General features: G+C 39.4%; 1 non-coding gene and 1 pseudogene across 1 annotated transcript; one reads left to right on the top strand and one right to left on the bottom strand.

The window, feature by feature from the left end:
- Nucleotides 1-34,194: 34,194 nt before the first annotated feature.
- On the top strand, nucleotides 34,195-34,301 carry LOC124972813 (U6 spliceosomal RNA). Its single transcript, XR_007106585.1, has one exon. It is a non-coding gene; the product is annotated as a U6 spliceosomal RNA (small nuclear RNA).
- A 661-nt stretch (nucleotides 34,302-34,962) lies between these two features.
- LOC124972250 (RNA 3'-terminal phosphate cyclase-like protein) lies at nucleotides 34,963-68,996 on the bottom strand (annotated as a pseudogene).
- Between the last annotated feature and the right edge of the window lie 3,093 nt (nucleotides 68,997-72,089).

The raw sequence follows: 72,089 nt of genomic DNA, 5'->3' as shown, positions 1-72,089 counted from the left end.
TGAGAAAATTGTATTTATTTGGGTTTGTGTCCATGTCCTCTATTCTGTACCATTGATCTACCTGTCTATTTTGGTACCAATACCATGCCGTTTTTGTTACTATTGCTTTGTAGTAGAGTTGAAGATCTGGTATTGCAATACCCCCTGCTTCGCTCTTGCTACTGAGGATTGCTTTAGCTATTCTAGGTTTTTTATTCTTCCAGATGAATTTCATAATTGCTTGCTCTATTTCTGCGAGGTACATCATTGGGATTTTAATTGGAATTGCATTGAATCTGTATAGAACTTTAGGTAGTATAGCCATTTTGACGATATTAATTCTGCCTATCCAGGAACATGGGAGATCTTTCCATCTTCTAAGGTTTTCTTGAATTTCTTTCTTTAGTGTTCTGTAGTTCTCATTGTAGAGGTCTTTCACCTCTTTTGTGAGATTGATTCCCAAGTATTTTATTTTTTTCGATGCTATTGTGAATGGAGTAGTTTTCCTAATTTCTCTTTCTGAAGGTTCATCACTTATGTATAAAAATGCATTCCAGTTTTTAAGGTGATAGGGCAAGTCAATACTAGTGTAAAGTGAAAATCTATGGTGTTTTTTGATAAATGAAAGTTCTTAATTTAAATGGACCCATGTTTATTAATCTTCTTGATAATTTGAACTTTTATTTAAGAAATCCTTCTCTAGGACTTCTACAATGAAAACTATGGAACACTGAAGAAAGAAATTGAGGAAGACATGAGAAGATGGAAAGACCTCCCATGTTCTTGGATATGCAAAATTAAAAATGTTAAAATCGCCATACTACCAAAAGCATTATACAAATTCAATGCAATCCCCATCAAAATACCAATGACATTCTTAACAGAACTAGAAAAAGCAGATCTAAAATTCACTGGGAAAAATAAGAGACCTAGAATAACCAAAGCAATCCTGAGCAAAAAGAGCAATGTTGGACCTCAAATTATACTACAGAGGTATAGTAACAAAAACAGCATGGTATTGGCACCAAAACAGACATCAATACAAATGGAATAGAAGACAGAGACAAATTCACATAGATGTAGTTATCTGATACTTGACAAATGTACCAAAAACATACATTGGAGAAAAGTTAGTCTTTTTTAACAAATGGTACTGGGAAAATTGGATATCCATATGTAGAATAAAATTTAATCCCTATCTGTCACCCTGCACAAAAGTCAACTCTAAATGGATCAAAGACCTAGGAATTAAACCAGAAACTCTGCAACTGCTAGAAGAAAATGTAGGCCCAACACTCTAACATGTTGGCACAGGAATCAACTTCCTTAACAAGACCCACTGAAGTGCAAGAAATAAAAACCAAGAATCAATAAGTGAGATGGCATCAAATTAAAAAGTCTCTGCACAGCAACAAAAATAATTAAAACCATGAAGAGAGAGTCTACAGAATGGGAGACTATCTTTGCTACCTGCTCCTCAGGGCATTAATACCCAGAACTCAGAAAACCTAATACCAAAAAAATTAATAATTGGGCAAAAGAATGAAATAGACACTTATCAAACGAAGAAATACAAATGGTCAATAAATATAAGAAAATGTTCAAAATTTCTAGCAATTAGGGAAATGAAAATCAAAACTACACTGATATTTCATTCCACTCCAGTCAGAATAGCAATTATCAAAAATACAAATAATAATAAGTATTGGCGAGCATGTGGGGAAAAAGGTACATTTATACATTGTTGGTGCAACTGCTAGTTAGTCAAACCACTGGAAAGCAGTATGGAGATACTTGAAAAAACAAGGGATGGAACCACCATATGACCCAGCTATCCCACTCTTCAGTATATATCCAAAAGTTCTAAAATCCACATACTATAGGGATGTAGTCACATCAGTGTTTTTAATAGCACAATTCACAATAGCCAACCTATGGATCCAACCTAGATGCCCCCAACAGATGAATGAGTAGAAAAAATATGGTATACATACACAATGGAGTATTACTCAGCCATAAAGAAGAATGAAATTATGGCATTTGGCTGTAATCAGATAGAACTGGAGACAATTAGTCTGAGTGAAATAAGCCAGACCCCAAAAGTAAAAGGTCAATGTTTTCTCTGATATGTAGAAACTAGTCCATAATAAGTCAGGGGGGAGGGAAATTTCATCAAAATAGAAGAAAGAGCAGTGGAGTAGATGAAGGGGGTTGACAGGGAGGGAGGAGGGATGGGATAAGCAAAGAACAGTGAGAGCAATCTGATTTAACTTTCCTATGTACATATATGGGTACACCACAGTGACTCTCACCATCGTGTATATCCACAAGACACAAATTTTTAAAAAATCCTTCTATATTATATTCTAAAAGTTTTATTATTTTCATCTGTAATCCATTTCAAGCAACTTGTATGCTCTTTTTTTTAATATGGATTACAAATTATCACCAAATCATTTATTGAAAAGTGCATCCTTTCCCTACTGGTTTGCAATACCACCTCTTCAATAAATCAGATTTTCTTATCTGTAGCTCTGTTTCTGGGACTTTTCTCATGTTAATTGTTCAACTCCTTTATCTCTAAGTAATATTTCACAATCTTATTTATTAGAGCTTTATAATATACTAAAAATCTAGGAGAACTAGTAACCAGATTAACGTACAGGAGTTGGGATTTCATATGTATTCATAAAAGAGTTGTATTTAATATCTATTGTCTGAGCTACTTTATAAAGGTGAATTTGCTCAACTACATGACATTTTAGAAAAGGCAAAACTATGGAGATAGCAAAAAGTACAGTGGTTGCCAGGGACCAGGATGTGGGAGGACAAGTAGGTGGAGTACAAAAGATTTTTTAGGGCAGTCAAACTACTCCGTGTGATACCATCATGGTGGATACACATCATTATACATTTGTCCAAAATCATAGAATATACAACACCAAGATGAATCCTAATGTAAACTACAGACTTTGGTGATAATGAAGTGTGAGTATAGGTTCATCCATTACAATACACATCCCACTCTGGTAGGTGATATTGATAATGGGGGAGTCTCTGGTGCGAGGGGAAGTAGATATATGCTAAATCTTTGCACTTTCCATTCAACTTCCACTATAAACCTAAAACTAATCTATAAAATGAACTAGGTGGCCTGCTCCAAGAAGCTGGCTGTGGAAGGAGCAGAAAGAGCGAAGCAGGGGGTATCGCAATACCAGATCTTCAACTCTACTACAAAGCAGTAGTAACAAAAATGGCATGGTATTGGTACCAAAATTGACAGGTAAATCAATGGTACAGAATAGAGGACATGAACACAAACCCAAATAAATACAATTTTCTCATACTAGACAAGGTGCCAAAAATATGCAATGGAGAAAAGATAGCCTCTTCAACAAATGGTGCTGGGAAAACTGGAAAACCATATGCAACAGAATGAAACTAAACCCATATCTCTCACCCTGCACAAAACTCAACTCAAAATGGATCAAGGACCTCGGAATCAGACCAGAGACCCTGCATCTTATAGAAGAAAAAGTAGGTCCAAATCTTCAACATGTCGGCTTAGGATCAGACTTCCTTAACAGGACTCCCATAGCACAAGAAATAAAAGCAAGAATAAACAACTGGGATAGATTCAAACTAAAAAGCTTTCTCTCAGCAAAGGAAACTATCAGCAATGCAAAGAAAGAGCCTACAGAGTGGGAGAAAATCTTTGCCAATCATACTTCAGATAGAGCACTAATCTCCAGAATCTATAAAGAACTCAAAAAACTCTACACCAAGAATGCGAATAACCCAATCGACAAATGGCTAAGGAAATGAATAGACACTTCACAGAAGATCTACAAGCAATCAACAAACATATGGAAAAATGTTCAACATCTCTAGTAATAAGAGAAATGCAAATCAAAACCACCCTAAGATTCCATCTCACCCCAATTAGAATGGCGATTATCAAGAATACAAGCAACAATAGGTGTTGGCGAGGATGTGGGGAGAAAGGTACGCTCATACATTGCTGGTGGGGCTGCAAATTAGTGCAGCCACTCTGGAAAGCAGTGTGGAGATTCCTTAGAAAAGTTGGAATGGAACCACCATTTGACCCAGTTATCCCACTCCTTGGCCTATACCCAAAGGACTTAAAATCAGCATATTACAGAGATACAGCTACATCAATGTTCATTGCTGCTCAACTCACCACAGCCAGATTGTGGAACCAACCTAGATGTCCTTCAATTGATGAATGGATAAAGAAACTGTGGTATATATATACAATGGAATATTACTTGGTCATAAAGAATGATAAAATTATGGCATTTACAGGCAAATGGATGAAATTGGAGAATATCATGCTAAGTGAGATAAGCCAATCTCAAAAAACCAAAGGACAAATGATATCACTAATAAGTGGATGAAGACACATAATGGGGGGTGGGAGGGGTTAGTGTTAGGGTTAGAGTTAGGGTTAGGGAGGGGGGCAAGAATGGAGGAAGGAAGGACTGTATAGAGGGAAAAGAGGGGTGGGAGGGGTGGGGGGAAGGGAAAAAATAACAGAATGAATCAAACAACATTACCCTATGTGAATTTATGATTACACAAATGGTACGCCTTTACTCCATGTACAAACAGAGAAACAACATGTATCCCATTTGTTTACAAAAAAAAAAATCAGCATACTACAGAGATACAGTCACATCAATGTTCATTGCTGCTCAATTCACCATAGCCAGCGTGTGGAACCAACCTAGATGTCCTTCAATTGATGAATGGATAAAGAAACTGTGGCATATATATACAATGGAATATTACTTGGTCATAAAGAATGATACAATTATGGCATTTGCAGGCAAATGGATGAAATTGGAGAATATCATGCTAAGTGAGATAAGCCAATCTCAAAAAACCAAAGAACAAATGATCTCGCTGATAAGCAGATAATGACATATAATGGGTGGTGGGAGGGGTTAGCGTTAGGGTTAGGGTTAGGTATAGGGTTAGGGTTAGGGAGGGGGGCAAGAATGGAGGAAGGAAGGACTGTATAGAGGGAAAGAGGGGTGGATGTGGTGGGGGGGAAGGGGGAAAATGGCAGAATGAATCAAACAACATGGCCTGTGTAAATTTATGATTACACGAATGGTATGCCTTTACTCCATGTACAGAGAATCAAAATGTATCCCATTTGTTTACAATAAAAAATAAATAAATAAAAGGAACTAAGTCTTTGTGGAAAAAAAGGAGAAGGAGATTTGGTTCTTGTCATGTTGGAACTGCACATTGGAGTGATTGATAGGCCCTAGGTTTGTCTCTAGATTTGACACATACTACAACATGCTTAAAACATGATTTTATACTTTTTTATTTTTGTAAAGGATGGACTTGTGTAGAGTGGAAGGGGAGGAAGAGAGATGTAAACCATTTTGAATAATACATTTCCATGATTTAAAGCTTTAACACTACATCACTATTGGAAAATATTTATGTTTGCAAGTCTGCTATGGTTGAGGATTGTTTTGATTTTTATTGCTTTGTTTTTCAAGAAAGGAGAAACAATTGTAAATAGCAACTCATTCAATGACATGATTTATGATTACCAGATTTTATGATACTGTGTTCTTGAAATTGTATTGTAAGATTAAAATTGTAATGTAAGTCTATCTCATTTTTTCTCTATCCTTCCCTTAGTAAAAGTGAAATATTCAAACCCACAATTGGTTAGATTCTATTTATTCACTTATTGAGCACATAATATATGTAAGGCCCTGCACTAAATGCTGTGTTCAGTCCTTTTAGAATGAACTGAGACCTCCTCGAGGCTTAACAAGCTATATACCTCCATCTAAACTGTGTTTCACTCACAATTCCAAATTAAACAAACCCTCTGGAAAGGCTAATAACAATGCTAGAGTGTACTTTTTGCATAGTAATTATGCGATTATAATTTGGGCTCAATTATAAAAGGCAGAGTAGTGCTTTCTTATAAGATAAAGAATATGAATCTGCAGTTTTATCCTCCAGAAAAAAAATAAGAAAGAAGTATTTTTAAAGCTATATTGGTTTAAAGAAGACTTCAATACTCATATTTCTAAAATTCAAATAGATTAAAAGTAAATAATTTTATTCTGGTTTGAGTGGAAAAATTATTTTGGTATCCAGTTGTGAAACTCATTGTGCCTTTACGATTTAGGGGCTTCACAATGGTTTTTATCTCCTCTCCAGATGAGTCAAAACCTTTTTAGTTAAAGAAAATTCTCACAGAACAAAAATCTTGCTTATCCACTTCAAAAGTTAGTTAAAAATGTTTTCATAAAATGTCTGTGTAATGTCTCCCTGTGCTGTGCAAATAGCTACATTTTGGTCTGCTTCCATGTCAATGCAATCAAGCAGTAATATCCTAGTGGCATCATAGAGCTTTCCATGTAGAGGTTAATGTCTTGGTTCATCAAGGCTGTCCTTCATGTTGAGGTATACATTTCATTCTACTTAAAGGAAAGATGGAATCTAAGTATGAGAAATTTAAGGTTGTTTTATTCTTTTCTGCACATTTGCTTGAGTTTGAAGAAACTAACAAAGAAACAATGTAAGATGGTTACAATTATAAATTTTTACCACAATTTTTAAAAAAAGAAAAAAACTTAAAGAATTCCTTGTCAAAGAATACTTAGAGATGTGGAGGGATGAATGTAGAATTTGAAGATAGTTCAAATTTCATTAAAACACATTGGCCCTCAGTGCCTTAACTGTATATTAGGTATAATAAAACTTTTTTTGAGTGGCAGAATTAAATAAAATAGCTTACATAAAACCATCTAGCACAGTATCTGTCTTCCAATAGATGTTTCCAAAATGTTAATCTTTGAATAGAATAAAATATTCATAAGTACCAACTGTTAGTTCCATTGCCATTGGGAGGAAAACCTGAGGAAACTCTGCACATTCTTGGACTTCTATCTGTAATACCATTTTACACAACTAATTCATATCTGTTTTCCTAAGAATGATAAAAACTTGTATTTATTGGAACTTTTTCTATGACAAGTGAGAGAAACCCAACAGTATTTAGATTAAATCAAAAGGAGATAACTAACTTACATAACTATAAAGTCCATGGATGCATCTGACTTCAGGCAGACTCTCATGTGTGATCAGTTCTTTGCTTCCCCATCTCTCCAACTTCTGAGTTGTTAGCCTCTGTTAATTAAAAAAAAATTTTCCCAATGTTTGTTAAAAGGGTAAGGAAGATTTCATTCGAGATTTGTATAATAGGAGTTGATTCTATTGTGATAATAAAGAGAGTTTGGACTCAATTCTGAATATGATAGGGACAAGTGGAGATTTATAGTCACAGAGCAGTATGAAGGAGTCAGTGGATATAAAGCTACTCAAAAGAGACGTGAAGGCTAAGGAGTTTCTTACTAAATCATCCTAACACAATTGTTGCTAAAGTCAGGTCAAGAACTTAACATGGTAGAGGGGATGAGGAATTTGATCAAATATCAAGAGTGATTGATATCACTCTTGCTAAACTGACTTAGCAACATTCCTGCTAAGACAGAGCTATGCAGGTGCAGCCAGGACAGGATAGATGCAAAAGATCAAGGTCAAGGCTTAGTAGAGAAGAGGGCTCAGAGGAGCCTAATTGAAATTTTGTCAAGAAGAGCATCTTTGTGACTTCTCACGTGCCAGCCAAGATTTACATTCCCCTTTTCTGGCAAACTTCAGAGCAAACATTGATCATTCATAAAACTTTTGGTCAAAAATGCCTCTTGACTGGTCTAGAGTGGTCCTCTGTTCATTTTCAAACAAATCACCACGTCTAGTATAGTGTACCATGATTGGTCCTGCTTAGTGTATGTTTCCTCCTCTTTAAGTGACAAAGGGCTCCATTAGGACCATGTAAAGGAGAGAAGATTCATAAAGGAACCATAAAAAAGATAGACAAATATGCCAGACATTCAAATCCTATGGCTGTCACTGTCCATTATATTTACAGTACACATTTTCTAAAGGACTTTGAATTCATAATAACAAATATGAACAGTGACAATAGAAATTAGTTTAGATGTGGGTCACACATCAAGAACACTTCAGTAACATACTTTGATTTATTGTATTTATTTCTTTATCTTCCAGAATGCCCCAATAAAAGCCCAGTGATCTAGCCCAGCTGCTCTAATTACTCACCAGGCAACTCTTCTGTTTGCACGAGGCAGACCACTCACAGTTCTCAACTTCAATCATAAAAACCCTGCCCATCTTTCAAGACCTCATTAAATGCTACCCCCGCCATGTTGCCTTTCCTGTGATTCCTCAACAAAGCATACTTTCCTTATACAATTTACACAGAGCCAAGCTTCAGAATTTTGTGTATTTGATAAGGTATATGTCTCATTCATCCTTAATACTCACAAACTCAAAATCCTGTATGATTTGGATCTTTAATGTCCCCCAAAGGTCATGTGTTATTTGTGCCACCAGCCTGTGGTACTATTGGGAGGTAGTGGAAACCTTTAGGAGATGGAGCCATGTGGGAGGAAGTTAGGTCATTGCTGGTGATCCTTTAAGGGGACATTGGGAACCCAGATTCTTCCCCTCTCTCTTTGCTTCCTGGTCACAAGATGAGAAGCTTTCCTCCCTGCCATGATGTTTTGCTTCACCACAGGCCCAAAGCCATAGTGCTAAGACATCAAGGTCTGAAATCTCTGAAACTATGAATCAAAATAAACATCCTCCTTTTAAGTTATTTATCTCAGTTATTTTGTCACAGTAACAGAAGACTGACTAGCATGACTCCCTTAGACTGGGAGTCCTTTGGGAACTATGTCTGTTGTAACATGGCATATATGCAGATTCAACATAGTTCCACAATTAAAGCTGTAGTCCAAATAAAATTTGTTTCATGAACTAATCTATTGATTTTCATTTTTTAGGAATGCACTCTGAATATATAAAACTTTAGCTCTTTTATTCTTATGAAGCTTTGCTTTAAACTGAACAGTTGTTTATTTAGGGGCTTGCTTATATGGTCATCTGTAGGCATATTGAAGAGGATGGACTGAGGAGGAGCTCTTAGCTACTAGATCATTGATCAAGAAATTAGGAAAATATGGTAATACCTCTGTTTTCTAGACTACATATTCCATGCCTTTCAGCTGAAGAATTATGAACCAAATGACATTAAACAGCTATAGTAAGCTATAAAGAATATCTGGAATATTAATATATAAGGCTTAAATTGCTAAATATGTTCAAATACCTAACATTTTAATATGTTGCCCTTAAAGACTGCATATGGTAGGCTGAATAAAGACCCCAATGATGTTCACATCCTGATTCTTTTGATCTATCTTACATGGTAAAAGAGACTTTACAAAAGTGATTGAATTAAGGATCTTGAAATGGAGAGATTATCCTGGATTATTAAAGTGAGCTCAATATAATGGCAAGTTTTCAAGATAAGGGCGGGGCTACCCTGATGACTTTCCAGATGAAAGAAGGGGCCAAAAGTCCAGTAATGTGAGCAGCCTCTAGAAGTTGGAAAAGACAAAGAAATAAATTTTCCCCTAGGATCTCTAGAAGATGCAGCCCTGTGGACCTACTTTAGACCTTTGGCCTCCAGAACTGTTATATAGCAAATTTGTGCTAAGTTTGTGGTAGTTTGTTACAGCTTCCCTCGAAAACTTTTACACTGCAGAAATCTGATGTGACTCAGCATCTTTCAGTGAAAGCCCTAGAAACATAAATTGCCATGCCTCATGCTTTTCCTTTTAGATAAAGATGGGAAGTTTGTTACCCACCTGTACCTTGACAGCTTGGAAACTATGATGATTTATTGGGGAATTGCCTAGCAAACACCAATAAAGTATTACTCTGTCATAACACTTGCAAATAAAGATATCTTGAAACAAGAATTGAATGTAATCACAACCTGGAGTTTTAGATGTCTATTTGCAAAGTCTCATTTGCTATTTGGATGAACTATTTAACAGGGTTGATTTCCTAATAACTTATAAGAAAGAGAAAGATAATTAGGGTCACCAATTACCTACTGTTCCTGTCCTCCAACACAGTGCAAAAACGCAAAACAAACAAACACCAACAAATGCAGCACTTTATTTCCCATTTGTTGTGGTTTAGATAAGTGTCCTCTGAAGGCACACATGTTAAAGGCATGGTGCACAATTGGCCCTCCACCTGTAATGCATTTAGGAAGTTGCGGAAACTTTAAGAGGCAGGGCTTAGTGAGTAGGCTTCCAGTCATTGGGAGTGTATGCTTGAAGGTGATATTAGAACTCTACCCCCTTTCTTTTCCTCTCTATTGATTCCTGGCCATAAGGTAAGTGGGCCTCCTCTATCCCCAAAGAAAACCTAGGGCAGAGGCACTTCAGAGGAGGAAATAGAGTTCTAGGTCACGTGGATTAGAGGGCAAGTAAAGGTAAGCTGCAACATGGACTCCAAGTTCTCAAATTTGAAGGATGCTGGACTTTCAGCAACTCCTACACACTTAAGAGCAATGACTTTCAACTAGAGTGAGTGTGTTTGCAGGGGACACAGGGTCACCATGTCAGATCTACCTAGACGGGAGATCAAACTACGTCTCTTCTGAGAGAGTTTCACCTTAAGTGAAAACCACACTGATGTTGGGATCTTTATTAGAGAAAGGGTAGCTCTGGGGGATGTTTAGAGAAAAATCCTTGAGAATTAGTCCAATTTTATAGTTAATTATCAGATTTTCAAGTAGTTAATACAGACAAATTTATATAGTTAATAGAGATATTATTGTAACATTAATATGGAATTTTAACACATTCTATTGTAGAACCAACTCAGTGGGTTATACGGTGTGCACACAAACACTCATATTAATGTCTTCATATAAATATTTTTTTTGGTTTCCTTTCATTTTCTTTTGCTTTAGTTCTTTTTGTTTATTAAAATATTTTTTTATTTTTACAGACTGCATTTTGATTCATTGTACACAAATGGGGTACAACTTTTCATTTCTATGGTTGTACACAATGTAGATTCACACCATTCATGTAATCGTAAATATACATGGGGTAATACTGTCTGTTTTATTCTACTAGCTTTCCGTCCCCCACCCCCTTCCACCCCATTTTACTCTGCACCATCCAAAGTTCCTTCATTCTTCTCTTTCCCCCACCATCCCCCTTCTTATATATCATCATCCACTTATCAGAGAAAATATTCAGTCTTTGGTATTTTGGGCTTGGCCTATTTCACTTAGCATGATATTTTCCAACTTCATTCATTTACCAGCAAATGCCATAATTTTATTCTTCTTTATGGCCGAGTAATATATACCACAGTTTCTTTATCCATTCATCAACTGAAGGGCATCTCAGTTGGTTCCATAATCTACGTATTGTGAATTGAGCTGCTATGAACATTGATGTGGTTACATCAGAACCTAGTCAATAAATGGGCTAAGGAACTGGGCAGATAATTCACAGAAGAAGTTATACAGGTGAACAACAAATATATGAAAAAGTGCTCATCATCCCTAGTAATTAGAGAAAATGCAAATTAAAACCACCCTAAGATTTCATCTAACTCCAATTAGAATGGTGATTATCAAGAACACAGGCAATAATAAGTGTTGGTGAGGATGTGGGGAAAAAAGCACACTCATACATTGCTGGTGGGGTTTCAAATTGGTGCAGCCACTCTGGAAAGCAGTATGGAGATTTCTCAGAAAGCTTGGAATGGACCCACCATTTGACCCAGCTATCCCACTCCTCAGTTTATACCCAAAGGACTTAAAATCAGCATACTACAGTGATGCAGCCACATCAACATTCACAGCAGCTCAATTCACAATAGCTAGGTTGTGGTTTCCTTTCATTTAATCAGACATATAAGAGTTTCACTTTTGTCTGTTTTACAATGGTGCCTAAAGGTTACATCCTAGAATGTAGAAGTCTGACTTAAGAATGGGACTTAAATTCTAATAATAATGAAAAACAATTAATCAGGGAGAACCCTTTTGGAAAAGATCACTCAAGAAGGAAATTGTTTTTGACAGTATTAAGAGCATGACTCCACTCTACCAAGGTCATCATAAAACACAGGGGAAGAACCATCATCAACATCAGGTAACATTCTTCAGATGCCATCAAATTCTCTCATCTTCCATGAGTACAACGGTCTGTTCCTCACCATTTGAAATAACTACCAGAGAGAGGAGAAAAATGGCATCCATTTGCTGCTCTTCAATTTCCCAGAAGTCAGAACTTATAATGCAAAATATTTGTGTATTTCTTAAGTGGGGAATTAAACAATAAACCTAGGTTTTATTGTCCTCCTGCCTAATTTTCAATGTAGGAAGTTTTCCTTTGCACAGTAGTCCAGGTCTATAAAAATAACTTTGCAAGCTAAAACTGGACAAAGTAATAATAATAATCAATGGGGAAATTATAAGTGAGTTGCAAATTATAGAATTTTTGACAAAATATTAACACTTCTTTTAACTGTCAATCATAACCATTTAGGGAAATTAAAACAGTAAAGCTAATATTTATGTAGTATACTGTAATTTAAAATGTTAGAAATTTTGATCAAAGTGTTTTGTTTATAAAACACCATCATGTAGTTTTCAACATGGAGTATGTTGCCTTGGAAATTTTGCATAGTCTTCTAAATGTAGATCAGCTTCCAATGTTTTTTCCTTGGCACCTTCAACATCATTACCTATCTCCATGAGATCCTTTAGTGTGAGGTGCTGTAGGTATCACTTCTTCTGAGACATCTTCATCTTTCTCCTACCAGCCACATCTTCTCATTTATTGTGGAGAAGTTCCCCTTCACTAGGTTCCTCTGACTACAGATCTAGAGTCTCTCAACTGGTAGCAGCATTGATATTCCCACAGTTCACTCTTTCTATTATAATCCCATTTATGTTTGATTCCAATTTCACTTCCAATGTTATCATTTTTCATTTTGTGAAAGTTCTCAATAGCAAGATAGAGTCACATGTCAAATCCAAACAAAAAAGTCAAGAAGCTAAGAAGGGGAACTTTCATGCACCCATATCTACAATAAGAACTATTACAAAGACTCTCCAAAGAATTTTTGTGCATATATGCCTATAATGAGAACTTTCATCAAGAACTTTCAAACTGCAGCTTGCTATATAAGTCACAAGGATAGCTAGCCAGATGTGTAAGAACACTTGCCTAATACAGTCTCCAATAAAAAGCTGATGTCAACTCCTGCAATAGGCCCCTTTGTGGTTTAGATACAGTTTGAGTGTGTCTCTCAAGGGTATATATGTTGAATGTTTGGTCCCAATGTGGCAGTGTTGAGAGGAAGTATGAAATCTTCATCAAGAAGTGAGGCCCAATGGAAAGTGTTTAGATCATTACAGTGCTGTCTTTGAAAGGGCTTAATATATTTGGGAGTCTGGTTAGTTCTCATGAAAGGGTTGTTTTAAAAACATCAAGTCTGACCCATCCTTGCTTTCTGACTTCCTGTCTCACCACGTGATCTCTCACTCTCACAGGTGCTGCCACCATGGTGCTACCTGCTATGATGTGACACAGTCAAGGGATTCCTTGCAAGTGCTGGTGCCATGTTGTTTGGACTATCAGTTTGCAAAACTATGAGCTCAAAAAAACCTCCTTTCTTTACCTATTACCCAGTCTTGGGTATTTTGTCATAACAGAAAACTGCCCAATACAGTCCTATAGCCAATGTTGTCTTTGTCTCTAAACAACTTACATGAACTCCTTATTTTATCCTTTAAAACCCTTGTCTCTCTTCACTTCCCTGAAGGAGTACAAGGTTTCAATGGGATGTAAATTTTGAATTATAAAGCGTTTCTGTTCCCAACTAAACTCATTTTTTGGAGGACCACTCTCTTTGTTATTTAGGTTGATGTACTTTTTTCCCTTTTAAAGATTTAATTATTTTTAATTATTATTTAATTATTTTTTTAAAGCTAATTCCCTTTGTCAGTTACCAATTTTGTACCAATTGGTTTCTCATTGGGAGACAAGGAGGGAACACAATCACATGCTTTGCTGTCTGTGTATGAACTGATTAACAGATGCAGAGTGCCCAGTCATCAATAGATTTTGAAAGACATGATGGCCAATCAGTCAAATGCCCAACTCAGCAAATGACTGATTTGTTTACAGTCAATTAACTGAAAGCTCAATTTGCAAGCTGATTAATTTGCCAAATGACCAACTGATTGACTTGGACAAAATTATTCATTGGCCCAAACCTTTCTTTAAGAAATAATCTTCCTAATAGAATAGAGGAAAAGGACCAGGGGAAGGGAGGAAGGGAAGAAAAGGGGAAGTACTGGAGAATGATATTGTCAAATTATATTGTTTTATCATGTGCTTCTATAAACATGTAGCAACAAATCCCACCATCATGTACAACTCTAATGCACCAATAAAAAATGTGGAAGAAAGAAATAGTCTTCCCAAATATATTCAATGAAAATAAAGATTTTGTTCTTAGAATCATATTCTTCTTAATTATAGTAAGTAAAACAATTGAATTAATTAAGCATTTACTAATGTTCTTTCATACAGAAACTGCTTGAGAAACTATTGTGTGCTATAAATTTCTGTCTATACGGTGTCCACAGAGCTTAAGGAAGTTCTTTGCACTACAAAGGCATGCTCCATCTGGGCCTCCAGGAGTTATCTGTGGAATTCACTGCAGAGCTGGATCAGCATGAGCACAACCACTTTTTGTCAGAAAGGCGGACATTAGAAAGTCACTTCTGATATGTTGGCTCCAAGAGCTGCTCCATACATGGTAATTCTTCACCAAAAACAAATCAAAGCAAAACCAAAAGAACATCCCATGCCCTGCTGCCAACCTGCACACTGGGATATATGCAATGCAAAAACAAACACTAACATGTCCACAACTGACTTTGCCAGGTCAGCACCACCGCACTCACGCCATCTAAATTTCTCATGAATGCATCTGATTAGTGCATCCCAAGACACACCTAGATCCTAGACACAGGAGAGATTAGAAATTGTAGTTCTTAGCAAGATGAGACAGCTAGGACATGCCAATTTACCACTTAACCATCCACACTGAACTAATTCTGTATCATCACAATGCCATATCCTTTGCACAGAACACGGTGTTGACATGTCTGATTTCTCTGTGCAGGTGATGGGAAGAATTGTCCCTGATTCATCTACACTCTCCCTTGACCTTACCATTAGTTAAAAATATATCATGGACATTGGAAGTCTGACATTTGGAAAAGAGGAAGTGGAATAAAGCAGAGCAATCTGACTGATATGGCCTCTAAACCTCCAGTCTAACTGTTATAAGCACATTGTCCCAATGTGTCAGGCTTCCAAGTTAGACAGCTATAATTATACAGATACTTTTCCAGTCAACCTCAGCCCCCTGCCATCACATATGTTCATTCCAACAGAACCCTCAGAGAGACCTTCAAAATATGACATATGAGGGAAAGGGCAATTGTGGCAGAGATAGAGGAGCCTATTTCTACTGAGACTATGAACAGATGCCCAGGAGTCACAAACACATAAATATTTCCAACAAAAGGGGCTAAAAGTAATTCAAGATGGATTTGTTCAATGGGTAGGGAAAAGAGTCATGGAAAGCAGTATTTCTTAGCAGATTATTCAGGAACTCATGGGGGAAGGCAAAAAGTGCTCCTTGGATTTGCAAAAATGAGGCACAGGGAGAGGACCTAGTCTACCTGGCACCATGATATCTCCTGCCACATCTGCCAGAACTAGTCCAACCCAGACTTATCCTCTTGAGACAAGAAGACAAACCAGACCTTCTAGCAGTGAAATGGATTATACGATATAGCACCAAAACTTCCCCCTCATTTGGCCCATCCTGTGAACTTTAAATTTAGCTATTTTTCAGGTCTAAAATTTTTGTTGCACATCATGTCTACATTGATATTATACCTTGAATTTTCACTCCCTTGGGAACAAGTAAAGACATTTTTAATGTATCTTACACAGGGATCTGTTTCTTTAATACTTTTATTATAAAGGTCAAATTAAATGTACCTAATACTCTTCCTTCCAGCACTTTCATAAAATTTAAAAGGAGGGGAAATGTGACACTGAAAGGTTACTCTCTAACATAACTACTAAAAAGTGAATGTTTCTTACCTACCACCTCCTTGGCAGGCATTGAGCTATGTTTTCCACAAATTTACTCATTTAATATTCACATCAACACTATAAAGAAGCTCTACTTTACTACAACCCCCAATTTTAGAGTTATGAAAGCCAAGACATGAACAATTAACGTAACACAGCCAAGACCAGGAAGACAGGGACGCTGGAACCAGACAAGTGCCCTTTGAGTCTGATATCCAACTTCATCATTATCCTTTATTTCATCCCTTAGTGTGTTGTCAACAAACATCTATGAAATACCTTCTCAGGTGAAACCCTATGCTAGAAGCTGAGGGGGCAAACAGAAAACCCAGATGCTGGTTTTATAATACATGCCCTCCAGTTGGGGGATTGTGGCATATGAACATGCCATCTGGTCCCAAGTCCCCACTCTTGACTATAATATATCCTGCCAATAAAGATAATTTGCTTGTTTTCTTTTCTTTTGTTATTTCAAAGCTGTGCTTTTCCATAGCAATAAATAATATTTTCAGTTTACTTCTGAAACTTGTTAGTTTTTCTTCCCCTGCTGAGAAATGGTTTCCCAGGAAGATTCCAAGTGTTTCAAAGGCATAATTTATACACAGAGCTTAAGAGTGCACATCAGCTTGTGGCTCATGATTCCTTTTGCTTTGCTTTGCTTTTCAAACAATGGAAGGGGGCCAAGTCAGCATTTCAAAATAGCTGAAACCCAAGGAAATAGGAATCAATTCAAATTAACACAAATATTTACTGGAGTGATTTTTAAATTTCATGAATGTTGGAATATCTCAGGAAAAAAGAGTTACGGTGACAGCATATTGATTAATAGTGCTTGGTTGCATGTGGCAAAAGTCAAATGAGTTGGTTTAGGTAGAAGGTGTATTTACAGGGTGTTTCATAGAACCAAGGGGAAGAATGAAGTTGGGCCTTAGGAAGTGTGTGGGAACAAGAAGAAAGGAGACAAAAAAGGGTTTGTGTGTATGTGTGTGTGTGTTCATATGTGTGTGCCTATATATATATGTATTTAAATTTGAGGATCTTTAAGGTTATATATGACTTTTTAAAAATATTTTTCCATTGTTGATGGACCTTTATTTTTATTTGTTTATATGTAGTGCTAAGACTCAAACCCAGTGCCTTACACATGCTAGGCGAGTGCTCTACCACTGAGTCACAACCCCAGCCCTATATATGACTTTAAGATTAGTCTTATATAGCCATAAAGATCCTCAATTTAAATATTGCCATCCAAGAACACTCAGAATCCAATTGTCTTTCAATACCAACTAAAAAGTCAAGTCTCTTATGGGGGCATTAATATTTATGAATGAAACTCAGCAAGACATTAAGATGCAAGGACAAACACATATGTGGGACAAACTGGAACCAAGGGACAAGGAGGTCCATTCAACCCAGGGCCAAGAAGGACTGGAAACATGATTTTGTGTTGCTCTGACTTTCTAGAAAAGGTACTATACAGAATAAAATGAAAGTCTAAGTACATGGTACACATTAGCAGTGTTGGAAACTCTGGGGTCTTGAGTTTCATTTTAATGATGTGCCATCGGAAATGCCCTTTAACCTCTATCATCCTTCTAGGGGGATCCAGGAGAAGAGTATAGTCAGTGCTCCTTAATCCTTCATAATTATAATAAAGACCTCAATCATTCAGTCTTTGATTTGGGATTGAGTCCTACCCAAAGAGCTAAACTATTTTGAACTCTCCTTCAGAAGGGTGGTATGCATCACATTTGTACCCAAGCAATATTCCCTAAAAACTACTTCTCAAAACTGTCTTGGAAGGCTCTAAAATTTATTTTTTAAATTAACCGATAATAACATGTAATTGTTCCTAAACTTAAATACCACTTTTTTCTTCACTTGCATTTTAGTCTAGATCTTTTTCACATTCTCAATTATATTTTCTTCTGACTCACACTAGGATAAGAATTGAAAGGTTGCTCCTACAAGGTGATATCATTTATCATGTCCAATTCCATTGCATCATTTCAAGGATTGGTGGTGGTTTCTTAGTTATTTTGAGTGTTTTCTCTGTGACAGCTCAGTGGTAGAGCACTTGCCTCGCACATGCAAGCTCTCATTCTACAAGCTTGGTACAGATGTCCTTTTAATCTCACCATAAAGCACCATAAAAAAAAAAAAAACTTTCGATTGCTATGTTTCGTATTCTTTGCTTAGATAACTGGTTCTCAAACTTAAGTATGCATCAGAAATATTTGGAAGATTTGTTAAATCACAGATACCTAGACTCCATCCCCAGAGTTTCTGAATCAGAAGATCTAGAATGGACCATAGAATTTGTATTTCCAAAAAGTTCCCAGGTGATGCAGATGCTCTGGTTCAGGGTTATGCTTTTGAAAATCACTTACCTTAGATCTCCTCTAAAGTGCCTGTTGAAATGTGTAGGGCTTAAAGGTGACTAGCTGTGCCATCAGCAATAACACTATGTCATAGCACATTCTGCTGAACTTATTTTCAGTTGGTCAGATGAATTAATCACCCATGGAACCCATACAAATATATGGCTAGTTACATCAAATACAGATCTCTTGAATGAATATTCAAGAAAAATTTTACCACTCTTGAATTAGTGCAAAAATCTTACATTCACTTTTCAAGCAAGTATAATTATATCTTTGGGAAAAAACTATAGAATTCTTATGTAACTTGTGTTTTAAAATGATACAAGGTAGCAGCAATGGTAATAAACAGTATCAAACTGACACACTTCCTGGGCTGGGGTTGTGGCTTAGTGGCAGAGTGCTTGCCTAACACATGCAAGGCACTGGGTTCAATTCTCAGCAGCACATATAAATAAATAAATAAAATAAAGGTCAATTGTGCATGTGTGTGCATATATATATATATATATTAGATATATATATATAGATATATAGATAGATAGATAGATAGATAGATAGATAAATAGATAGATAGATAGATAGATATAGAGAGAGACACTTCCTTTCCAAACTGGTGTTTCTGAACTTAATTTCCTAAAACCACTTTAGGATTGGCAGCATAATTTAAAAATTACCTTTAATTGTGGTAAAATCCACATAGTCAAGAATTTACCATCTTAACCATCTTAAAACATACAATTTGGAAACAGTAGGTACAGTCACATTGTTGTGCAACCATTATTATCCATCTCCAAAAATCTTTTCATCTTGCAAAACTGGAACTCTGTCCCCATTAACAGTAAGTTCCCTTTCCCCCCTGCCCCAGTGCCAGGAAACTACCATCCTACTTTCTGTCTCTATGAATTTGCTAAAATTTCTTGGAGTGCCTAAGTGAATAAATGCAAAACCAACTGAGACTTTAAACTAGCATAAAGATATACCTATAAACCACTTGCAGGAGAATAGATGAAGGCTGATGAAAATATCCTACTAAGTGATATTGTTGCTAAGTAATCTGCCCTAAAACCCTCTTCCTTCTTCTCCCTTTTCCCACTTAGCACATCTCATTTCTCACCAGGTGGTAAGTGGTCTTTGTATCATTTGTCTCCTTCAATTTAAGAGCTCTAATGATCTGGAAGAGCAGCAGAATACCAAAAAACTACAAGTCCATCATCTTTTCCCTTTTCTTCTTTCTTTTCTCCTCATCTTTGAAACTTGACATTACTGAAGAGTCTGAGCAGAATCATGTCATCAGCATCAGGTGCAGAAAAAAATACCTGCAACAGGCCCAAGCCGGCAGATACCATAGGCCAGGCTCTGAGGTCGCAGCTAGGAGCAAGCCAGCATTCCTCTGGATGCCTGGATGCAGAGTTCAAAGGAAATGTCTAGCACATTCTAACTTTAGTAAATCTCCAGACCAAAGGCAAAGGTTTCAGTAAATTAATAATCCCTGAGTGACATCCGATGAGTTCTTTCAAAGACATTTTCCTTCACCCTGCCCTGACCCCTGACCTCTAGTTCATTCCTTGCAAAATGAATGGGGCCCATCGTAGTGACTTTTCCATTAAGACTTGGCCTGTCTAAGCGGAAACCTTGAGCACAACAGATAATCAATTTGAACTTAGGCCTTTCTGCAAAAGTAGAATGTTTTGATGCATTTAATTTTTATATTATTGATTTTAGAGAAGTCTGCCTTATGAAAAAGTTGAAAAATGAAGGTCCCAATGAAAGCAAAATACTGTTCATAATCCCAATGTTTTTATGTCCAAATAAGAAGTTCCCAAATTATATATATACCAAATTATATATATATATATATACTTTAAAATATTTTTATTTTTTTAATTTTAGATGGACACAATACCTTTATTCTATTTATTTATTTTTATGTGGTGCTGAGAATTGAACCCAGTGCCTCACATGTGTGAGGCAAGTGCTCTATCACTGAGCTACAACTCCAGCCTCCAGATTTTATTTTTAATGCTCTATTTTCCTTTCCCTAAAAATGTAGTTGATTAATATTATTTTTATTGATACTGATAGGTCAAACATGAAACACATTGACAACTATAAATGCAAACTTGGAAGTTTAGTCCTGGGGTTAGGTTGTATGTTGCATTGTAACAAAAGAGGAAATACTAAGCTGGCATTCAGAAAAATGATGGACATTTACTGAGTTCCTAACATGCACTGGGAATGCTGCTAGGTCTCATGGTTGACCTCATTTAGTACAACTGCAACAGACATTATCTCCCAATTTTACAGATAAATACCGTGCTCAAGGTCACATAGTCAGTAAATGACCAAATCAGGATTCAAATCATGTTCTTTTTGTTCATTTGTTCATTGAAAATTAGTTATTAGGCACCAGCCTAATAAGTGCAGGGGGTCCCATCATTACTCTTCCAAGTGCATGGAAGTCCTGATATGTGTAAAACACTCTATATGAATTATCAGGGGTCTCCTCATATGGATCTGAATACTCAGGTGATATTACTGTCTTTGTATTGACTATGGAAACTGAAAAGAATGAATGACTTGTCCAGTCATTCATTAGTAAGGAAGCTAAGTTTTCAATCTAGCTCTGTTTGGTTCAAAAGCAATGCTTTCAATTATTGTATGCTAATTACTTCTCTGTTATGGACTGAATATTTGTGTCTCCCAAAATTCGTATTCTGTAACCCTATCCCCTGATGCGATATAAGGAGATAGAGTCTTTGGAGGGTAATTGGGATTAGATGAAATGATGAGGGTGAAGCCTTTGTGAATGTGATTAATATCTTTTTGAATCAAGAGAGATCTTGCTTTCACTCTCTGCTCTTCACCATGCGAGGATGCAACAAGAAGGTCTTCTGCAAAACAGGAAGCCCTCATCACATGTAGGATCTACGGACACCTTGATCTTGGATTTTCTGGACTCCAGAACTGTGAGGAAAAAAATCTCTGTTGTTTAAACTACTCAGTCTATGCTGTTCTGTTGTAGCAGCCCAAACTGACTAAGGCATTCTTTGAGTCTCAGTTTCTTTGTCTATAAAATGGGGTCCATAACAAATCTACTCACAAATAGCCAAAAGGTAGAAATAACTTTCAATGTCAATCAAGTGATGAATGCCTAAATAAAACATTTTATCCATATAATAGAATATTATTCAACCATTAAAAAGAAATAAAGTACCAACACATGCTACAGTACACATGAACCTTGAAAACATTATGCTACATGGAAGAAGTCAAACATAAAAGACCAAAAATTTATATTTCCATTTATATAAATGCCTAGAATCATAGAGATAGAAAGTAGATTGTTGGCTACCAGAGGCTATGGGTGGGGGACAAAGGGAAGTGACTATTAACAGATATGGAGTTCTTTTAGAGATGACAAAAATATTTTGAAATTAGGTAGTGGTGATGTTTGGATGATCTTGTGAATATATTTTAAAATATTGAATTGTATACTTTATTTATTTTTGGTACCAGGGATTGAACCCAGGGTATTTAACCACTGAGTCATATCACCAGCCCTTTTCTTAATTTTTTACTTTGTGACAGGGTCTCTCTAAGTTGCTGAGTCTGACTTCAGACTTATGATCCTCCCGTCTCAGCCTCCGGAGCCTCTGGGATTACAGGCATATCCACTGCACCCAGCTTGAATTGTATACTTTAAATGGTGGATTTTTAAAAAATATCTTTAATTGTAGATGGACATAATACCTTTATTTATTTATTTTTATGTGGTGCTGGGGACAGAACCCAGTACCTCATATGTGTGAGGCAGGAACTTCACCACTGAGCCATAACCCCAGTCCTTAAGTGATGGATTTTATAGAACATGAATTATATTTCAAAAATAACTAAATAAATAAGTAGCTAATATAATTACCTAACTCTTAGAATTTCTGTGAAGATTAAATGAAGCAATTCTAGGAAAGTGATTGCTACAGTTTAGATACATCAAAGCCTATGCCAAATGTTCACTTAGAAATGTCATAGACTAGATGATGTGGGTGGTCACAACCCTGCAGTGGATAGAGCACTTCCTGCCCATTGTTCCTTCCTCATCTGTGTCCATGAGACCTAGAGGTACACACCCTCCCAGGCCCTTTCCCCACCTTTGTCACTCTTTCCATTGCCTCCTGATCCAACACTCCCTTCTCCTCTCTCCCGACCCCCACATCCCCCAGTGACAGCAAAGCAGGACAGTCTCTGTATGCTCTTTGTTCAGGGGTGTGTTTCCTCTTTGAAACCTCAAATGGCACTGCCAACTGGACATAAAACTCACAACCCAGAGGAGAGGCACACATGAGAAATGCCAGGACCTGAGGGGTTCTTAACAAGTGACTAAAGCTAAGGAGAAAGAAAAGCACTCCTCTCTCAGAGAAAGCATGAAAATCAATATGAAAGTGCAAGCTCTAAATGAAAAACTACAAAGATATCAAATAAGGCTAGCACAGGAGATCCCCATGGAAAGAAGAAAGGAAGAACAAGCATGAGAGACATGGTGATGGGTCTCCTAGGTCCTGCAATGAGGTTCAAACTCATATAGCATGGCACTCTCCTGAAGGATCTGGTTGAGGGAACACCATTACTAGAATTCTGTTTTAGAAAAAATATTCTTGAAGCATGGAAAAAGTAATAAGATCATCAGGAAAGAAAGGAATTCAAGGATGGGGCAGGCAAGGGAAGAGGGTGGGCAATACTGAGTTCAGTTGGGTCATTTTGAGTCATATGCTTATGAGACTGAAGATGGAGCTTTCCAGAAGGGGCTGGATGATTAAATTTGGAGCATCAGAGGGAGCCCTAGGACAGAGAACATGAACACCACCAGGTGCTAGAGGAAGCATGAGTACAGTTGAGATCTTCAAGGGAGAGGGAACAAGGGGTACACAAAATAGACTGAAGAGAATTCCAGCAAATGTTGGCATTTGAGGATGGCAAGAGTGCAGCAGGTGCTCTGCACAGAGCACATGTTAACAGCCACTATTGTTAGCGTCTAGTGTTCAAAGCCCAGCTCCTCCACTTCCCATCTGTACATTTTTTTCTGTAAAAGTTATGAGCAGTCTTTTCACACCTGTATTTTACCCCCAGAGTACTGAGAACATTAAAAGTGTCAACCTGAGCAGGTGGGTCTAGAAATGCAAATAAACCTGATTGCCATGCAGGCAGTTTAGTTTACCAAAGTGTTCCTAGAGTTTGCTTATTTTTATTTCAAGCTTGAAATTTTTGCTATTTTTATGCTGTTGCAAGAAACTAACACAAGTAGGACATATTGTGGAATTTGCATACCCAACTACATATAATTATGATTGTCCTATCTTAATTGTAAGGACAAAATGAAGCTGAAGGCAGAACATAGCAACTTGCGTAAGAACCCTTCAATAGTGTTGAGGAAATGAATCACCTCCCTCCTTACTTTCCAGGGTAGGCTTCCCTTTTTTTTATTGAGCTAATTATTCTCTAGCAGTCTAACCAATAAGGAAGCAAGAGTTGAAAATTTGCCATATTTTGGACTGTCTTTCCAAGCCATTACTTGACTTTTCTGAAACGTGTGTATTTCAAAAGAAAAACTAGTTTAAAATATTGCTTGTCTCAACATATTCAAATTGAGCAGTGGTAAAGGAATACATTAAATCTGTTTTTAAAAGATATGCCCATTAAAGACACATTCAGACGTGATTGAGCACTTAAACTCTTTATGGTAAATGTGAGCCCCACTTAAATACCTCTGATTATCACCTCTGATGGCCTGTCAGGTTCATCAGAACCAAATATAGCCCAGATTCCCTCTTCCTGTCTGCCTGAGAATCCTGAACTGGGAAACATGTAGCCATCTGGTTCCCCTTTGGAATTACTGTGTATTATAATCTACAATCACATGTGATAAAAGAAAACGTAGGAAACATATGGTGCAAGGGGCCAAGTGTATTTGAATGATTGCACCAAGAGTCACTTTTAGCTCATTTTCTACGTGGACAGAATAAAAAAAATTCTGCAAAGTCATTTGCAACAGTATATTTGTTTGCCCAGTGTGATTGCATTCGTAAGCCATGCTTTTGATGTTAAATCAGAAAGTGACAGTGAAGCGGACTGACCATAAATCAACAGGTTACAACTGGGTCTCTCTGGCATTCTTCTCTACTCAGAATGTCACGCCAACCAGCACATATTGAGGCAATTCCATAAATTGGGTTATCTGGGGAAGGGGAGAAGTGAGCAAGAAGAAAAAGAATGGAAAAAAAGAACAGAGCAAGCTCAAAGAAGCTTTAAATTCCTGATAAGGATCAAGACGCCTCAGCTCATGTGATTTACTATACCCACAATTTTGTCTACTCTTGTAGACAACTTGGCTCCAGGTTTTTCAGGATATATGTTTTTAACTCAGTGGCATGCAGTAACAGCATGGTAGGATGGATCTGCCTTGATTGCTAAATAATGTATTTTCCCCAATAAAATGTTTTATTTGTTTTCCAAAGCAGAATCATCGTGTATTCTTCTCAATCCAACATTAGCTATTTTTTTACTTAACAATTACTTAATATGGTGCTTACTACACATAAGGCATTGTTCCAGGGTCTTGTAGATATATTAATCCTTAAAATGTAAACCATCTAATAATCATAACAGTCATACAACATGGCCATAATTACTACTCTCATTCATAGTTGAGAAAATTGAATTATATAAGTAACTTGCCCAAGAACACAAAACCAGGCAGTGGCAGATCTGGGATTCAAATTCATTTCTTGAATCATTTTGTTGGAATGAAAGAAAAGAGATTCACTAGGTTCTCTCAGGTAAAACAGAGAATCTCTTCAGGTACATGGGCTGACTGGAACTAACCCTGGATCTTAAAAGCCTTTGGTTAGCACCAGAGATTAGAATCTTTTCTCCCTTCTCAGTCATATCACATTGAGTCCTCCCAGAATCTCCCTTCTCCTGATCTGTGCCTCCAGATTATTGGTGGATTTTCATGGCTTCTACTCTTCCTCACAAATCCTCTCCCTTAGAGCTTTGTTTATAGCTCTTGAGTATGCACACTCATCTCTCTCCTTTTGAATCCGAAAGGTCTCATCAGGCCACACTGTAGTTCCCTAGCCAGCCCAGTATTACCTTTCCTTGGTCAAGCCCATCCTTGTGACTTGACCAATTTTATGAGTGTGCCAACTAGTCTCCAGAGAGGGCTTCCAGTTGTTCTTCCAACCCAATATGTACATGCCAAATCCCCGAGAAAGAAATGAATCTTTCTCCTTCCCTTGAATCTGGGTTGGACTTGTGATTTGCTTTGACCAATATACATGGTAGAAGATACTTTCTGGGACTTTGAGCTCAGGACTCAATACTGACAGCTTCTGTTTTCCTTCCACCTAGAAACCAGTCACCATGTTAGAAGCCTGACTACCCCAATTGGAAGTACCCCAAGCCTTGACATCATGTTTTAAGGAAGACCAGACATAGAAACAGAGATCAAAAGTGTGTGTGTGTGTGTGTGTGTGTGAAAGAGAGAGGGGCAGGAGGAGAGAGGGTCCTAGTAGAAGAGCATAGAGGCTCCAGACACATAAGACATTGGGCTTAGTATAGTAATCACTCTTGGAGGCAGAAGAATGAGCTAGAGTCCAAGAAGGACAACTCGAATTTCTCTAATAAAAGAGGAGAGACTCACAACTCTAAGGATGGATTGATCTTATTAAGACACATAATTATTTAAATTATTTGAAGCTACACAGTTAAAAATATCTCAATTAATTATATACATGAAATTCCTCCCAATATAACTAAAAGATGTCAAAGTCAGTTACATGTACAACTCTCAAAAGCAGAAGAGTCAGAGTGTAAGCAAGAAGAGAGTCTCTTGTGGGATATTGGGCTTGTTGTCAGAAAATGTAAAAATAAGGACCAGCTACTCTTACACAAAGCAAAGAAGCTGACTATTGGATGGCAAGGAGATGTATACATCATCGCAGCCCTGTCTGACTTTTGAACCTCTGTGGTGGCCAGCTCCTAAGTGTGGTATCTCAACTCAGTCCCATACTAGGTCTCTCCATTTGGTTTTCTCAGGGTTTCCTTCATAGAGCCCAGAGATCACTAAATCCACCTGTGCAGGCCCCACCTAGAAGAACAAGGGGTCAATGTACTTGAAACAACTTTCAACTAAGGACAGATGGGAGATGGTAGATAAATGCTTCCACTTCCCAAATTTTTGAGTAGCAATTATGAGGCACATTCTGCACAGTTCCCTAGAAGTCCCTGGGGGGGATGGCATTGGAGTTGCCCTCAACTGTAACCCACCCATTAGTGCATTACTAGGTTTTCCACTCACTTTGTCCCTCTCCCTACTGACTTCTTCACTCCTACTTCCTGCAGTCACCTCTCAAATTAAAAAAAAAAAAACTTCACCTCAGTTCTTATCACAATCTACTCTCTGAGGCTAAGAACAAAAGACAGCTGGATACTAAGGGTAAGAAAAGATGTGAGACTGAAAGAAGATCATGCACCTTGGGGAAAAATGAGAGATTAATTGGAGCTAGAAGGATCTCTACAAAGACAAATCCCAGATTGCCCCATGGATGACCTTGCCTAAAGAGGACCCTGCTCATTTCATACTAAAGAAATGAGAAAAGTTGGTGGGAACCAGAGCATTACAGTTAGAACACTCTTCAAGAAATTATCTTTTAAATAAAGGATATAAAGGTAATAATTAACTAGACTCTACTGTCATATATAACTAAAATGAACAAAAAAGTAATAACTATTGATGCACACAACTTGGATGGATCACAAGAGTATGCTGAGTGAAAAGAACAATCTCAAAGGGTTACAACTGTATGAGTCCATTTCTATCACTATCTCAATGTGACAAAATTATAGTGAGGGAAAACAGATTATTAGTCATTAGAGGGTTGGGGGAAGGGTGAAACTATCAAGGGGTAGGTAACATGAGGGAATATTTTTGTGATGGTGGAACAAATCTGTAGTGTGATTTTGATGGTCATTGGAATCTACACATGTGATGAAATTTCCTAAACACACACACACACACAGACTGCGAATGTAGCTCAGTGGTATGCCTAACATGTATGAGGCCCTGGGTTTGATCCCCAGCACTGCAAAAAATACACACATACACAAGAATACCTTAAAAGTGCTGCTAGTAGTGTTGTACCAGGATCAATTTCTAATCTTGACATGTACTTATCTACATAGAAGATATTAACATTGGGGAGAGCTGAGTGAAGTGTACACAGAAACTCTATGCACTATTTTCTGACTTCTTACAAGTTTTAACCTATTCCAAAAATTGAAGTTATAAAATTGAAGTGTATTTTTAAAAGGTAAATGTTAAGAGAGAGAGAGAAGAGGAGAGGAGAGGAGGAGGGATTCAGTCAGCTTTTCCCTTTCTTCTCCCTCACATGACTGCTTTGACCACATTATGACTTCCAAGAATGAATTAATGAGATAATCCAGGTCAAGGACCTTCCTCCAGAACGTTCAGACTAAATAATATTAATTATTACTAGTCATGATTATGATTATTATTGACAAACACAATACAAATTGTTACTCAAGCCACCTATCAGTGACCAGGCTAAGTATTTAGTTAAAGTATTTATTCTGCTGCTTAAGTTATGGGAATTGAAGAACTTTTTAAAATTTTATTTTTACAGAATGCATTTTTATTCATTGTACACAAATGGGGTACAACTATTCATTTCTATTGTCTGAGCATTATTTTTATCCTAATTCCCTTTGGCCCCAACTACTGAAGAGAATTCCAAGTTAGCTGAACATGATTCTGTTGAATGGAGGGATTGCTATCAGTGGTCAGGAAAACAAGTCTTTGATCCATAGTATCATCCAATGAACTTCATGCAACAATGGCATTGAACCTGATCCTCTTGAAAAGGATATCTGCCTCCCATATGCATGGCTTCTGAACAGAAGATTCTGAGTCTGAAATATAGGTACACACATGTGCAACTGAGAGTTCCAGGGCATAAGCAATATTTGTCAAGAAGCCATATAATGGGGCAGATAGTTGGGGCCAGGTGGTGAGGAAAAGGCTAGTAGGCACATGATGAGAGAATCAGTCACTGAGAGCAGATGTTAGAAACCAAAAGTAGGTTAATGGAAGGAAAGCAGAATTGGCAGAGAGCCTGCTGAGTTTAAATCTTTCACACAACCAATTAAGCAAATCATTGATAGGAAATGTTTAATAATACTTTATTATTTTAATGTCCTAAATGTTAAAGAAGCCTTAATCATTGAAGTTGTCAGATTTTAACTTTAAAATTCTTAAGGGCATACGTTCTGTGGCCACCTCCTCTGGGCCATTTCTCTTTCAATAGATTATGAGCCAACGGTTCACCACAAGTCACAAGAATGGGACGGACAGAGAAGCTACGACAAACACATGAATGAAGTGTTGGCATAGTGTTTTGCTCATGCTTCAAAATAGAAACCGTTCGACCCAATTGACAATAGCACAGTAGCCATTCATCCTAAACCCAGACAGAGCCTGGAAAGACAGAATACGAAGATCATAACTAATATCTAGCCACTTAAAATGAATGAATGAATGAATAAGATTTAGAATAAGCTGGACATTGGGGCATATGCCTGTAATCCCAGCTACTCAGAAACCTGAGGCAGGAGGATCACAAGTCCAAGGCCACCTTGGGCAATTCAGTGAGATCCTGTTTCAAAAAAAGTATTTAGAACAATGCATCCCCCCCTCAGATCAAGCTCTGGACTTACCCCAGAACTCTAATCTCTCTATGCTGAGCCCACTATTGCTAAGGAAATGGTCAAGAAAAAAAAAGAAATGGTAGACTTGAAGTGACAATATCTGCCTTGCTCATCCAGACAGAGGTTGGGATAAACTGATGGTGAGGGTACAATAGCCAGTGGTTTGTAAAAAGACAGGTTTGGAAGTGATTCCATTTCCAGAGTTACAGCTATAGGAGAGCCAAGAACACTGTTACAAGTAATGCCAAGACAGGACCTGCCCAACTTCTGACATATAGTAGGTATGGAGACAGAGTCTGTGGTACACAGGCCCACCAGAAGGAAACAAATTAGAGGGACATATTCACAAAGAAAAAGACTGGTGTATTATCTATGACAGCCATAGATCCCAGGACCCAGAGTAGAGAGTAAAAATGATATAAGGAGTACTGTAAAATGCAGCATCAAGTTGTCCAGAAAAACCCAATACAAGTGAAATAGTACAAACTAATCCTTTGTTCTCTTCATTTATTCAACATCTTTAGGTACCCATGGGATGTCAGGCACCACATGAACAGTGTGTTTGGCGAATTCATGAGCTCACCATTTTCTGAAGGAGAAAAACCACAAACATCCATGGCTGCAGCAGGATGGGGATATCATAGTAGTGACAGCCTTGAGGTGGTGTGGAGACCATAAAAACAAGCTACTTAAATTAGCCTGACTAACCAAGGAAGGCTTCCAGGAGGAGGTGATTCTTGAGTTGAGACTTAAAGGTACCTAGCCCACTAAGTGATTTCATACACTCCTAGGGTGTCGGCCACACTCTTCTCTAAAACTTTGGTCACACTCAGATCCTTCTCCTGAGGGCTGAACTGTCAATTCTGAAACACTCTCCCCTGGACCTCTTTACTCACAGGGCCATCAATCTGTGGCTGTTCATAACTAGACCCCTCACCTTCTCAAAACCTGCTCCTCCTCTTGTCTTGTCTCTTCTACCCAAGCTGGAAACTTGGAAGTAAATATTGACTTTTCCTTGTTCAGTTGGTCACTAAGATCCACTGGTTCTGTCTGCTATCTATATCCCAAATATGTGGCCTCCTCTCCATCTCTGCTGTCACTTCAAATTCTCCTTATGCCTGTTTTAACTGACTCTCAATATTCTCCCTGATATTTCTGCTTATGACTGCACACTAATATATACCCCATAGCAACACGAAAGTGACCCTTCTAAATGCAAATTTGATGATACAATCATACTTTAAAGTTCTCCCCCAGTGACATCACTCATTATGTCACCTGCCTTGTACCTGAAGGCATTGAGTACATGGTCATACTTTTTGAAGTTTGGTGAGTTGAGAATGAGTTAAGAAAGGGTGGGAAAAGTGTAGTTTAAAAGAGCTGGGAAAAGATTCTAGAGAATTTTTTAGTAAATGACAGAGAGAGGTTTGATATTATGGTGTAAAGCAAACTACTGATGATGAAAATCGACTCCAGAGACTGCGGTGAGCCCTTTGGAGTCTCCCAGCACCTACAAAACAACATCAAAGCTACTCTTACTAGGATGCCCTCATATCCTGCTTTGCCCACTGCAGCCCCGGTGATGACCTTTCTTTGAGCATAACTACTAATAGTACCTTGGTCGATTTTAAAAATTCTACTTATATAACAAATTATATGGCCAAGCTCTGCTATTGTTTATGTCTACTGTAAGCATGTCCCCCAGTGGTTCCTGTGATGGAAGCATGGTCTCCACCATGAACATGTTGTGAGGTAGTGGAAAACCTTAAAAGATGGTGCCTAGTGGGAGGTATGTCACTGGTGACACTGCCCTTTAAAGGGGTCAGTGCAGTTCTTATGGGACCCTGGTGACTTCTCATGAGACTGAATTATTATAAAAAGAGCAGGTTTGGTCACTCCCACTCTGTGTCTTCCTGTCTTGTCAAATGATCTCTCCCTCTCACTTTACCTCCCACCATGATGCCATCTGCCACGTTGTGACACAACCAAGGGGATCCCACCAGAGTTAAGAAGATACTTGTGCCATGCTTGAATCTCCAGGACTGTGAGATAAATAAACCTCTTTTATTCACAAATTATCCGGCTCATGTATTGCTACAGTGAGAAAAATAGGACTAATACATCCTGTTTGTAAGATCTTTCATGTCCATTACTAATCTAATGTTTTCTTTTCCTTTTCTTTTTTTTTTTTTGAGGGGGTACCAGTGATTAAACTCAGGGGCATTCAAGCACTGAGCCACATCCCAGCCCTATTTTAAATTTTTATTTAGAGACAGGATCTGAATTGCTTAGCACCTCACCATTGCTGAGGCTGGCTGTGAACACACGATCCTCCTGCCTCAGCCTCCTGAGGTGCTGGGAATACAGGTGTGTGCCACCATGCCTGGTGCTAACCTCCATATTTTAGTTCAAATTTCTGCTCCTTCTCCATCTTGCATACCTCATGGTTTTCCTAATATTTATTGATCATGTGATATATGCCAGGTATTTTGTTACATATTTTATGTCATTTAGTGCACGTGAATTTTTATAATCTTATGTATATATAATTATTTCATTAATTCATTCAACAAAAATTTTTGAACATCTTCTCTGGCACTGGAGTTTCAGCAAAGTTCGACCAATTAGCCGTCTTTGTGAACTTGTAGATTCTGTTTTAAAGAATTCAAGTGTGAGATGTGTGTGGAACATTTAGATAAAGTATCCAGCACTCCAGAAACAGTCCAAAAGATTGAACAGCCACTCTCACAGAGGAATTATCACAGGTACAGAAGAATTAGGGGAAGTAAAAAAGAGGTATTTTTAAAAGGTGATGATGGTTGACATTGCAGAACACTTTGGAAATCTGAGTAAACATCCTAGAATTGAGTTACAAGGAAGTTGGCACAAATTTTGCTCAGGGAACATTTAATAAGCGGGTCAATCAGCAGAGCAGCTGGAGAAAAGGAAAAACTGACAAATATCAACATTTTCAAGATTTTAGAGGTTAAAGGAAGGAAGCAGTCAGGAAATCAAATCAGGGACCCTGCAGAGGCAACTGGTAGATGAGGTTACACAGTAGAGACAAGAGAACACAACTAAAGCAGTGGAGCAAGGAGAAATACTGGAGCATCTCTCCCATCCTCCAGTGTCCAGTCTGGCCTCCCATTGGTTGAAACTAACTGGAAAGGAAACCTGGGAAATGTAAACTACAGAGGTGAGGTTAGAACAAGGAAAATCAGAAAATAAGTCCAGGCTTCAGTAAGAAGGCTTCACCCTCCTTAAGACTGAAGGATCAAAGTGGGGAGGTGGTATTGCCAGAGCTCAGGAGTTAGGGCAGCCAGGTGGGAGCCAGCAAGATGAGGTCCAGGCAGAAGCACATACATGGAGAGAGGAGCTGTCTGCTAGGAGATAGAACTCAGGAGAAGATGCAGCCAAATGTAAGCTTTCGGAAGATGGTTTGTTGGAATTAGAATAATTCATGGCTTTGTATTTGCCAAATTCATATAAAAAGAACATTATGGAGGGAATCATGGCCAGTGTTTTATCTCAGAAATAACTTGTGCCTTTTTTTCATGATTTCTCCAGTCCCTGAGAAACTATGAGGGCTCAGCTGGCCCGTTAATCTATAGGACATTTTTATGACAATTAAAATATCACTCCAAGGAGGGTCTTTTGTTCTACTGTCAGGTTTTATTAGGTTAACGTAAGCTAATAAAGCAGAATAAAATTGTACAGCTCATATTATATTTAAAACATAGATTTGTTACACTTAAGGCTATACCCAGAAAATACACTGGACTTTGATGTCAACCAAACAAAATTAATAACACAGATCTTTAATATCTGATTATAATTTTTCCCTAAGCGTAAGTTTATTTGTTTGAACCACAGAACAAGATCCATCCTCCATAACATAATGAGAATTTCAACAGCAACTAAAACTCGTTTTATGTTCTTTTTTCAGACCCTTGCAATAGTTGAATGTAAATAAATCTAACTCTTCCAAAGAAAAAGTATGTCTTTTGTGGGAAAGAGGCAGCTTCTCTCCTTCTTTGGGCTTTGAACTATGGAGTTACACAGACAGGGAGTCCAACCATCACTCTAACACTTGCAACTATTTGACCTTGGGTAAGTTGCCTGAGCTGTTTAAGCTTTCATTTCTTCATTTGCTAAAACCAAATAAATAAGTTAATAAATGTTGAGGATTAATCTCTGTAAGTACTTAGCCCAGTGATGGACACCTGATAAGTATTTAAGAATTTCTAGCTACTTAATCTCTGGAATCACTAATTATTCCCCAAAACTCCCTACCCACTTCATCCAATTTAATTGTCAATCAATTACATTTAGCCAAAGATATTTGGCTTACTCTGAGAGGATCACACATCCCTGTATGGTCCAATATGTGCTAAATCTAGCTTTACTGTAGAGGCCTCCCCTGGCCCCCGGGGAACTTTAAAAATATAATTTAAGGCGAAAACACAGTCCAAATGAGTTGTAACCCTCATGAACAGAGCCCTAGAATCTACATTTTAAAATGTTATTGGTGCTTATGCTATATTTGTACATGCATGTGACAATTTGATCAATCTCATGCTGGGTACTGTGTTGCATGTCTGTAGTTCCAGCGACTCAGGAGGCTGAGAAAGGAGGATCTCAAGTTTGAACCCAGCTTCAGCAACTTAGGGAGGCCCTAAGCAACTTAGACCTTTTCTCAAAATTCAAAATAAGAGACTGGGGATGCAGTTCAGTAGGAAAGCACCCCTGGGTTCAATTCCCAGTACCAAATGAACAAACAAAAAAACACAATTTGATCAATCTCATTCCCCAGTACCTCCCTTTTATTTTTCCCTTTTTGAATTTTCTTTTGGAGACAATAAAATGTACATCATAGGGATGTTATAAGAATAAAATAAGGAGTGCTTGCTTTGGTAGCACATGAACTAAAACTGGAACAATACAGAGAATATTAGTATGACCCTTGTGTAAGGATGACATGAAAATTCATGAAGAGTTCCATATTTTAAGAACGAATAAAATAAGGAAAAGTATGTGCACCTGGAAAACATATAAAGACATCCAATAGCTACCCTCCCTGCCACCCATCCCTCACACACACAGTGAACCAGATGAGAAACAGTATGTGTCCTTGATAGCAATCCAGTCAGAATACAAGAGATAAAATAGTCTACTACACCAATTTCTGACATTTGCATGGCACCACACAACACAAAAAGAGCTCCTACACATATTGTCACATTTAATCCCTACAACAGAAACCGAAGTCAAAGAGGTAAATCTTTGCAGAAAGAAAGGTAACAGACTTCAAAGGTCTGGAAGATGATCACAGCACTGAAGCCCAGAAAGGTGGGCTGAGGAAGACAGAAATGGTGCTGTGATATTGTGCTAGCAGCATGACCATGTCCTGAGGGTACTCTACCTCTAGGTCAGCCAAGGAAGCTATATCATGACTGGGCCTCTGAGGAATGTCAATGTCACTGAGAAATGGGTAGAAGACATGACAGAGAGATACCTTTAATTGGTATGTTGATATTTTAAGTGGAAAATGAGGGAAGTTCTTAAGTGGTTATCCTGTCCTGGATGAATACAACTGGACCTGGTCCATTTGGCATCCTTGGCAGCTTCTGCTTGGTTTGTAGGCAGTGGGACTTTATCTTGCGACAGTATCACTTGAGGGTCTTGCTATAACTAGAGAAACTAATGTCTATACAGGTCATCAGCTCTTTATTCCCATCCTTGAGTTTGTCACCACATGGCTTGGTTTCCATTTTGAAAATAATCTGGAAAAAGTTCTTCAGTGCTGCAAAAATTCTGTTGTGCAAGTAGAAAGTAGTTCTAGCAGAACTTTGGAAATGTCCTACTGTCCAAGGGTCATAAGCAGCCATCAGACTTTTATTGGTTGAGTTCACACATCTACCCCTGTAGATTCCTTCCAGCAGTGGTCTGGCAGAGTGCCTGCCCAGAGCCTCTAGAAGCATGGTTGCTCCACCACCCTGTTGGTTGCAGACCAGTTCAGCACTGAAGAAGGTACCATTGGCAGTCTCAGAAACTGGTAATAATCCAAAGTCTGAGACATTTCAGAGTTGACTCCTTTTGAGTGGTCTGTGTAAACATACATTTTGGGTATGAATTTGTTGAGGATATTCCTTACAAAATCCACAGTTCAATTTGCCATCTGAGGCAATACACAAATGGAGTACACCATTCCTCTGATACATTTAACTTGTCCTGGATCCATGTGCTGTTCAGGACTTTCCTTATAGGACATGAGAAAATTACTTCCTCAACACAGTCTTTAGCTCAAAAGACTCACCATCAATCCAAACTGTTTCAACAGAGGGAATGCTGCTGCCTTCAGAACATCCATTGAAGGGTCATCTTGGTCATTGGTCATTCCTCATAGAACTATTTTTAATGGATGCTTCATAAATGGAGCCAAACACAGAAGATCCTCGAGGAGGATTACAAGTTCAAAGTCAGCCTCAGCAACTTAGTGAGGTTCTAAGCAATTTAGTGAGATTCTGTCTCAAAATAAAAAAAAATAAAAGGCCTGGGGATGTGACTCAGTGGTTAAGTGCCCCAGGTTAAATCCCCATTACCAAATTAATTAACTAATTAATCAAAATACAATTCTCCAGGTAATGGCCAATGCTGACAGGTATGGTGTCACATGCCTATACTCTCAGAGGCTTGGGAGGCTGAAGCAGGAAGATCGTGAGTTCAAAGCCAGCCTCAGCAAAAGCGAGGCACTGAGCAACTCAGTGAGACCCTATCTCTAAATAAAATACAAACTAGGGCTGGGGAGGTGGCTTAGTGGTCGAGTGCCCCTGAGTTCAATCCCAGTAAACCCCCCCAAAAATAGCCAATTCTGCAAAGGACACTTCAGTTGTATGCCACAGATCCACTGTACAGGAGACACAGCTGATAAATTCAGATCATTCCTGTTTGATTCATTTCAATTAGAGAATGATTAGTTATAGCTTTATGAAGCTGGCTTCAGAATCTCAGAGGCCTGGGTTAAATCTTTCAGGTTTTGACATGGTGCCCACTGAGGGTGGACAGCACCAGACACTGGCACAAGAAGTTGCATCCTACATAGCTGAGGGAGTACACCTGGTTTGCCACGTGCACACCCTCCACAGAATATGAGGATAATTCATCTGGATCAGGACCTAGCAACAGTGTAGTGGCACCATGGCCATGACTGCCTCCCTCAGCCCTACAGTCCTCCCAACCCCTTGTGTGTCCATGTGATTTCTTTCCTTTTAGAATCCACTTTTAATAAGACTCCCCCATGAGCAGTTCTTAACTACGTGACCTATGATCATACACAGAGCTTGCCTAGTTGTCACTCATGAAGAAAGATTCATAATCAATATCATGAATAATTCTCACTTGTAAACCAAAGGGTCTTCTCACACTTCTATTTTACATCTAAATTTCACCTTTTTAGAAGGCAACTTAAAAAAAAAAAAAACACAAGAAGTGTACCCTACCGAATGTCATTGTAATGAACTGCATTTAATTTTGTAATCCTCAAGCTAATGTCACGTTGTCTTGCCATTGGTATTTTAAGATAAAAGAGGGCCTTTAAAGTCAATAAAAGCTAGAAGAAAAAAATCAAACAGCAGAGCTTCCTCAGATGTCACTGCCATTGAGGATGGTGGTCACTGACATGACAGGGTTTGGGGGGTCCTGTTCACATTCATTATTTCTCTTCAATACCAACCTTTTTCTAGCCATTCTGTCAGAATAAATGCTGTCCCTGGGTGGTGATTTTTCAAGCAATGTGAATTTTCATTTTGCTTTCATAAAGTTGCATTGTACCAAGCAGACAGACCGGCAATAGAAATTGTATTCCAAAGACTGATCAGACAGGGTGCATCACTAAAAGCCTGTGCCCACAGTCACAGCAGATGACAAACAGCCATCTGTGTGGGACCAGTTGCAGCTCACAAACACCAGGCCTATACTTGCTAGAAAGGGCCTGGCAGTGCTAGTATCCCCTCTTGCCAGGCCATCTTGGTGTTCCCAGGGGGTCAGATATAATGAAAAAACAAAGCCACAGGCCTCCTTTCACTTTGTTTGTTCTCTTAGAGAGTCATTTTACCTCTTTGTCTCCCCAGTCTTTAAGGAGTGTCTTGATCAGAGTTTGCCTAAGGCAAACAATAACAACAGCACCATTCAGCAAGAATTTTTCCTGTATTATCTTTAACAACAACTTAAAAATAATATTATTACCCCCTTTTAACCAGCCAGGAAAGCGAAGTTAATAAAGGTGCAAGGGCAAAGAGCTATGGGTAGAGAGACCAGTACACTCCCAGGATGTAGAACTCTTGGCTGAGACCACCTTCTTCTACTCAGTCATGTTACAAATGGGTAAAGTTGGTGACTTTGACTTTGGAAAAGAAGAGGAGAGAAAAGGGAGGAAGTTGGGGGAAAGGAAGGAAGAGTAAGAAAGGAAGAGAAAAGAAATGGGAAGAAACGTGTTGCCAGGCACCATGGCACACACCTGTAATCCCAGTGACTCCAGAGGCTGAGGAAGAGAATCACAAGTTCAAGGCCAGCCTAGGCAACTTATGGAGATCCAAAATATAAAATAAACAAGGCTGGAGATGTAGCTCAGTGGTAGAGCACCCATAGGTTCAATCCATAGTACTGAAAAAGAAGAGATAGAAATGTGTTGCTGGTGGTGACAGACCAACCAGAGATAACCCCCAGCAATGCAGTCACCCAGTATCCATCTGAGTGCTCTTGGCTTTAAGTGGCCATCTTCAGCTAGAAGAAATTTGATCTGATTCCTTGAGCCAAGTTTATGCAGCTGCTCCTCTACTTTAAGTGGAGTTACATCCCAATAAACCCATGGTCAATTGAGAGTATCATAAGTCAAAAATGCATTGAACAGCCTTATCCTACCAAACATCCCATCTTAGCAACACTGTACACTGTATAGTATGGGTTGGTCCCCTTTTGATCACATGGCTGACTGAGAGTTGTGGTTTGCTACCACTTTGCCACTTTCTAGCATCAACAGAGAGAAAGGATATGTGGTCAGCATAACAATATCCCAGAAAAAAGACCAAAATTTAGAAGTTGAAGTACAATTTCTAATGAATGTGTACCACTTTGACACCATCATAAAGTTGAAAAATCATAAGTGAAACCATCCTAGGTCAGGAAAGAACCATTTATATAGATGTAGCTTTAGATAAATATATATCTTGAATATGCATAGAGTTTGGCACCTTTAGCAAATACATAACTCATGATCATTTTGCTAATAAGGAATTAATATAATTGATTCACACAATCATTTTTCCCTTTTCAGGTTGCTAAATCTTGATATTTTTGTATAAATATGTCAAGACTTTCTTTTCATTGATGGCTAACACAGTTGACTCCTTTTTACCTGAGAGAAGCATGTGATGTGGGATGTTCACTGGACTGGGAGGTGGACAATTTGACTCTGGTTGCAAATCAACCACAAGCTTTAGGCAAATCACTCATGCTCCCTTTGCCTCCCTTGTTTTTCTGAAAATTGGGTTGGGAGATCCTCACTACTTAAAGTGTGGTCTGTGAACCAGCAGCACCTGGAAGCTTGCTAGAATTGCAAAATCAAAGGCCCCATTCTGACCTGCTTTAAACAGGACCTCCAGGCAAAATTGGTGAGGACTTGGTAAGGTAGCTCCCGTGAATACGAGGATAATTCATCTGGAACTCCCCACACAGCCTGGTTCTTATTCCTTACACAGTGTTTCTTCATGTTGGCTGAACATTAGAATCATCTGAAGAGCTTTTAAAATTCCAATGCCCAGACAAAGTAAATTAGAACCTCTGGTAGTGCAGGTTGAGCAAGAGCACTGTTTAAATCTCCCCAGGGGATTCCAATATGAAGCTACCTGGTTAAGAACCCAACCTAAATATTTCTCCTTCTCTTAGATGTAGCTCATTCTCTCTTGTATTTTGTACTCTACCCTGTATGCTGTTTCCAGTCCTCAAGAGTAACAACAGAACTTGATACCTCCTGTTATGCCCTTTCCTTTTAGGCTACAGGGAGATTAAAAAGACAGTTGTCAGTCACTGACGACTAAGGATTGTATAGTCACTTGGGGCATCTAAGAGTTTGGTTTAGGAGAAACCTAACCAATATTTGTCACAAAAGCAGTAAGAATAAAACTACCAACAATACCAATTTATTAAGTACCTCTGGGCTCTGAGCATGATAGAATGCAAAGAAATGGAATAATCCAGCATCCTTGCTTATTTCTACACATGCATCCCCTTTCTTTTTTTTTAAAGTAGATTTTTTATAACTTTATTTTATTTCCATGCTAGGCAAGTGCTCCACCACTGAGCCACAATCCCAGTCATGCATCCTCTTTCTTAAGCAGTCAGAAGAGAACCTCACAGAAGAAGAGAGAGAGAGAAGTCCAAACCAGACCAAAATGGAGGACATTTTCACAACTGCTCTGGTGAAGATCATTGATGAAGAGGTTTTGTGGAGTAGCTTTGATAGTTGCATTATACTATGCTCCACATATCCTTCTTTCATGTTCCTGAGGTCCTGAGTTAATGAACTCCAAGATGGATTGTTATATGCAGACCACTTTGTAGTAGGCATAGTAATGACCTCCAAAGATATGCAAGTCCTAATCCCTGGAACCTGTGAAGATACTACTTTAAATGGTGTGATGATCAATTTGACTGGGTTAAGGGATGCCCAGATAGTTGGTGAAATATAATTTCCAGGTGTGTCCATGAAAGTGTTTCCAGGAGATTAGCATTTTAATCAATAGACTGAGTAAAGGAGATCTGATCCCATCACTGTGGGTGGGCATCATCCAATCTGTGAGGGCCAAGATAGAAAAAATGGTGGAGGATGGATAAACTCTCTCAAACTCTTATTGAACTGGGATATCCATCTTCTTCCCTTCGACTTCATAGTTCCTGGTTCTCAGGCTTTTGGACTCAGTCTTGAATTATACCACCTGCTTTTCTGGTTCTTACAATTGCAGATTGCATATTGTGGAACTTCTCAGCCTCCATAATTTTGTGAGCCAATTCCCATAATAAATCTCCTCTTTACCTATCTATCCATCTATATTCCATTAGTTCTCTTTCTCTGGAGTACCCTAATATGGATGACAATAAAGATTTTGCAAGTGTGACTTATTTAAGGATCTTGAGATGGGAGATGATCCTGGGTTATCTAGGTGATCCTAATCTCATCCCCAGGGTCCTTATAACAGGAAAGCAGGTAACAAACCAGGAACTGATCTTCATTCCTTCTTGAAAATCAAAGTTGTAAGCTGGTGTCATTTCCTTTCAGCCTAATGAACTCCTGTTAGCATTTCTTAGGGTATAGGTCTGATAGCAATGAAATCTCTCAGTTGAACTGAAAACATTTATATTGCTCCTTAATTTTTTGAAGGATAGAGCCACTGGAATAATTTCTAGGTTTGTACCTACAGTCAATTTCCCAGACAAGAGGGTCTACTTGTCTGGACCTTTACAGCAGTAATTCAGGGTTTCTGCCCCTAGGTAAGGATTATTTTTTTCATCGTAATTATTTCTGGTACAATTGTACTAACCCATGTATTCCCTTAATGAAATAGTACAATATTTCCTGAAACAAACTTACACTTAAAAATGATTCGATTCAAAGAAAAGATTTTTAAAAATAAAAATAGAGGTGGGATGTGGCATATATCTGAATTTCATAAGGAATGACTGATACTTGGGAAATACATAATTTTCAAGTGTTCCAAAATAAAAAATAGTGCTATGCAGAGGTAGGATCCTTATGTTACCACTGCAAAGTTCTAGACAAGTAGACTTTTTAGTTTAGGTGACTACAGACTGGTGCAACTCTACAAACCAGAATCCGAATTATGAGCTCTTCAAGAACCAGACCCTTTGTTTTACAGAGGAAAAAGTGGGGGCCAGATTGTTTTATGTGACTTGTCCAAGGTCACAAAGAGAACAGTTACCAGAGGAATGATTAGAACCCAGGTCTCTTGCCAATTTGTCCCTGTGTATCACTTCTCTCAATTCTGTCCTTGAGGCTCGTGACCAGACCTCTATACAGATTTTCCAGGCCTCTGTTTAAGAGACAAAGCTAGCACACCAACGCCCACACCACGTTAGTAGTGGAATTTCCAGCCTGGAGATGAGATTGGAGCCTGTCTGTCCAATCTTTGTATAGGGATATAACACACAGGAAACAGGAGGTAGAAAAAAATGTGGGCGATTCATAGGCTGAAGATACTCATCAATACTGAAACAGTGACCCTGAAAGAATGAGTTTATGGGTCACACAAACACAGAAAAAGCAATTTGTAACAAATATTAGCTAAGAATCTATGCACATAGATTTCTTTATGTCAAGGTACATGCATTTTATGTTGTCACATTTGCCTCATGATTCACTTATTATGGCAACTATAGGCAAAAAAAATAAAAAGAAATTGGTTCATATGACATTTTCATGTACTATAAGGACAAAGTAAATTCCTTGCATGAGATATCAGGGGGTTCAACAGCATTAAATATTTTCATCTCTCAGGCTATGACCCCAAACAAATAGTAACCTGGGACATGGTCCACATCCTGCAGAGAGAATGGAGAAAACAGAAGACCTTTCCAATTGTGATAGGCTATGTCCAAACCAGCTTTTGGAAAGCTAGGCTGTAATGACCTTTTCCATTTTGAGAAGGTCAGACAGTCTGTATCAGTCTGGCAGCTTATCATGTACAAATTGTGCTGGAAAGAGGTTTTCTAAGTTCGTTTTTCCCTTGAAGAAGGCATCAGCCTTCACAGCAGTTGGTTTAAGGTATTACTATTTCTTCCATTTCAGAGGCAACATCAGAATGAGCAGAATACATTATTAGACATGATCAAAGACCAGCAGGTGCCAACACATCTTATTTGGCAGCTGTGTGTATCAGGAACTGGAAGGTGCTATTCCCATCAGTAAAATAATGGGTCATTAGTCCCTGACAAGTGAAAACCTATCACTTGGAATTTATGAATTGATAATTCTATTTATCACAAGGATATGATGACTCATTATTTTCCCACCCAGAAAGAAAGCAGGTTTTTCCTTTCTTGTGGTTTCCAATGAACATGTTTTTGATTGCCAGGTCAGTTGAAGAGAGTCTGGTTCCCTTTTTATCATCTACAGGTGTGTCTCACTTTATGCAATAGGAAGAGTCTAGACAAATTGTGAGTGAAATCAATTTCCGGGTATGGAGGCATAACTAAAATATGCAATGAGAATGAGCAACTTGAATTGAATGAACAATAAAGCTCATGGTCAATGATCCTCTATTTATTGCTTGTTCTTTTTCACACTGGTCACAATAACATTTCAGAGATAGCTTCCATTTCTTGCAGGCTGCCTAAGCTTTTCTATAAGGTAGGTGAATTAAAAAATTAAATATTTACATTCAGTAATTTTTTTATCTTATTCAGAAATAAAGACTTTTTAGCAAAAGAGTTTATGACTAGTCACAACCAATTTTTTAATTGTGCCAGCTTTTAAAATATTATCTCATGTAGTAAATGCTTTGTTATCTGGACAAGTAAAAGGATGAAATATTGGTAAAGAGTTCCAGTTAAACGTGCATTAAAATTCTGTTTGTGTACACAAAGAACTAGGACTATCTCCAGAGTGCTCAGGGGCTTGGGGCAAGGCACACGGTATAACTGAGTCCTCCATCATTGAAATATATTTCCTCAGGCAAAATCAGGTTAAAATGAACTTCAAAGCCCTTTCAGATCTAGAGAAACCAGAGCTTAAATGTCAGGATCAGAGAAGGTAAAATTGTGATTAAAATACAATAAGTCATCATGAGATGGGAAAAGTCACAAAGGGCAATATTCAATGATTTGTTTGCAAAGGATTATTGTGTCTACTAACACCCAGTGCTATGCCAGAGGATGGGGATTCAGTTATGAAAAAGTCACTGCAGTATATTTTGAGAAACTCACAAAATGGCAATGGAAATGTACATGAAAACTGCGTATAATGTGAACTAGTCCCTACTTAAGTAATAAAAAGCCCAAGGGATCATGGAGGCCTTCACAGGGGTGATGACAGTTGACATGGCCTACACAGTTTTCTGAAGCAGAAGAAAAAAGGTCATTACCCTCCTAGGTAACAGAACTATGAGACCAAATTCTAGAAGAGCTCCCCAGATTGTTGGTGGGAGACACCATGGAATTTTCAAAAGGAAAATGATGCAGATCAGCTCTGTGATTATTATATCTTGCTCTTTTTCATCAATGTAATGATTTAAAATGATGAAAAATTGAATAGTAAGGACTAGTAAAATGAAAAGCAGTGCTTTAGCCCTGTTGCCACCCACCCCCTTCCCTGTCTCTGTCTCACAGGCAGTCCCTTGTTTTCAGTTCCTCTGGCATTTCTCACTAGAGTTCTACATAATAACTCATAGAAAAATGTCAGAAAGGCTGGGTGGGGTGCTACATGTCTGTAATCCCAGCTACTTGAAAGCCTGAGGCGGGAGGATGGCAAGTTTGAGGCCAGTCTGGGAAGCTGACCCTGTCTCAAATCAAAAGAAAAAAGAGCTAGGGGTGTAGTCAGTGGTAGAGGACCCCTCGTTTCAATCCCCAATACCGTACACACAACACACACACACAGTCAGAAAGGAGACATTCCGATTGGGAATTCTAACCTCCAGGGCTAGTTAGGCTGGAGGTTGAAGGACTAGAAGGAAATGAAGTATATCCCTCTTCTGTTGCCTAATCAACTCGATGTGGTACATATAGACCCCTGACTCCGAAAGATGAACATTTTGTTCAGATACACATTCCCCTACCTGTGGAACCCTATCTTTAATGCCACTTCTAATGATCCTTGTGTGAATACCCATTGGATAAGCTGTGGATATTGTGAGTGGCAGGCTTACTTTCTTTAGAGGATTTTCATTGTTGTATCCAGATGGAGGTATTACCCAACCTGCTGCTCCAAGTGGAGATGAAAGGGTACAGCTCAGTTCCTCCCCCCTCCAATTTGAACCCCACTTCCTGCTCTGTTCCCTCTTCCCACTTACTGCCCATTTGAGTCAAAAAGTTATTTCAGGTTTATGAGACAATTTTGCCCCCCTTTCCACTGCTACTCTGCCCAGAGAGTCTGGGATGTGGCACCTCTCTTCTCTTTCATCTGTCAACCAGTTTTGCAGGTTATGCTTTATAGCTCTCAGATATTTGGTGAAATAGTTCCTTCTCTGAAGAGTCCTCCCTTCCCAGTCCTTCCCTGTTCATCCCTTTTGACTGAGATGAGTGGGCGGGTGTATTCACTTTCAATTGCTGCTGTAAGAAAGAGCCACAAATCTGTTGGTTTGCAAGAACACCCAGTTATTAGCTTACAGTTCTGTAGGTCAGGAGCTTGGCAGTATGTGACTCAACAGATCCTCTGCCTAGGGTCTCATAAGACCAAAGTCAAAGTTTCATTTTTTTCTGAAGGCCAAATTCAGTTATTCAGGTTGGGAATGGTGCTGGGGCTGTTGCTGGGCTATTGGCTTAGAATCCAGCCTTAATTTCTAGAGGCTGCCCACATGCCCCCCCAAGCTTTCCCTGTGGCCTCCTGTAGCCACCCTGACTTGAGTCCTCTCAGAATACTTTGAATTTCTCTACCCTGTGTTTTTGACATCTCTCTGCCTCCACCTAGCCTGAGGAAGTTCTCTGTTCTTAAAGGGTCAAATGATTAGATTGGGACCAAGTAAATCAGCCAGACTAATTTCCCTAATGTAAGGTCCATAACCTTAATTACATCTACAAGGTCCTTTTTGTCATGTAATATACTCACAGGTTTCAGAGATTAGGGCATCGATACTGGGGTGGGGGTTCTACTTATCAAGCAGGCAGGAATCCTATAGCTCGGGCCATAATCTTCAGCTCTGACATTTTAGAAGGATTTTAGGACTACTCTAGCTTCCATGCAGAGTGTGAGCTGAAGAAAATAGGGCAGGAAGTGGGATGTTCAATTAGGAGATGAGTTGAAAAAGAACTTCAAGTAGTGGTGAAGTTCATCAGGAACAGTGGAAACTAGAAATAAGGGGGCAGACCTGAGAGGCATTTCAAGAATAGATCAAACCCTTTTGACAAAATAGAATATGAAGTTATAAGAAGTAATTAAAGAGTCTATAATGGACCAGGTGCTGTGGCACTTTCCTGTAATCCCAGCAGCTCAGAAGGCTGAGGAAAGAGGATCAAGAGTTCAAAGCCAGTCTCAGCAACAGCAAGGTGACTAAGCAATTCAGTGAGACCCTGTCTATAAATAAAATACAAAATAGGGCTGGGGGTGTGGCTCAGTGGTTGAGTGTCCCTGAGTTCAATCCCTGGTGCCCTCCCTATCAAAAAAATTGTCTAGGATGGTTCCAAGGAAACAGATTTGGTTAGTAGGTGGACAGTACTGACACAAAGTGAGATACAAGGTTACCTCCCACTGGTCTTCCTTTCATATCGTTATCTATTTTTACCTTAAAATCCATCCCCATTTATTTGTCCATCCTGCCACAATCCTAGTTCAAGTCCTTGTCAACCTTTGCCATGATTTCCATTATGAGAGTCCTCAAATAATTCAGTTTCTTTGAAATCTTTCCATTTCTAAATCAGACAACCTAGTCTTTCTTATAGGTCTATGAAGCCTCCTAAACATTGACCATGAAATGGTTAAAAGAAAGCAAACTGTCACCTACCTTATGAGAGAAGTATTTCAGGATATATCATGGTGCCCATGTTCAATCCATTTTAAACTCTGAATTCAGTCAACTTCTGCAATGAAAGTAATTTAGTATACATATCCCATGTTTACTCCACATTAAATACCAATTGCAGCAAAGGACCAACAGACAGAGACTTACAAAGTTTTCATACTAAAACAATAAATCATATTGTCTGATATACCCAGTATATTGAATGAACCACACTTAGTGATCTTATCTTTACTCATTTCTACTGATGAACCTGCAGATCCCAGAGCCCATTATGGCCTAAAAGCAAACCACCCATCACTCATCTAATTCAAAACATGCCCACTCTCTGATGCATGCACCAGACTCAGACTAGGAAGTTAACTGGAAATGTTGGAGCATGGGCTTCTTTGATTTTTTCTGCACTTTTTCCTTCCACTCCTAGTCCCCTACTTATGCTGCCTCTGGTTACTCCAAGATGGATAAGAGCAAAGGAGTAAAGTTAAGGGGTAAACGTCTTACCTGCCTATTCACTTAGAATCTGGTAGTAAAGCAGGCGTATAGCAACCAGCTCTTTCTCTCACTGAATTCTTTGCTGTGTTTTGGGTCCATCAAGCTGCTATGACAAAATACCAGAGACTTGGTCATTTACAAACAAAATAATATTGTTTTTCATAGTTCTGGAGGCTTGTAAGTGTAAGATCAACGTGCTAGCAGGTTTGGTGTCTGGTAACAGCCCAGTCTTTGCTTCTAAGATGGCACCTTGAATGCTGCTTCCTACAGAGTGTAGGAACACTGTGTCCTCATGTGGCAGAAGAGATGGAAGGAACAGATTAGCCTTCACAAACTCTTTTATAAGTCATCCTAAAGGCTCCACCTCTTAATACTATCATATTGCCAATTCTGTTTCAATATATGAATTTTGGGGAACACATTCAGACCATAGCACCCACCCTCCTTTAGGAACTTTCCACTTTTCCCTGCCCTGCTGCAGATATGCAGTCTGCAGAGGCCTCCTACCACTTCTGGTAATCAACCCCACCTCATTCTCCTTCTACCTGGAACCACTCTCCTAGGCAGGTATTCTTCTTGAGAAGGGTCCCTTTTGGAGTCGATTCACAGGAAATCAACCCCTTCACTGAAATGAATGTTCAACTTTCAAGTAATCCCTTTCTCTCTCTCTTCCCTGCCCTTCCAGAAATTGTCAGAGCCCAGACTTCAGATTCATCCAGGTGTCAGATAGCAGTCTGTATATCTTCTGAACTCTGGGGATCATTTGCCAAGATTATCCATACACTTTCACTCCAAGATCTCTTCTGTTCTTGTTACTATAACTGGATGATGCATTTCTACCTCTCAACAAGCATCCAGAAGGAAGTAAGGATTAGAGTTAAGCTCCGCCCACCACATAGCCTCTTTAGTTTCTTCAATCAGCCCTCAGCCTCCCTCACATCTTTCAGCTGAGTGCAAAGCTAAAGATTCTGGAAAACCACAGTCACTTTGCTATTCTTTGGATATTGAATGTCCCCCAAAGATCCACATATTAAAGGCTTGGACCCCTGGGTGGTGCTAGTGGGAAATGGTGGAACCCTTAGGAGGTAAGTCTTAGTGGAGGTTTTTAGGTCATTGGGAGTGTGCCCTTGAAGAGGGGGATCATGAAACACTGGTCTCTTTCTCATACTCTTTTGCTTCTGGACATGAGGTGAGCAGTTTGGTCTACCACACACTCTCTGCCATGGTCATCCAGCATGTTCATCAGAGGACCAAAGTAATGGATGCACCTTATTTTGGACTGGAACCTCCAAAACTGTGAGCCAAAATAAACCTTTTCTCTTTATAAGTTAATTACTTCAGTTATTTTGTTATACTGGCAGAGAACTGACTAACACATTCTTATAGACATGAAGTATTCTTTCTGGAATGTAGGGCTTGCCACATATTCTCAGTGTTGAAACCTCAGCTGAAACAAAAAAACAAGAAACATCTTATTCAATGTCATGTTGCAGATTAAGAAGTGAAGCAGGCTGTAAGCATTTGAGCAAATTAGAGAGATCAAAAAACCTTAACAATATAGTGATAAAGATTTCATGCTTCAAGAAAACTTTGGTCAACTGAGAAAGTGAAAAATAGGATTCTACAAATAATAGACTAGGTCTTCAAACAAGAAAGAATTCATTTCAAAGTACAAAATGGAAAGAGTCAAAAACAGTTTAGGGCTCAGTCAGAAGAGCATCAGAGTGATGCTACCATGAACTCCCACATGAAAACCATTTGTTAATATCACTTGTTAGTTAATATCCCCAGTGGCATGCACAGAACCAGGCAAATAGTAAGTGCTACATAAATAGCTCCAGAGATAGATGGATGTATAGATGGATGGATGGATGGATAGATGAATGGATAGATGAAAAATAAAGCCTCAGTTCAACACCCTGGGTCTCTTAGTGAATCAAATTAAAAGTTCTTACTAGCTCCTTAAATAGGAGTAACTAGAAGTTGTGATATTTATTCAACTCAATATTAAAATGGATAAAGTTCTCGTTCCATAATATGGTTCAACTCTTCTCAGCTAATCCTTTCATATCCTTACTTTACAAAAATTTAACATAGGTTAAATAATCCCTCTGGCTATGTTATAAATTGAAATGTAAATTTAATGATCTCTACCTGGCTATTGAAATAAAAATAGCTATAACCAGAGTAAAAGTACAACAGGTAAGAAGCATCCTTGCATATTTTCTCTCCACCAGGTTTATTGCCGTCCAGATTTTACCTTTCCTGTGCAGGACCATCTCTGCTATTTACACCTTGTGATCAACATACTGTCTATAGTGAGTGCTAAATCATTTCTCAAGGAAAGAACACTCTGCAAGAACACAAAGAGTGTTTCAAATGCAATTTTATTGATCTTTGTCCTCAGATAGTGGTTTCTAACCTAAAGATAAAGATTTACTCCTTTTTCTATTGAGTGATAACTAAATTCTCCTTTGCTACATTTTGCAAGAACACAAAGAGTGTTTCAAATGCAATTTGATTGATCTTTATCCTCAGATAGTGGTTTCTAACCTAATGATAAAGATTTCTTCCTTTTTCTATTGAGTGATAACTAAATTCTCCTTTGCTACATTTGATGATATATCTATTGATCTACTGAATCATTAAGATGCACAGAAACTTTCTTCATTTAGTCACCTTTGATCTTTAGGTGAGATATTAGGGGTAAGACAAGGGCTCCTCCTCATAGCTTACTCATTCCCTCAAAGGATGAGATTCCCCACCCCCCCACCATGCTCAGGATTAATTCAGTCAATAAATCTTTAAAGCCTGCTACTTTATTGAGGTACTCTTCTATGCCCAGGAAATGCAATGATTGCTCCTCTAAAGAGCTCATGACCTGAAATAAAGAACAGAACAGTAAGTGAGTTATTACTTTCATTCAAAAAACTTTAAATCAATATTTGCCAAGGCCCAAGTGGGAAAGTGGTCACTGTGTGCCCCTGAGCATAATGGCTTTTCTCAGACCTCTTTGAAAGTCATGTGTCTACCTTCATGATTTAAAAAACAACAGTGAATAATCCCAAGCAAGACTTTACAATTCTTTTCCTTAACCAATCAGAACTTCACACCTAGAATCCTTCCTGTTTCAGTTACCTACTGCTGTGTAACAAACTACTCCAAAACTTAATGACTTAAACCAACAATTTTTTCATGATTATGTGAGTTGACTCGTCTTGATGATTCTTCTGATCCATTTTGCATTGACTGGAGTCACCTTCTTAACTGTAGTCAGCTGGCATCTGGGCTGGATGAGAAGGTTCAAGAAGGCTTCACTCACATCTGGTGCCTCAACATTTTTCCACATGGTCTCTGCATATGGTTTTTGGGCTTTCTCTCAGCATGGTGATCTCAGGATAGCCAGAATTCTTAAGAAGGAGGATGTCAAAGCAGTCATTCCTCTTAATGACTACAGCCAAAATTCCTAGAATGTCATATTCTCTACCATCTATTACTCAAAGCAAGTCACAAGATCAGTCCAAATATCAGAGAAGAAATTGATTTCACCCCTTGATGAGTGGAGCAACACGGAAGATAGGAATTGATGGTGATCATCTTTGGAGACTATCAACCCACTTCCTAACATGGAATAAATTCCCCTCTTTGCTTAAGTTGTCAAATTATACCACTAATAATTTCAAAACTCTGCAACAGGCTACATGACAGAGGTAAAAGTTTGTTACCATGCTGTCAGAAAAGAGGAAATCATCAATATTACTTTTGGGAGGATACAACGAGAAATTTGTCATGGTAAACCTCAAACCCTTGTGCTTTAACAGAAGTGCTTAGGACACCTAAAGAACTGCTTCATACAGTGCAAATTTCTTAATGAATAAACTATGATGAACTAAGAAGACTGTATTAGTCAGGGCAGGTTAACTAATGCAGCGAAAAACTCCCAAATCTTAGTGGTCTTATACATTAAAGGTTTATTTCTCATACATAGCACAGTTCAATGCAGGCCATCTGGTAGGCTCTGCTCTATGCAGTCATTCAAGGACCCAGGCTCCTTCCAACTAAGTGGCCCACTCCACTTGATGTTCTACATCAGGTCATCCCTCACATGGAGACTATAGATGAGTCAGGCCTAGAAACAGTATATAACATATTCCCTACTTAACTGTAGGAAATTTGGCATGTGTAGTTAAGCTATATGCCCTAGAAAGAAAGCAAAATGGTTTGGGGATCAACTAGTTCAATTCTGTCACAAATTCTTACCCATCCTTACCTTTCTAAAATGTAAACACCCTCATTATCAAAAAGGCTTAATTTATGTTTAATGCCTGCTAGCAACCATTTGAGAGGAATTGGATACAAGATACAATTTTGAAGAAATATCTGAGTAGAGTTCTATGAAGAAATTTAGAGGCCCTAATCTCTGAAAGACATAACATAAACTTCACCCACATCCAGCCTCCTTGCCCAACATCTATCTAAATTTTTAAAAAATTGAGCTAAGAACAAACAAAAGGTAAGGAAGTTGAACAAATTTCTGATTTCCCCCTTGATTTTTTTTTCAAAATATATTCCTTCCCCCAAAAATGATTGTGTGTGTGTATGTGTGTGTGTGTGTGTGTGTATACACAGTCTGTTACAAAATCAAGTCTAGGCTAGGACCTAAAAAATGAATGACAGAAGATGAAGGATAAGGATATAGAAAACTTTTGCAAAGGCACAATTTTCTATACACCTTCCATTCTCATCCCACTAAAGATACTCCTCAACATTACATTCAGGATATCTGTGACCCATCTTGTAAATAGTATTTCTGAAGAGAGATTATTCCTCAGTTCTGCATTGACAAACTATATATCTTCTGAAATCCTGGGTAGTTTGGAAGAAGATGCTATTTGAGCAGAAAACTTAGTCCTAGAGGAGGCTAACTAGAATATTTCTCCACTGTTCCGATACTTAACATATTTGAGTCTGGAATCTCCATATCTGTAATATATCTGTGATCAGTTCATAGAGAAAACAGAGTACATTTTACAATAACATGGAAATAAGGATACTGAGTATAGCATTAGCTATGCTGCAATAACAAAAGTTTCTAAGGCTTAAGAATAATTTACTTCTCACTTACATGAAGTTCAACGGAAGTTGGCTAGAGTCTCCAACTGGTGACTCAAATATCCAAGTTTCTTCTGTCTGTTGATGCTGAAATTTTAATAGATGAATTCTCAGGTTACCATGGTTGGCAAGGAGAAGAATGGAAGAGGCACACCAGCTCTTCACTTCCTTGGCCCATAAGTAATACATGCCATTTCCACACACAATTCATTCACTCCAAGTGGTCAGATTGCCTAAACTTAACTGCAAAGGAAATTGGGAAATATGGGATCATAGTGTAAGTTTAATGAATATGAACCACCTTGCCTTATAAGCAAAATAAGATTATTCACAGAAAGCTAAATAAGCAACATTCATATATCATGGATGAAATTAAGAAGTTAGAAGGATGTGCATGTAGTGGGTAATGAAAGAGTTTGGGAGATATCCAAAACTCTATGAACACAGTGCTGCTCTGGAAAATCACTGACCAACATAGAGATTAACAGGCATGGAGGCTTAGGTCCCTAGCAGTGCATCCATCTTTCTTCCTCCTGGGAAAGAAGAGATTCTTTTATTTTGTTTTGTTTGTCTGTTTGTTTTTAGTACCAGAAATTGAATGCAGAAGCACTTAACCACTGAGCCACATCCCCAGCACTATTTTGTATTTTATTTAGGACAGGATCTCACCGAATTGCTTAGCACCTCACTTTTGCTGAGGCTGGCTTTGAACTCGCCATCCTCTTGCCTCAGCCTCCAAAGCCACTGGGATTACAGGCTTGCACCACCGCATCTGGTTCAAGAAGGGATTCTTAAACTGACACTTTCATCATTGTTGCAAGGTGTTACAAGACACTTTTATTTTAACCAAAGTATAATTTATACATGCTGCAGAAAAATAAGAAAACTGGAAAATAAAAGTATAAAATTACTGAGATGAAGCTTCCTTTGTTCCAAAATTATGAATTGGTATCTTAATGATATTATTAGAAAAAAGGGGGAGAAAACCTGCCCTTTTGTAATTCCAAGAAAAGTAATATTATAAGCTGATATCACCAATTCACATCATTTTTGCCTTAGATGACACAAAAGTGACTAGGTGATGATGGTCAAGCTTGAATGTGGACGTGTCTCCATTTGTCCAGTCCTCCATCTTGAAATGGGTACTCCTAGCTCCAACATTTGAAAACCAGGGGGAAAAAATCACCAATAGAGGGTTAAAAAATCTACTGTGATCAATATGTGATTATTACTTGATACCATCATGAAGAAAACAAAGAAACCATAGAAAAACTATTTTGCCTGCCTCTTGGTATTTTGATATATCCATCCCAAAACTTTCAAAAGTCAATGAAATAATTGGTACCATCAAGAAAAGGAAGTCATCCCTGATCTTTGCAAGATCCAGAATTACACCAGCATCATCTGAGAGAGGCAGGTTTAGAAAGTGATTGTAAATTATCCCATTGTGTTACATTCTTTCTCACAACAGGCTTTTTCAATAAGTGATGATGATGATCTACCTATAGACTAGAAAATGCATGTAACAGAGGTAAACTATGTTGATGTTTATCTAAGAAAGAGGCAGGCACTGAGTCTGATAAACACAAGCACTGTACTCTTACTCCTTCAAGCTGTGTGATTTATCAGAGTCATCAGGACCTGGATGGAGTAGACTCATCCACCAGCCTCAATTCTAATTTTCTTTAATCCACCCAAGTCTTCCCATTTCTAAGCAAATTCCCCAATGTCTGGAGATCAGGACAGAAAGTTTCAGGGTGGCTGACAGAATACTACAGGCCTGTAGTATTACAAAGTTAGCGCTTGCATTTGTGCTCTGGGTTATTCCTCAATCTTTTAGGTGTTTGACCAGCTTGAGTCAGTTTCCAAGAGCTCCACATGATAGCCAAAAATCCAGGAAATGATCCCAAGAACTCAACATACTCTGTGTCTTTTATAAAACTGGCTTTCTGTTCTCATAAACCCCAAACCTGGCAACAGCCCTGTAGTGCCTATACTATTATCCCACCATGTCATGTCAGTTCTTGCAGCTCTCTAACTGCACCAGGAAATATTTCTGCCCTGGATGTCCCTACACTCCCTCACAGTCATGTGGAAATTATTTCTATTTCTAAAGAAAAAAAATGACCTTTCTTTAGGAAAAATGTAACAATGGAATAGTTTGCGCTTGCTTTCTAGACCTAACTCTCTAAGATGATGCCATGTAATTCTGGATCTTAACAAGATCAGTACAGTTATTTTACCAGCTAAAGTCACTCACCTTTCTTGGAGTTTGTGATTTAACAGGAATGGATACAAAAAGAGCTCAATTGTTGAGATAACAAGGTAGCAATTGTATAACCCTGTGCTTGTTAACTTTATCCAGCTACAAACATGATTGAAATAGTGTTTGTCTTGAATTTGCCCCTCAGTGACACAGAAAAAGCTTTATGACACTGCTAGTGATACACATTGGGCTTCCAGGATGAAGATACCACAGAAAACTATGATTATTGGTATTCACATCAAATCCAAGTTTAGAAGTCAGATTGATGAACTATAACTTCTGTGTTGCTTCCCTGCATGTGGGGCACAATGAGAATGCATTCTGATTCCTCTACACTCTGAAGAAAAAGGATTTTGTTCATTTTTGTTTGCCTGCCAGTGAAAATAATAGCAATTTCAGTTCTGTTTCTTCATACCACATGACTTGGAATTTATGCCTTTAACTTGGCTGGCTTACGATGGCCATTTATAGACCCATAATTTTAATGTGCCACCTTCTCATAAAATTCACTCCCAATTTGTAAACCTAAGACCAATGATGCACAAACCAGGTGTTTGGAGACACATTAGACAGAGTAGTCTCAGAAAAATGAGAACACTCAAGTCTAGGTTAATAACATGGTGCCTTGTACTTCCTTGGTCCCTGGATTTCCAGTTTAGCAAGACCAACCCCTGCATAAAGGAGCTCCATCCCCTTCCCTAGCATGCCAGTTGGCAAAAGGCAACTGGTGTTGGAGGTCATCTCTGGAATTCATGTAGTTCTACATGAGGGTCTGCACAGAGTCAAAGCCACCATGAGGAGAGTCCTGGCTGCAGTTATGCTTTTCCCCAAAGTGTAGCTAGCATTTTCTTCTTTCCCCTTTCTTCCTTCATTTTTCAAGTCCTCTGAAAACATCAGCTGCTTGTTTATTTTCCTATGTGTCAGCTAGGTTCAATAGGAAGCAGGCACTGAGATAGATTAGGAATGTAACAGGTTGATTAGAGAATAACACCTGAGAAAGGAAAGGGAGGAAGCAGCATTTGGCACAGGAAGCTTCTAGACTACAATGTTGACCTGATCATTTTTCCATCAACCCATGCTCTGGAAGTGCCAGAGCAAAGATTTCCCTTAGAGGAATCTTGTGTTAGTTATAAATAAACAGGGCCTCTATAGCATTGCTTCATTTGGTCCTTGGCCAGGAATTGCCCTAAGAAGATCATGACCTTGACTCTAAAGCTGAGGCAGGCAGCCACACATACTTCTCAACTTTTGGGCAGCAATTTTTCTCTTTAAGCTTGAAGGAGGATCCAAGTAATATTCCATGAACCACAACCAGCCACTTACCATTGGGATATAGGCCTACCCCTAACTCCAAGTGATCCAAGCAGGGCAGACTCGAAGTCTTTTGCTTTCCTGGTCATAGGACTGAGCACATGCTTCAAGTAGAATCAGAATCTGTTTTGAACATTATGCATGGACTAGCCAGGTCTGTCTCTTTCTCTGCAATAATTAACTCTAAGGACCACATAAGTTTGGAGCTTCTTTGGGGATATCTTGTCACCACATGGATAACCCTGAGAGTCAGGCAGAGGCAAACAGAGTCCAAAGATACACCAAGAGCCAGGGAGATGATATACATTGATGATGGATAAGAAACATTTATGCTCCACTTCAAATTCTCTTGGCCTCTGCCCTTACTCCACCCACTGCTGCTGAGATCAATTCCATGCTGGCTTTGATGGCCTTCTGCAGGTGCAACCTGGCAGTGTTCTCCTCCTTAGACTTCTCTGAGGCTTCGATGTATTTACTTTCTACCCTGAGGCTTCCTTGTGAGGCACCTGTGGAGCCTATTCAGCATTCAAATGTATAACCTATAAATGTGGGGGCATCAACACCCACAGGGCCACACTTGATGAGTGGGGCGCAGTGCTTATAAATAAATGTTTCCCACTTCTGTCTCCTGGAAGGTCATTCCTGAAATGCATTCTACAAAGCTCTCCTGAAGAGGCCACGTTATTAAGCTCTGGTTTCCCACAGTGCCAACTAACTCATTTGCATCCTTCTCAGCTCTCCTGCATCCCCTTTCCAATGCTGCTCCCAAATAAACTACTACACACAAGCTTTTGCCTTGGCCTCCTTTATGAAAGAACTCAGTCTCTAACAGGTGGAATCATAGGAATACCTGGCTCCAACTATTCCTAAAACAACATCCTAGTTCCTTGAGCCAGTAAAAGTATAAAATCTCTTTTTTTCTTTTTTTTAATTGTGCATATGTGTTTAAAGTAGTTTGAGTTGTATCTTTGTAATTTGCAACCAAAAAATAACATACCCCATTTTCCTCTTCAAAGTTGCTCATTATTGTCACCCCCATCACAGTCGCTACTATGTCCATCTCTCACCATCTCTTTGTACTCCCAGTCAGCTCCAGTAAGATGAAGTGTCCTCACTGACTCCTCCCCATCTACCTCCTCCCACATATGTGGGGATGCCAATCTTTGGTAAATGCCAAATCTCCTTAGAAATACCAAATCTCTCACTCTATTGGTGTCTTTCAATGTAAATGGTGTGTCTTGTAGACATACATTGAGTCTGAAGTGCCCCTGGGGGCCTGCAGCTGCATCCAAACTGGAAGTTAGAGAAGACAGTCTTGAGTTTTGGAGACAGACCCAAGTCAGGGATTGAGTAGAGATGGCCAAAACCAAGAGCCTAGATAAGGTCATTGAAAGAGCTCGTACAGATGAGCATGCCACAGCTGAAACACTGTGGGCTTGATATTTAAGGCTGGAAGGAGAATATTGATTACTGTTACTCTTCTCAAAGTTATAGACATGTTGCACAGGCCCAGAAAAAAACCCCAGTAGAGAAATAGCAGGTGCCACAGAAGGTGAAGAAGGACCCAGGAGGCAGGCAGACCTCCCCCACCCAGTGCCTCTTTCCTCACACAGACTCCATCTGTCTGGGCATTGGCAAGGATTTGAGTCTGGAGACACAAGTGAGCCATTCTACCATCTTTGACCATGTCTCTGAACATCAAGCTCTCCAAGATATTTTCCTTGTCAGTGCCAATCAGATCACTAAATCCAATTATTCACTGAGGCTGGAACACAGTTTGGGAAATCTGAAACCAATTTCTGCCCTCTTTCCTATACCTCTGTTTCTGGTGATTGTTGATCACTTCCATGGCAGAGTGATGGGCCAGAATTTTAGTTAGCTATGAATTTGTGCACAATTAAGGATGCTGGAAAGGGCCCCAGGCTTTTGATCAAGCTCAAAAAGAAGGAGTGCAAGAGCTGACATCCCACCAGCCTCATCTTAACCTGCTTAGAGAGGATTGGGAGGTTCACATCCAAAGAAGGATATGGTATGAGGTCATAGAAATAAAATGGGAGGTGGCATCTCACTTCCCAGAACACATTTTGATGATGTTTCTAAGCGAGGGAAGAACACTTGCTGGCAGACAGCAGTCGCTACTGTGATAGCAGACAATTTTCTGGGGTTTGACTATGAAGGCATTTTGTCTTACCCAATGCATCCACATTGCAAATGCCAGATGGTTGGCTCATGCAGCGTGCAGTTCATGACATTTAAAACTTTGGATGTTGGAGTTCACTGCTCTTTTATTCTTTCCAAACACACTGCTTCCAATATTTGTCTTTGAGGATTATATGATAAAAGACAAGATAAATTCATTGATCACCATTCCCAAAACATTAGTTTGCCAAAACTAAACATATATCACAAGAATAAATAGGATCTGATCTCTAGTGCCTGAATTTTTTCAGGATTATGCACTCCAATAGGATGATTGGGAGTTTACAAGGAAAGGAACTAAACTTTAAAACACAAAGGGCAAAAACATCTCTTTCAGCATCTTGTTCCTTTGCACCTTTTGGCCTGCCTACTAATTTGCAAAGGGAAGCTTTGCAGCACTCATTTTTTTAAACCTTGATGTATAATCTATAAAAACCCAGGGACTGGTTTAACAAAAGGGAATCAGATGGTTCCCACTGCTTTCAACATTATGCTTTCACAAAGGAAACATGTAGTTTGTCAAGCCAAAAAGGACTAATTGAGTATTTGTCATATGGTCAAGCAGGGGTCTGGTAACTATGGCCAGTGGGCCAAATCCAGCCCACAGCCTGTGTCTGTGTAGCCAGAAGACATGACAGGAACAGACTGACATGGTGAGCTGGGATACCAGCCAGGGCATCTTCCTCCACTCCTATTTCTGCCTCTGCTCCTAGAGTCTGCCTCCCAGGTCAGTAGCTACTGCTCAGGAAGTATACTGGCCAGCATCTACACATTGAGATGCAACAGCCTTTGCTGTTGACAACTGCTAGGCACACAGCAGTCTAGGAACCTTCTGGCCAGAAACCAAGTCAAATGGCCTAGATCTCCAGGAGTACATAAGGGTATACCAGGACCTGGGTATCACCAAGGTAAAGAGTAAAACTTATCAAGGTAACAAGCCTCCCCCAGTCCCACTCACCACATGCCCCCCACCCCTGAAACCAGGCTCCAACACTAGAGTCAGTCACTCTTCCTCATGAGAAAGTCTAAAACAAGTAGTAACTGGGCACAAAATCACCCAACACCCAGGACCAGCCACTCCAGGCAAAAGGGATAGGGTGTAGCAGAATTTATCTCCCTTATTATATCAGTACCCACATGATATCCTCAGTTTTAACTCTTGGTCTGCAAAGCCCATAATGTTTATTATCTAGTTCCATATAGTAAACTTTGTGATACTCTGGTATAAATTCTCACTTTTTCCAAATAGATTAATCATTAAGGTACACAAGGGGGATAGAGAAGGCAGAAATCTTGAGAACCTATGTTAGGAAATCAGATATTCTTAAGTTGCATTTAAGAGAGAAATGCAAATTATAGATTTATATACCTGAATCTACACATTTCAACAAGTTGCATTAATTTCTTACCCTTTTTGTTATCTGCTCACCAGGCTCAGCTATATGGGGTATTTGAATGCCACCTACTGGGCACAAGTGGCCTCCACATATTGGAAATGATGGTTCACACTGCAGAACATGGAGGTGCCAGTTGGCATCTGGCCACATTGCCTGCACTGGGTGGCACTGTGTGTCATGGCTGGTTGAAGGCTTAAAACATGAGGAGAGGTGTTCTCTGCTTTAGAAAATTTTTTCACTCGGGGCAGAGCAGTATTTTTCAACCTGTTTGCTTTAAGGCTGTCCTGGGCATTGTAGAGTGTTTATTAGCCTCCCTGACCTCTATTCATGTAGCAAGTTAAGTAGCATCTTCCCCAAAGATATTCCCAAGTCCTAACCTGCAGCATCTGTGAATGTGACCTTATTTGGAAATAACATTTGTCTTTGCAGATGTAATCAAGTTAAGGATCTCAAAATGAGCTCACCCGAGTTCAGGACAGGCCCTAAATCCAATGACAGGTGCCCTTATAAGAGAAAGGAAAGGGTGATTTGAGATGCAAGACAGAGAAGAATGCCATATAAAGTCTGAGGCAGAGACTAGAGTGATGCAGCCACAAGCCATGAAATACCAACAATAGCTGCAGTCACCAGAATCTAGGAGAGGCATGGAAAGGTTTCTCCCTTGGAGCCTCTAGAGGGACCAACCCTGCTGGCACCTCCATTTCAGACTTCTGACCTCCAGAAGCGTGAGAGGATAAATATCTGTTCATTTAGGCCACCAAGTTTGTGGCATTTTGATGTGTACACCAATATCAGGAAACTAATACAATCCACTAGATACCAGTAGCATCCTCCCCCAGTTGTGACAATCAAAAATGTCTACAGATATCGCCAAATGTCCCCTGAGGAGAAAAATCACCCCTTATCAAGAGGCCCTGTGTTGGTATTTTTGCCTCTAATATAAAAGAAAGGAACTCAAGTATTTGAGTTAGCCATCAGATCAACTGAACAGCACGGTAGGGCCATCAACAGGCAAAGCAGATGGGAAATAAAACTGAACTGTGGCAGCTGAAATGCAGAAATAACCACTGTCTTCTTTGTTATTTAGGCCTCTCTCTGAGACACCAATGGACACAAACAGGAACCCTTTTTAATCCATTTTGATCACTAAACATTAAGAGACTTCTAGTCTTCACTTCTTTGCATGGTGGAGGTGAAGTCCAGTATTCTGAAATAAAAAGGAGCACGGGACGACCACACAAACAGTCCCTCTCATGCATCAGACAAGCATGTGTCCAGGAGAAAATGCATAGTTAACACAGGGGTGATTTTGGCCTCCTGACTCTTGGAATTTTTACTCCCAGTTAAAGCAAGATGCTAACTTCAGCTCTAATTCTGGGAAAAAAACTTAGGTCATTTCCAAAAATGGTATAGTAATATCATTGCTGATTAGAAGTGTGGGTTTGAGAATTGAGTTACTTGACTTCAGAGTAGAACTCTGCCATGCATGAGGCATGGGAGTATCCACAAACTACAAAACCTCTCCAACCCTCATGTGTTCATCTGTAAAATGTGAGGAGCCATAGTGCACTCAGCTCAGAGTGAGTATTCAAAAGTGCAATGAACATAAAAAGTGTTCAGCCTAGAGTTTGGCACAGTGAAGTGTTCAGGAAACATTTTCTTTTATTATCCAGAATGAAGAACATTCATGGAATAGCCAAGTGATTTGGCAGGCACATAATTTATTGGTGCTTTAAAGGCACTCCCCAAGAAACAGAGGAAGAAAACCATAGGATTTCAAGTGCCCCAGAACATAGCATGTTCTGGAGGAGAAGTTTTAATTATCTGGATGAAGGATTAGCCACACCAAAAAAAATGTGCAGGTAATCAAAGGCAGCAGTTAATCCAGAATAATTGAACCACAATCTGCAGGTGCCATCAGCAGCCAATTTCCCTGGGGCAATAGCCCACCATGTAGCCTACCTATGTGTGAGGCCAGGGTTTCTGCCCTGAGAAGCCACTAGGCAGTAATGAAAGTGGACCTCAGAGAGTAGACAACCCAGACCTTGATTTGGTTTCGGTTAATCCACAAAGTTGATTCCTGAAACCAGCTGAAAAAAGACAGCTAAAATCACAATTTTGCTGGATCCCCAAAAAGCAATTGAAAAATAGATAACTTTAAAAACTTGAACACATATTAGTTTCATATTGCTGTCACAACAAATTACCACAAACTTGGTGGCTTAAAACAACACACATGTACTCTTTCACAGTTCTAGAAGGCAGAAACCTGAATGGACCTTACGGGCTGATATAAAGGGGTTGGGTACAGCTGCATTCTTTCTGCAGGATTTAGGGGATAATCTTCTTTGCCTTTTCCAACTTTTAGAAGTTGCCCATGTTTTTTCTCATGGTTCTGCATTAATTATATCTGCTTCTGTGGTTATACCTCCTTCTCTGACCCTGACCATTCTACTTCTCTCTTATGAGAACTCTTATGATCACTTCGGGCCCATCTGAATAATCCAGGAAAATCTTTAATCACATCTACAAAGTCCCTTTTGCCATGTAGGACAACATATTCACTGGGGGCAGTTTTTGTGTCTATCACAGTGCAGAAATTCCAATAAAACATATATTTAACTCAAGGTGATCATAATCATGTTATACTATAACAGAAGGATCCTCATTCAAGTTTTGACATTGTGATTTAAATTGTTCGTGTACAAGAATGTACCAAAGGGAATTAAGTGCATACAGAGGTCTGGGTGGTATGTGATTGTAGTAACAACTGAGGGCTGCTAAGAGAATACATGTGAAATCCAGAATAAAGGAGTTAGCTCACTTCTGATAAGTATGGCCTCACACATAAGGAAGATGTGGCAGAGTAAAGAGAGTCTCAGGGTTAGATTGTGAAAGAACAGACCATCTGGTTGTCTGAAGTGGCTATGGGAATCCTAGGCATATAGCACCACACTGACCAATGACTGAAAGAGAGCTAATAGAGCCCAGGCCTCTTGTCCCGTTTTGGAACAAGAACTCTGAAATGCATATTCTATATTGCTTGCCAGTTCCTCCAGCTGCCCACAGCTAGATAACATCCCCTTTGTTGACTGCCTCCCCTTCCCTGCTTCCCTTCTTCCCTACTCCCTCAGGCCATTTCCTGGCATCACATTCCAGATAAATAAGTTGTATTTGACTCTTTGTCCCAAGGCCTACTGTCTGGGGAGCCCAGACTGAGGCAGCCCCCTCTGTGCTGGCTTCAGCCTCTTTTGTAGGAGCATGAAGACACCTTACCAGTGCTTGTCATTATGGAGTGCTTGGGAGTGAGGAGAGAATCCGTGTGCTTCAGAAGACACCCACTTGCAGAGAGACCAGTGACAACCAGTCAAGGTAGGGGAGGTAAAGGAGGTTGAAGACCTGAAATTTCTAAAGAGAATCAAGACATCAAAATATATCACTAGCTCCAGATATCCTTATTATAGAAGGACAAAGATTAGACTGCTCTTACCCCTTCTTCACATGTTTCATCTAACCATAAGTATTAGCTTTCCTTCTTTTATGTTTCCTCTCATAATCTGTTTAAGTTTTATCCTGGTTCCCAGCCACAAACACTTTTTTGGGTCATACATATATAAAATGCACTAGGTTGTAAAGGATTGGGACAAGACAAAGAGGAAAATGATCTATTTCCTGTAAGTGGTATTCTGGTAAATATTCCAGTGGGGAAAAGGGGTTCTGGTTTGTAGTATCTGCCAATATCTGTGGTGTAACCATTCCCATCATGGCTGATTTTAAGCTAGGAGTATGACATCAATGGTTCATGAAACTCCTGCAAATTTACCCATTAACTCTTGTGAGCTGCTACAAGTTGACTTCTTCATAAAACTGTAGCCTTATAGAAATTTATAATGGTAATAACTGCTGAGTCTGGGTAGACTATTTGCTTTATCAAACTGACACCAAAATGGAAAATGACTCAGTGCCACAGAGTTTGATCTCTTACTCACATGATAGTACTAGGCAGGTAAACAGGCCACTGGCGAGTCCTCCTCCACAGTCCTTCAGAGGCTCAGGCTGACAGCAGATCTGCCATCTCCAACACATGGCTCCCATGGTCACCCTGGGCCATCTCCATTCTAATCCAGCAGAGAGGAAGAAAGAAGATCACACCTGGGGTTTATGAACCTCCTTTCTACTCACATTCCATTGGCTGAACCAGTACATGACCACACCTACCTGGAAGGGAAGTTGGAAAATGTGATCTAGCTGTGAGCCTAGAAAAGAGGGAGAACATGGATTTGGTGAGCATCAACTTTCTCTGTCACAATCATATTTGTGAGCATTTATGCTATGTATGCCAGCTACCATGCTCAACAAGTACATATAGATAGATTAATTAACATCTTTTATAGATGGGAAAACTAAATCTTAGGTCAAGTAATTTGCTGAAGTTTACACCGCTAGGAAGCAGCAGAGCCTAGACTCAAAATCATGTCCATTCTATGCCAAAGGCAAAGCTCTTCAACAGGTAAGTTTCGTCTGGCTTTGCCTTTATAAAGATGATGGTCAGAATAATATGATCCTAAATCAGATCCCAGTTAAAGTGGTTTTGCTTTGGCAACACCTGGTTCCCAATCTGGCTTTTTCAGACCTTTAGTTCCAAGTGGGGTGAAGTTGAGTTTTAGCAAATAAAAATCTATCAACCATGATTGTGAAAAGTGATAGATTTAAGTGAGTAGAGACTTATTTAACTTGTGGTTGCTTCCCTCCAAAACACAAAAGACTCCAAGGTGGCTGGGGACACTTTGGCTGGCACAAGTTAAAGAGAAATGGCATTTTTTATCTCAAGCATAGGAGGGGCAGTGGGATGGAGCCAGACACTTGGAATGAATGTGAGAGAAAAGGAGGAAGAAGAAGTCGGCTTGACCTTTTGACCCAGGGCAACTAAAGGAAATATAAATGAAATGTTTGCACTACCTTCGACTTCTTGGACCTTAATTATGGAATCTTCTGGGTACAAGATGCCATGAGTTTTCATGGCTGTTGTAGGGTACCAGAGCTGATATCCACCAAGGGAGCTCTGCATTAGCAACTGCAAAGTGGGGTATAAGTGATTTTTTAATGACATGAAATACTCAAAAGTACATAATATTCTTTCTTTAAATAAAATACGAATTAGTATTTTTATTCATCCAATATTATTCTCCAACATCCTCTTTAGACTCCTTGCATGCTAAAGAAAGAAGCTGTTGAAGTAGCAAAACTCCACCTCCATCCTCTTATGTTTCTGACTGGGCCTGAGAATTAAATTTATGTAAGATATCTTAAGAGGAGAAAAGCATACAAATTTATCTAATACAAGTTTTATGAGACACGTGAGCCCTCATAAAGAATGAAGAATCTCATAAAGAAAAGCAGTTAGAGTCAATCTCTTATATATGGAATTGGACAAAGAATAGTGAGTTGTGAGAACCAACTAAATTATGTAGGGAGGCTTGAAAGATTAGAGCTACTTTAACAAGTTCTTACAGCGTTCTCTCAGTTTCAACTTCACATCATTGATGATAATAAGGTTATTCCATTTCATATAAGAAGGACATTTTTCACATGGGAATTTTACCTCCTGCTTTTAAGAAACAGAATGAAGATCAATGTGATCTTTCTGCACCCCTGCACCTACTGGGATTGGGGGCATTTGTGTGTATGTGTTTGTATATGTGTCAGGGGGGACAGGGGATGGAACCCAGGGTCTTGCACATGCTAGGGCAAGTGCTCTACCACTGAACCACATCCCCAGCCTGCACCTGCTGTTTATTAAGTGCCTTTAATTAAAAATAGCCATTATTCCAGAGCAGCATATTTTGAGGTGGCCTTAAGTCCTTCAGTCACATTGCAAAGAGTATCCTAGTATTTTCCTACAAACCTGGAGTCTACCTTTGGAAGTATCTGCACTGAATTGTAGCTATCTTCAATGTTGTGGCTGAAAATAATTTCTTAAACCAATTCTCTAAAATTATGATGCTCTCTCTATCTACAGCTATATTTTTATTGCCCTTCAGACCTCGTCAGATACACCTTTTGGATCTTTTTCTACTAAAGCAACAGAATCACTTAAAGTTCTTATATTTGAAAGAGAGAGAGAATCTATTAACCAAATCCAGAAATACTGAAATTTAATCTCATTTCTATTCTCTCTTGACATTGAACACCAAAAGAACTTTCCAGCCAGTGGGGCATTTTTCTCCTTTGATGTGACATGTTCAGTGAAGTCACTGGCGTGGGTTTTCTAAGCAGTTAGTCTCTGTGGCATTTAGAGCCTGCCACACTTCTTTGCAGGTTCAGTTTGATCAAAGATATGCCAGGGCATGGATGGTCTTCAGACTCCACTTTCATATTCACTCTGGAAGTTCAGGGTTTCTCAACTAAGCAGCCCCTCTCAGGCCATGCAGCCCCAAGCCGATTGCCATTTTCTTTTGACACCTAGTCTTTTATGTGACATTTTCCACAATGGCAGATGGGCCTTTGGGGGGGAAATACTCTACATCTCCAGAAAACTCTGTCAGGATGATTTTCATGATTTTCTCTTAAAGGTCACCACTGAAGAATAGGCTTTCAGCATTGATCTATTCTCCAAAATATACGTAGATTGTCCTCAATATTCACAAAACTAGAACTGACACTGAAGAAAGATAATGGAGCTATAGCTCCCAGACCTCGAGAAATTTGTGGATTTGACCAAGAAAATCAACCCCAGTTTTTCACCCACTGAATTCCCACATTAGGAATCAATATTCTATATTAGCTCCGTGCTGAAGAAAGAAAATAGAAGCACAAGTTACCCCATCTGCTTCCAGGGACCGTGCTTTGGAAGTTAAAATTAAACTACTATTTAAAGCAAGGCCTGCTCTTGTTAACTCTTGGAGTCCAACTTGAATGTCAAAGTGCCGACTTGAAACTGTCATGAGCTCACATGGTTCCACCCATTCTGGAAACAGCATGTGCTTTGCAGTTACATTCTGTAGGTCCAGTGATTATAAAAACAAAAGCCAAATCAGACGATGTGATCTCACCTACCCTGCGCCCTTCTGTGGAGCCTGGAATGGTTGTTTATACTTTCCCATGTCGGCCTGTGGGAGTCCTCCTCTCTGCTTTTCTTCTCCCATTGGCAGCTGGCGCTGTGAACATTTGCTTGAAACAAACATTCTTTTCTGGGCATACATGTCTGTCCCCTCTCTCTGGGAGACCGTTGGATAGCCTTGAATTATGTATGTCTTGCTGTGGTTTTCAGATTGGGAATGGTGGTGCTTTGGGGGAGGGAAGTGGCTCTGAGAGAGACTGAGGATAAGGCCGCATTCTTTCACCCCATGCCACACTGAGGTATCCCTTCCCCTTGATGAGTCTTGACTGAGGATGTCTGTCTGGGTTCCTTCTCAGGGACAATTTGGAGCTCACATTACAATATGACTTCTGGGGCCTTTGAAGTCCCAGCTGCAGGGGCAAAAGAACTGTGGTGATTAGGGGGCCAGCCCTCTCCTGGAAGGGGATGGCTACACAGTTGAATACGAAATGCAATTAAAAAGGAGCACCTGGGATCAAATCGAAGCAAAGAATGTGACTTTGGCTCTAAGCAGAAGGGGGCTCATTTAATCACACAAGAATGTTCATCTCTACAAAGTGCTTGAATCAGGAAAAGAAACTTTAAAAAGCAAAAAATGAAACAGCAAAACAAACAACAAAATCCTCTGACTTGCCAGCACAGTGAAGGAATGCACAAATTTTCACTGACACCTTCTAGGCTGCCCACAGGCAAATTAAGTTTGCAGATGCTCATACTGGGATGCTGGTGAGGTCCTGTGCCACCCTGGCTTCTTCACGCTTCCCCAGATGCCTATGGACTCTTCCTTTTCCCATCACTTCTCACACTCATTCTGCCCCTCCACCCCTAGTGCTAATTTTCCAAAGGCAGGGTCTTTTCCAGGCGTGCGCACAGCATATGTGCATGTGTATGCATGTGCGTGTGTGCTGGTTTTAGCACCTTATCTCCATGAAAACTCATCTATTCCCTATCCCACTTCCATAGGCCTGTGGGTCTCAAACTGCAGCTGCCTCAGAATCAGCTGGAGGGCTTGTTAAAACACAGATGGATAGGCCCAGCCCCTGCACTTTCTGACTCAGCCCAGGTTAGGGTAGAGAATTTGTATTTCTAATCAATTCCCAGCGATCCTGATGTTGCTAGTCCAAGGATCATGCTTTGAGAACCACAAGGTTAGACCAACCACTTGTACTGAGAAGGTTAGAGCTCAGGTGGGTTGACATGTGGAAGGAAAATGTTCCTGAACTCGAAGTTACCAAGAGCCTTGAGTTCCCCCCAAGCAGACTACTTCCTACCTATATCAACCTGGGCAAGTCCATGGAGTCCAGAACTTCTCAGCCTTGAGCCCACATCAGAATCACACATCCACCTTTTATAAAGTTGATAGCAGACCTCACCTAAGAGTGACTTAATCAAAATCTCAGGGCATGGCTCCAGGACTCAGTGTTTTGTAAAATCTCCATAGATAGATGATTATCCTGTGCTTTAACCTCTCTGAGTCTCAGTATCACTTTCCGAATAATGGGAATAATAAATTTTCTTCACAGGATCATTGAGACTAATAAATATAAGTAAATGCTAAAATCTTTGTAAATGACACAGAGCTACTCAAATGTTAGGTCCATTTTCCCTCACAGAATACATTTAAATTTAACAGAGGCCATTCATACCACTATTAATATCTAAGTCAGACTGATATTTCTTGCATACTTGGAGGATAAAAAAGCATTTTAACAAATCCATCTTATTAGACATACATGTTTCTCCTTGCTTCTGTTTTTAAAACATTTCTTCATATTTTCCACTGGTTATAAGAAAGTTAAATTACTCTTGGTGGCTATCCAATGGTCTAGTGACCCTAATTTACTCTAAGGGGCTAGCAAACTTTCCTTAAAGGGCCTGATAGTAAATATTTTAGGCTTTGCAGGCCAGATGTCTGTTGCAATTACTTACCTGTGCCATTGTAGTACAAAAGCAGCCATAGACAAAATCAAACAAATAGTCACAGACGATACATAAACAATTAGGTGTGGCTGTTTTCCAAAAAAAGTTTACCTACAAAAACAAGTGGTGGGATGAATTTAGCCATGTCTATGGTTTGCTTACCTCTAAGCTCCCAATAAAGACACAAAATTTTTCAAAGTTGATTCAAGGAAGCAATTGTGGTTTTTTTGTTTGTTTGTTTGTACCAGAAATTTAACACAGGGGTGCTTTACCACTGAGCTACATCCCCAGCCCTTTTAATTGCTCATCTTGCTAAGTTGCTGAGGCTGGCCTTGAACTTTCAATCCTCCTGTCTCAGCCTCCCAAGTCTTTGGGATTACAGGCATGCACCACTGTGCCTGGCTATTAGTTGGTATTCTTTCTAATGACAAGAGTGATTTCTCTCTCTGCTTGCATGTATGCGGGGGAGTGGGGCAACTGAAGAAGAAAGATGAGGGTGATCACCCAGACCTGAGAAAATGAAATCATTTGTATCAAAATCATTAATTGGCGTGAGAATGAGGCCCACAGAAAATCTTGGGTTTACCATTGGGTACTCAGAAAGAAGCAAGTGCACCTGCTTTTCTTAGAGTGTGGCTTTCTGCTTAAAAGCTAAGGAGAAAATTTCCTCTGCAGCCATGCAGATGCACCACAGCAGGCAAGGAGTTCTCAGTCTTTGTTTGACACTAGGGATTTTCACCTAGTTTTACAAAAAGTCCACCAAAACAACAAAAAGAGCGTTCCCTTTTCCCTGCTTTGTAAACCACAGTATTCCTTCTGTGCAATTAGAGCAAGGAAAGGGGAATTTGTAACCACCCCACCAGGACACTCAGTGATGTCTGGAGACATTTTGAGTTGTCACAACTGGGGGAACAGCTACTGGCATCTGGTAGGTAGAGGCCAGGAAAATTGCTCAACATCCTACAGTGCATAAGTCCCCACCATGAAGACTCACCTGGCTCCCGATGTCAGTAGAGATCAGGTTGAGAATCCCCAAGACAGCTTCATGCAGGAGGGCAGTTGTGGCAGGGAAAGTTTGCGAGCTGAGAAATGGGACTTCAAGATTGCCTACCACGTTTCTCTCCACTTGTTTCTTAGGCTCTTTCATTGGCCTGATGACTACCGCCATCATTCCCTCTTCCTTTGGAAGTCAGAGAATCTTGGAGAAAATTGGATCTTAGAGAGGGACGTGAACTTAGAAGGTGATCTCATTTGAACCCCTGTCACTTAAGGCAGGTCTTCTCAGACTCACTCTGCACACAAATCACCTGGGGTGCTTAAGATGTAAATTCGGCCCCTACAGACCTTGATGGGGTTGGGGTTCTGCATTTCAGATTGGTACATCCTCTACAGTACTGCAGGCCAGGGTGGGCCCTAGTGCTTTCTGGTGATGGAGTATAAAGAAAGGTCCTGCATCCCTGCCCTTTGGATGACAGGTTGTGTTCACTAAAATAAACTAACTTCTCCCAGGGTATTCAGTTGGAAACTAAAAAAGAGACTGCCTGGACTCTCATATACCTACCAGAAATTAGTGAACCACACAACCCATTAGTCTTCTGGCACCTGAAAGCATCCAGCACAAACAGTAGTATCCTGCAGGAGCCATGAGCAGTGGGGCATCTCCAATGCAAGCAGCCCTGCCCTTTCTGCCCAGCTCTCTAATACCCGGTGGAGACTCCTGCCCCAGGCAGTAACTCGGGCTTGGCAACTCCCTGGAGAAAGTTCCTTGTTGATCATGTAAATCACCCAGCATCCATTCCTGGAAATGTCTTTTTGGGAACAGGCTGAAGTTTGAGAAATGGCAGAAAAGGAACTACCCGTTCATCAAAAGGGAGCTAGCTCCAATTTCCGCTTGGGTTTGTATTAGCTGGAAACAGGTGGAAGCCCTGAGAGTGTGTGTGTGTGAAATGAACATGGAGCCTGGTAGAAGGAAGGAATATTCTACCAGCAAGCATCCTCTGGACCCAACCTGTCAGGCAGCCTGTGGGCCGAGAATTTATGGATGTGTTTTCAATTTCTCTGACAGAATCTGTTTGGATTGAGGACGGCTGTTTAATCTTTGAAATATGTGTTCCATAACAAACGCTGGAATCACATATAAATTGCTCCCTTCATTCTGTGAGCCAAACCCTGACTAAAGGGGTTTGGAAATCCCCACAAGGTGCTCTTTGCTTATTGCTGATTCGGAAAGAAAAAAACCATTTCTTTAATGAAATGCGATGTTGAGGAACTGCCAAAAATAGATGCTCCCTATCTGCTTTCACATATGGTAGCTTCTTTCTAGCCAATTAACTACCAATGAACTGAGGAAGAGCTGTAATCACAGCACGCCAGGCGCCTGTGCGCATCCCGCACACAGCCTCAGGCAGAGATGGAAGTTCCTGGTCCTGCTTCAACCCACAAAAGCCCGGGAAGCCTGTGCATGACCCAGACTTTTGTTTCCATGACCATTCTGGCTAGCTTTAGCTAAGTCCCAAGAATTAAGACTGATGGGTTGTCACCTTTGGGACAAATCCTGTTTGATCATTATCCCCCTTTGGCTCTTAGCTGTATCGTGTTAAAGGGAAATATCCAAGGCCCACAAAAGGTTGTTTTTCCATGGGTTTTACTAACAGACTCATTTCTACATGAAAACCATGCTGGAGAGATTTTTTTTTTGTCTGTCTGAAAGTGTAGAGGGTGAGTATTGGGTTTTATGTTGTCTAAAAATGAGCAACTTATGCACATTTTTGTGTTTTATGAACTCTTGCTCCAAATTTTAAACTAATCAATGGCTAGTGCCTTGTCCATGCTTATTTACTCTTTTCTTCTGAGACAATATGAAGTTACAGAAAAATGGAATTTTCTTCTAAATGGTTTGTATAACTTCCCATTAATTTGGAGTCGGCAAATTTTTTCACAACCCTTAAGAGATCTGAGTCCAGTGTGTGTGTGTGTGTGTGTGTGTGTGTGTGTGTGTGTGTGTGTTTTGTTTTGTGTTTTGGAAAAGTTACTGCAGGAGTTAAGAAGAAGAGAGGCATTGGCTAACCCAATCTGTGTTTATTTTTGGGCTCTTATAATTAAAGTTTTATGTGTCCTTTAACAACACAAAATAATTCCCAATTAAAGGTAATGAGAGGGCTTCATAGTGGGAGAAAATGAGAAAATCTACCATTTGTATGATCATATTCCATGCCAAGCACTTTACAGTGATTATCTGGTTTAATTCTCACAGCAATGCTGCTGGGTCAAGGGCAGTAGCCCACTCCACAGAGATGGAGAAACCCAGGCTCAGAGAGGTCTGACAAGGTCAAACAATCAAGACTCAACAGAGCTGCAATTCTATTAGATGTCCTTCTGGCATCTAACATTGGTGTAACTCCCTGAAAACTCAATATTGAAATTCTTTTTAAAATGTTGGTTTTGTTCGCTCTTAAGATAACATTAGACCTAAGAAGTTACTAGGAATGACTTTTAATGCAACCAATATGTCAATGACTTGATTTCTACCTCCAACACTTGATTCCCCTGAACTCTGGGGACAGGTGTCAGTTAGACATCCATCATGCAGCAGGTCCAAAATGGAGCTCCTTGCTTCACCTAGTTCATCTCAGTAAATGTCAACTTGGCTGTACCATTTTATCTCCAATACACCAGCAAATCTGTTGGTTGTTCCTTGGAAATATACACAGAATTCAAGAACTTCTCTGGAGCAAGTCTCCCTATTTCTCATCTATCTGCAACAGTCTCCTTACTAGACTCCTGGCTTCCAAACTTACTGTCCAACTGCCAGAAAGCCTTGTGAGTCCAGGTCTTTATGTGGCTCTTCAAGATCCTAAGGATTCTGCTTGTGTCTGCTCTCCTCCCAAAGGGAAAACAAAACTGACTTCAAATGCCCCACTCCCTTTCAGAGCCCATCCCCATATAGCCATTCACCTTTGGTGAAGCATAGACCCATTTGCACCTCAGTTTATTCACAAGTGCTGTCCCCTCTGCTAAGGCTATCCTTCATCTAGCTGTCCCCACAGCTGGTTCCCTCCCCTATTGCAGGACACTGTTCTAACTGCCCATATGAGGCAAGGTGAAGGGTATGTAGTCTTTTTCCACTTTTGCCTTTCTTTCTTTTTCTTTCTTTCTCTTTCTTCCTTCCTTCCTTCCTTTCTGCTTTTTCTTTTTCAAATTTTCCTTAAAGTTGAAAGTTTCCAAAATAAAAAACTGGTGGGGAGGGACATAATTCAAATCC

This window comes from Sciurus carolinensis, chromosome X (assembly GCF_902686445.1).
Source record: "Sciurus carolinensis chromosome X, mSciCar1.2, whole genome shotgun sequence".
Lineage (NCBI taxonomy): Eukaryota > Metazoa > Chordata > Mammalia > Rodentia > Sciuridae > Sciurus > Sciurus carolinensis.
This window is presented reverse-complemented; position numbering and strand designations above follow the sequence as displayed.